Source organism: Protopterus annectens, chromosome 14.part0, assembly GCF_019279795.1.
Source record: "Protopterus annectens isolate FY-2018-M chromosome 14.part0, PAN1.0, whole genome shotgun sequence".
Classification (NCBI taxonomy): domain Eukaryota; kingdom Metazoa; phylum Chordata; order Ceratodontiformes; family Protopteridae; genus Protopterus; species Protopterus annectens.
This window is the reverse complement of record NC_056748.1, coordinates 452,570,343-452,642,431: the sequence shown is the minus strand read 5'-3', so window position 1 is coordinate 452,642,431 and position 72,089 is coordinate 452,570,343.

Sequence of the window (72,089 nt, the reverse complement as noted above, 5' to 3'; positions counted from 1 at the left end):
CAGAGTGGCCCCCACAAAAAAAAAAAACAAGTTTAAAGGAGAAGAGTGATGTCTGAGATCTACACTTCTGGATTTTCAGTCTTTTTTTTTGGTATGTGGGCACTTGACACTGCAAGCACTGACATTTCAATAGGGAGCCAATATAGTTATTTAGTTCAGTTATGATATGATCCTTGGCTTTTTAATTACGTCAGTTATGATATGATCCTTGGCTTTGCAGGCATGGCTAGTCAGGGTGATAGGTCTTTTTTTTCTAGAGTAAGTGGTGGGTCCACTTTGTGAAATGGCATCTTAGCAGCTGTGGACCATATTTCAGGGACAAAAACAGTGGTTAAACTCAGTTGGATGGCTGAAGGAAGGAGTCCACTGGTGTGTATTTTCTACTGTTTATCAAGCAACCAGATATATTATCAGGCCCCGTGGATGATGTATGTTTTTGCTTTTGAGAGCAACTTTAGCAAGTGTTCTTTTGTCATGATGAAGATTCTCAAAATTTTATTTTATTTATTTAACATTTGTTAACCATGAAAGTCTGACTTGGAATGAAGCCAATTTTAGCAGATGACCTGGGAGAAATGCTCCAGACACAGGTCTTTGTAACATGGGAGGAAACCAAAGCACCTGGAGAAAACCCACATAAATGCAGGGACGACATGCAAACTCCACACAGAAGACACCCCAGCTGAGAATTGTACTGGAGAACATCTTGCTATGAGGTGACAACACTACCGCTGCAACACTGCGCCATCCTAATTTAAGATTCTATGGGATATTTGGCTTTGTATAGTTGTTTACGGGATGAAATTTGCACTGAATCTGTTTGCTGTTATGCTGGTTTTCTCTACTGGATCCAAGTAGGTAGTGTCATTTTGGATAAATTCCAAGCAATGTTGGATGATGTTTCTTAGATTACAAGTATAACTAAAGAAAGATTTGTAAATATTTTTAGCTTCTGTTGCTAGTCCTAATGGCGTTTTCTAGTTCCTTTAATAGTTTGTTTACTTTGATTTTTCTTTCTGCTTTGTTGTATAGTTTAAGAACCCCTTTTTCTTTTAATATGTATTTTTTATACATATGGACCATCAGGATGATTTACTTTTAAATTTCCTATTTTGTTTTACTCTATCAGGGACAGCCTGGTCAATACATTTATCCAGGTATGTATAGAGTTTGTTTGTATAACAATGTGTCTCAGTATCTTGAGTTTGTGTCTTTCGGCTTTTCCCGGTTAGGGGTTACCACAGCGGAACTCCGGTCTGCTAATGATTGGTAATGGATTTTACGTACCGGGTTACCAGCCCTGATGCACAACCTTCCTCAGTATCTTGAGTAATACAGTTAAATCTGAACTCTGAGATTTCATCATACAATTGTAGAAAGTTTATACATCTGAAGTCTCTGAATTTTGTGATGCTTACATCTGTTTGGAGATTTTGAAGGAAAAGGTTACCAGTTAGTAACTGGACTTAACTGGAGAAAACAGTACCAGGGTGATAGGTGATATTGATGTCATGGTGGTAAGGACCATGTCAAGAATATTTTGCCCTATAGTGAATTCCTTGACAATTTGGCACAGAGATTTTTTTATGAAATCAAGGAATTTTGACATATAACCTATAGTTGCTGTATATATATGCCAGTTTATCACTTGATAGTTAAAGTCTCCTAGAATAATGGAATTCCTGTTAATTTGAAGTGTATCTAGTTTACTTAGGAACCTAACAGTTTTCTGGGAGTAGGGTAGGGGTCATATAACATGATGTGATCTGATAGTACTTCCTAGTTAGTCTGATTTGAATTTCAGTCATATCTGTTTTTGGGTTCTGTTGATTGGCCTAGATGTAATGTGATATAGATTCTTCACTGCGGTTAACATCAGGCTTAAAGGTGTGGTGGGCACAGAACCCTGGTATGGAGGTAATGCTTTCTGTACTTTTAAACCAAACTTATCTGAAATAGCACAGATGTATATGCACTCCAAATGCAGCAGGAACTCGACATCAGGCAATTTGGTACTTAGATTCCTGAAGTTGAGCACAGCCATCTTGAAGTGGTCTACTGATTAATTTGTTTCTTTTTTAGGTTGAAAGATTTATTATTAGGCTAAAAAAGTCACTGTGTGGGCAGCAAAGGCTTTAGGCAGTATGCAGAAGTCCTGGAATGAGCGGTGTAGGCCATCCTTTGCAAAGCAATAGTGACTGCCTAGCATCTCCTCCCATGCTGACATACAATGGATCCCCCATAGAATTACACCAGTTATGCCAAAAGTTGTTGAAGTAAATCATCTTTTCTCTGTACTTTATCATCATTTGAGGAGAAGGAAGGATACTGCTAAAAAAACAGGTTCTTACCTGCTTTCAGAAAAGCACGGAGAGCTCTGTCATCATCTTCATCCTCATCATCATCATCATCATCAATTCTCTTTTTCCCATTTTCAACATGGGGACAGGGTGTCATGTAAACTGTTTCCATCTCTCTCTATTCAGTACTACTTTTCTACCTTCTTTGGCACTCATGTCTGACTGTCGCAGGTCTTCTATCATACAATCCTTTCACCTCTTTGCTGGACACCCTCGTTTCCTTTTGCCTTCTTCCTGTTTGTCCCAAATTGACTTCTGCTTTTCTACACATGTGCCTAGAGCAGTGTAATATATTTATTTTATTTATTTTCCATTTGTTTACCGGGTTAGTCCTATTGGACAGAAGATGACCATTTTCAGCAGAGACCAGGGGAGAAAAGCTCCAGATACATAGTAAAAAATTATAAAAAATGATAACAAATTATATAAACATAGCTATTTTGTACATAGAGCATAGAACATATAAAATGAGTAAAATCAGAGTTTTACAAATGATGCAGCATACAGTGGTTAGAATATTGAGAAACAAATTAAACAAGATATTATACAACAGATATAGAATTGCTTGAACATAAATTCAAAAGAAGTTTCCATAGACAAACAGTGTCATAAACTAGAAATCATAAGTATAAAGGTAACCATTGGTGTCCATTGATCTATACCAGCTACACAAGGCCCCACACCTTTCAACATGTATTTCAAAGACTACTACACTGCTGCAATAAATAAATAAACACATAAATAAATAATGCTATCAGAGTTCAGGATGCTGCTCTCTATTTTTTTTCTCTATAAATCTATTCTCTTTGACTTTTTTTGCAACTGGAGCTACATGGGTTTCTGGTCTTATGTCCTCATTTCTTCATCTGTCCCATAATGTGCATCCTACCAACAGTCTCAGGCACTTCACCTCCATCACCTCTAGCTTCCTCAGCTACTCTGCCTTTACTGCTCAGATTTCTGTACTATACAGTAGTTCTGATTACACCACTGTTTTGTACACTTTACTTTTCAACTTCTTTGGCATTCTTTTGTCATATACTACTCCTGACAGCCAATTGGCTGCAGTCCCTCTGATTCTAGCTTTAACCTCCTCATTCAAACTTCCCTTCTTCTCGGCCACCCTTGCCAGATACTTGAAGCTGTTAACCTATTCCACTGTTTTCCCTTCTATCTCAATTCTCAGATTCATCTCATTTCTCACAACTGCTGCTATTACAACTCACTTTTTTGTACTCTTCCATCCCATGTGCCTTCAGGTTTGCATTTTCCCCATCCTTTCCTGAAGTTCTTGCTTAAAGTCTGCCTGCAATGCCACATCATCTGCATACAGCAAGTTTGTTGATGCGTCCCCTCCAACTTGTTTGTTAATGTAGTCCATCACCAGTATGAACAGCAGTGGTCTCAAAGCTGAACTCTGATCCAAATCCAGTCCCACTAGGAACCCCTCTGTGAGACTGAACACTGTTCATACTTTAGTCATTGGGTCCTTGAACACAGCTCTATCATGTCTCTCTGCAGATCCACCAGGGTTGTAACTCATCAGGTCATTCACACCCGCATGGGGCGCTATCATGTCATAATCATACTTGTTTGGTTTAAGAGTCTTTAGAGCCCTTGATAACTCACATCTTTCCAGTGGCAATGCCCCTCCCCTCTCACTCATCATTAAGCTGTCCAAAGTTATGAACTTGAAAAAATGTCCCTGCTTTTCAGTACAATGTTTCAAAAGTGCGTTTCTATCTATTCTATTTTGATATCTCTCAAGTGTTTGCAAAATCTGTTCTTTATTTTTTTATCAGTTTTTTCTATGTAGAAAAAGGAACACACAAAGGGCACAATATACAACTCTGTCTATATTACATGAAAATTTCCCCTGAAGTTTCTGAAAGGCAACTCACTGTCCCCCTGTCTTTGTCCAGCCTTGTAAGAGTTGAGTCATTTTTTCTGAAAATGGAGTCATCGCTCACTAGTACACTTATGTTAGAAAGGTGTCTAGATGCACTGCTTTCTGGGTGGTTAATTACCTGGTGACCCTTTATTGGGCTAGTGCTTATAGGTGGTATAGTGTTTGATTCAGACTGAGCCCTAGATTTACTAGATCTTATGGGCTTAGGCATGGAATTTTTTACATCATGAGCATATGATAGTTTTCTATGTATTTATGTGGAATGCAGTGGTCATGTGAGATGCTCACAGACTGTGTTTGTTTGTTAGAGGGTGGCATCCTACACCTCCATACATACATAAGTACTTGCATCTCTCACACAAAGATAGCCACGAGCTAAGCAATAATCCATTGGTTGAGAGATTCAGGCAGTTGTTACTTTGAGTATATCAAGTGTTAAGAGGCTGGCAACTGAGGATGGACAAGTGGGCAGAATTTCTAATCCAGTCGAAGAATACAGTAAATTAATTTAACATTATTTGATTTTAAGAAAATCATTTTATGTAGTTAGTAGTGCAATGGGATTAATATTATTGGAACATGACTTTATGATTTATTAATAGGTGACATATCTGCAGTGTAAAATGGATAAATAATGTTACGGGAATGTGACTTAAGACTTTATTTAAAATGTGCTGTATGTGTAGTATAAGAGTCAGAGGTGTAGCTACTTAATAACACACATGATTCTATATCTTAATCTGGGATCCCTCCAAAAGAGATGGACAAAAAAAAAAAACTCTTCTTCCTAACATGAAGGAAAAAACAAAGCACATTTCATCTTTTAAACTGCAGCAGTTGCTACAGTTTCCACCGCACTGTGTTATGGCACTCAGCATTGACAGCAAATTCAATACTGGTATTTTAATGCAGGTCTGCACAGAATAGTGATTGGGCAAGGCCAATCACACCCCCTAAAACTTTGCATTGGAGGTGGCTGCCCCTTCACCCCACCCTGGTTATGCTACTAGTATGAGTAAGAGTTTTGGTCCCCTTTCCTTTTGTTGAAATGCATCCACTCAACTTTCATACATTGTCTATGTATTCACCCTTTCAAGGTGAAAAGATGGTTAGTGCTGTGATTTGGTGATGTACTGTAAATTAGTAGCTTTTCTTGTCCAATTCACAGAGTCAGACGTGGTCACACAATTATCTCTGCCATTGAGAGAAGGACAGATATTTTAAGAAATGACTCATTAAGAAAACAGTACTACTTAAAATCAGTGGCTGCTATTAACTGCCTGCAGACATTCCTGAGAGTCAGCTTGAGAGTGAAGTATACCTCACCCTCTCTGTGGGGAATTTTTGATCCTTTATATTTCATAGGTAGGTACTAGGCTATTGGCCCTAGACCTATATAAACCTAGCCAAAAAGGTACCCTGGCTTTCGCTACTCAAGAATATTATTTTCCTGTGCCCCTGTTGAGCAGAGCTACAGAAGTAATCCCCAGGGTGAATTTCCTATCTCCCAACCAATTATCAAGATTTTTCTTGAAGAGTGCTAATGAGGAGCTTTGTTTGATATAGATGGGTAGTTTGTTCCAGAGTATGGGAAGTCTCTGGGACAGGAATCTATCCCTCCAGCATGTTCTGTTTATTGTGGTGACAAGGTTTAGGTCCCCTAGAGCATGTAGCTCGGAGGGATTGGGATTTTTTTAAGTGGAGCATGTCCAACAGCTCTGGGTTTGACATAGCTTTGTATGTTAGGCAGAGATTGCCTCTGAGTAGGTGATATGCAACGGAGTAAAACTGGAGTTTTTTGAGACGGTCTGCATAGGGCATCTATTTGATGCCGGTAATCCTCTTTGTGAGGTATTTCTGTGGCCTTTCCAGTTGTTGTAGATGTCTTGTGAGGTACATACCAAAAGGGATGCTGTATTCTATAATGGGTCTAATGAGTGATGAGTAGAGGGGAACAATTACCTCTTTTTTCCTGGATGAGAAACCTTTTGTGATGAGGTGTGCCACATAGAAGGATTTCCTGACTACTGTGGCGATGTGATTATCAAAGGAGAGACTACTGTCCACCTGTATTCCAAGGTCTCTTATCACACTTTCAGTGTTAAGTAGACTAATGCCTATGTGGTAGTTCATGGGTACAGAGGTTTTACCAAAAGGGATGACAATGCACTTTTTGGCATTGAGCTTGAGGTCATGGCTTTGATTCCAGGCTTCTGTCTCAGTGAGGTCCTTTTGTAGGATGTCCACATTGTTAGGAGTTTTGATTATGGCTCCTAGTTTGCAGTCATCTGTGAACTTCATAAGCCAAAGACCTTCTGTGTTAGTCTGTACTTCAGAGAAGTAGATACCAAACAGGAGAGGACCCAGGAGTGAACCCTGAGGTACTCCACTTGTCACTGGTCTGAAGCTGGATTTGGAGTCTGCTACTTTCACAGTGTGGATTCTGTCAGTGAGCCAGTTGGCAACCTACGTAGGAGTAATTTGACTAGGATGCCTGGACAAGTCCTCTATTCTTTTTTGCCATGTTTCACAAGATTTTTTACATCTACTCGAATTACCAGAGTCTCAGGCAGTTGGGACCTTTGTTTACACATTTATAATGCCATCTAAAAGCCTGGCACATCAGCTGTGCATCCTGCATGCTACAATATAATGTTAACACTGGAACATGAATACAAGCACCTAGTGTATGGATCAAGCTCACAACATTCTGAGCTTGTCAATACAAAGGGGAATATGCTACCTGTTGAGCCATAGGATAGGGATGGACTCTGCTTCATATGGATGAGGAGCCTGTTCCAGACCTTGGGGATCCTCTGAGACACATATATGTCTCTCCTGTATGTCTTACTTATCTCACAAGCAAAAAATAAATCATTGAAAATAGTGTTTCTGGTGCTGTTCATATTGCAGTTGTGCAAGAGGTCCATCTGAGCTGGATCCAACAATTCCTTGTAGGCCAGGCATACATCAGCTCTCAGTAATTTTTAGGAGACAGAGTATAGAGATAGGGCTTTAAGTTCATCTGTATAGGATAATGTGTTTATACCATAGATTGTCCTGGTAAAGACCCTTTTTGGGCATTCTAAGTGTTGCATATATCTAGTCAGGTATATGTTGAAGGGGGCATTATATTTAATGATGGGGCTGATAAGGGCCGAATAAAGTGATACTATGACTTCCTTGGAGATGAATGCCATGCCCTTACTTATAAGTTGGGTGACATAGGATGATTTCATACTACCTTGGATACATGTTGGTCAAAGGACAGAGTACTGTTTCCATATGTTCCCAAATCCCTGACAACTGAGTCAGCTCTTGGGGGGGGGGTCGTATTGATGGAGTAATTAGTTTGGTGGCAGTTTTCCCTGAAAGGCACTATAATGCATTTCTTGGCATTTTGTTTTAGTCCGTGACTTTGGCAGCAGTCATTTGTCTATGTTAAACCTTCTTGTAAGATGTTTGTCTCATTGGGGAATATATGATTGCTTCCAATTGGCATTCATCTGAGAACTTGGTCAGCCAATGGACTTTGACATTATCATTTACTTCTGGGAAGTAAATACAAAATAGGAGTCATCCCAGCATGGAATCTTGATGTACCCTACTGGTGACAGGTCCCTTAGCGGAGGTGGTATCACCAATCCTAACTTCCTGGTTCCTGTCTGTGAGCCAGCTGACAATCCAGTGAGTTATGCAGGGGGTTTATGCCCAGTTCAGTGAGTTTGTCAGCTATACCTGAGTAGGGTATTGTATCAAATACATTAGTCAGGCTCAGGTAGGTTGTATGCACTGTTTTACCCTCATCCATTGACCTGGTGACCTTTTCAAAATGTGCACCAGGTTTAGTATACATGGCTTTCCCTTGACAAAGCCGAACTGGGTTGAATCTGGTGTCTAAAGGTTGCCTATATGTTTATTGATCATTTCCATGATAATTTGTTCCACGACTTTGCATATTAGACTATTCAGACTAATAGATCTGAAGTTTTTGGTGTCATCTGTTGGTCCACCCATGTGAAGAGGGATAACCATTGTAGTGCTACATTCTTGTGATACAAAGCCTGTTTGGAGGCTACAGTTGAAAGGTGACTCAAGTTGTAAAGAAAAGTAAGAGAAACCCTGGCTAAAGCAGCGACTGCCATGACCCCTTAGAGTGCTCCTAAGTTCCATGTCAGCACCAGCTCATTGGCATAAACTGAGGGGTAGAATAAAAGGAGCAGGCAGACCTAGCAATAGACTGGGACACTGGGTGGCCAGCAATAGTGAGGTAAACAGGAACAAAAAATAAAAATACATTATACATTTCTTGGCTTTTTGGGTCCATTTTTCTTGATGAAATAAATGAAGAATTATCTGCAGACTGACTACACGTACATGATTCATTTTGCTAATTAGTATTCCTATTTCCAGGTTAATTGTTTCTGGTAACTGAAAAACATAACCCCAAGAAAGCCTATTCGGCATTTCAGAATTTCCTGAATTATAACTTGATGTTCTATTGATTCGGGTATATCAGCCTGCCATTTTGGGAGCAAAATATAAAAGTCATTTATTACACAATGCTGCCCTTGCCATTTCATACATGCAGACTGACTATCTAAATGCATCTTTCAATTCTGGTTCCTTTTATTGAGTCATATCTTTTAAAGTCTTGATGCAACAGTTGTTATTCCCTGATTTTTGACCATCACCTTAAAATAGCCAGTAGAGACTTGTTGCCTATGCAGCATTTGCTGGCTTTGACTCTAAACTCAGCCTGAGGATATGTTATAAGCTTTAAGTAGAATCTAAAGTAACTAGTATAACATGCAATGTTATTAAGAAATGCACAGAGCACTCAGCAGTGAAAATAAGAATTGACTTTAATAAAAATAAAATACAATTCTGCCCAGTTGTATACTGCTGTATTGGCACTCTGCCAGACACTTTGAACCACCACTGCTTTATTGGATGCTTTTACTTTGTAAATTGCTGTTATATGGTTTAATTGATCTGTATTGTTTTAGTTTCTAATACCATGATGAGAATGGACCCTATTCCTAAGTCAAGGTACAATTAAAGTTCATGAAATTAGTATTGTTTCAGTTTTGATGTCAGCCAAAAGTGTTCTTCACAGCCCAGAATTAACTCCTTCTTAATTCATACAGAGCTAGCTTTGAATTTTGAGACACTGTCACTCAATGGGATGTAGTTTGCCTTAAAATATTCCTATCTGTTGCTGGTTTAGCTGAATTTTCTGTGTTGATTTTTGCTTCAAAGGAGTCAGATCTATGATTTAACCTCACTAGTGAGGACGTCACATGAGGGGATACAGCACTCTCTCATTTTGATGAAAACCAGATCCAGTAGGTTTGATCATCTAGTTTGAGAGTGCACTACCTGTTCCAGAGTGTTTGTGTTAATAAAGTCTCTGAAGCAATGTGCCTATAAGTTTGAAGCAGTGTAAGTTTCACACTCTATAGAGGGGGTAGTTAATATCACCCATGAATAGGGTATTTAGTTGGATGGTGAGCACCTCTAGTAGGTCTAGGTAAGATTCGTGAGATTCTAGGGTCATAGATGGTGACCTGTAACTAGCCATGATATGGTGAAGGACCTTATCTATGGTGACGTGCACATGGATGAGTTCCATGATATCATCCTGTTTAACCAACCTGGAGGTATGTTTGTTGCTAATGTAGATAGAACACCTCCACCTTTGGCCCCAGTCTATGCTGCTGTTGTTCTAAATGTGTAGAAGGCCCTGTGGCTTTGCACTGCTGAAGTACTTTCTATGGTTTTAACCCAAGTCTCGGTCATGGCACACGTCTGCATTCTCCAGAGTAAGGAGGGCTGGAAGGGTGTGGCGTGTTTCTAGTTTAGCCTACTAGCATCGATCAGTAACATCTTAAGGTTGCTTGGAGAATTTGTCACTATGTTGGATAGTGTTGTATTACTGGCATTGACTAAAAAGGCTCTAAGGTGGTGGATTAAGTTTTACCAATATCCATAAGCCTAGGGGTGACAAGTGCAGCCCATTCTTGTTAAAGCTGACATATATTGGATCCCCCTGGAGTGACACTAGAAACTAAGCAAGTTACTAAAATCAATAATTTTATGTTCATACTGTGGCATCATCCTGGGTGAAGGTAGAATGCTGTTCAGTGCAAGACTCATACCTATCTGTGATACATATTCCAAGAGATCCAATATGTCTTTTTTCATGTAGTCCAGAGAGGTATGGCTCAGGTCATTTACACATACAATGAACAATGAAAGAATTATATTAGTACCTGGTATGCAGTAACTTGTCTTGAGAACAGACATGATATTGTGGATCCTAACTCCAGATAGGCAACTAACATTTATCTCCTCCTTGTCTAACCTGTTGAGTGGGACATCTGTGTGTTGCACACTGGAGTCCCCAAAGACAAGAATGGTAGGTAAACCATGTGCTTACCTTATGGTCTTTGTTCTTGGGGGAACATTGGGTGTAGGCTTAAGCAAGCTACTTCAAGGATCGTAAACTAGCAGTGAAATGGTCCAACAAACTCTCAACCTTTCTCCACAACCCAACTGAAGTCCCCCAACTCAATCCTAGGACCCCTACTCTTCAACATTTTCACAAACAACCTTCACACTGTGTCTCACCCTGGGACCCTCATTCAATATGCTGATGATTTCACCATAATCTGCACTGCTCAATCACTACCAGAAATACTCTCAAAAACTCAACAGTCCTTTACAGCAGTAGAATCCCGGCTAAGAAATGCCCAACTCATTCTTAATCCAAAGAAGACAAAACTATACTCTTTCATCCCCAAAACACCTCCCTTGTCACTGATCATTTTAACATCCTTACATCTGACAACACTGCTGTAGAAATAGTGCAGGAAACCAAACTTACCAGCTCTTATCATTGACAATAAACTTTCATTTGACCCCCATATACAGCAAAATATAAAGAAAACTCATCAAAAACTGGGATTCTTATATAAAAACAAACATTCCTTAACTGCACCAACCAAAACTACCCTTGCAAAAACATTTTTGCTTCCCTCCCTTCTTTATGGTGCCCCTATCCTAACTAACTTACGAAATTCTACCCTAAGCAAGTTGGCACAGTGCTACAACAAAGTTTGCCACAAACTCTAAATATCAAACACACCACTGTAAACCACTCCTAGAATTAAACTGGCTTGAACTACCCAACCAACTTGCCTTTATTCAGCTATCCACTTTGCACAACCTTATTTTCAAGCCTACTGCCTGCCCTGCACTAGCCAGTCTAGTCATACCTTACACATCAAATCGATCCCTACGATCAGAAGACAAAAATCTCTTAGCTATCTCAAAACCCACAAGAAAACTTGGTCACTCTCTGTATTTATACTCTGTCTCTAAACATTGGAATTCACTACCTCTAGTTACCAGGTTTATGCCTGGCCTAAGCCATTTCAAAGACTCTTTAAAAAATCATCTCAAAAATACATGGCTCTGCTCCTACATAAAGCCTGCCTAATGCTCATGTCTTCCTCTTCTGTCACATTTCAATCCCTCACAGACTGCAAGATCCAAAAGCTCTTCTAACTCCTTCTCTGCTTCTATACCATATCCTTAAGCTACTGCTCAGGCTTTATTGCTTATATTCTTCTTAACTCTCTCTCACTATATTTCTGCATCACTAACTTTCTGGTTGCTATTTTCCTAACTGAAACTAACATTCTATTTTGCATGTACTGTAACAGTCAATGTCACACATTGCATTACCTATGTACTTTTTTTTGGACACTGTCTACATCATGTATGATGAGAGTGACTATTATTGTCTGCTAACTGTATAAAATTGTCTAGATATGTAGTAATATATTACATCTTGTAGCAGTTTGTTCTTTCAGCTTATTTTTTGTATAGTATTTCTAATGTAATCTTTATTGTAGTGGATTATACTGTATTTGTATTGTACTGTATGTGGAGCATTTCTCCACAGGCCTCTGCTGAAAACAGGTTCTGTAGACCCAGTCAGACCACCCGAGTAAACAAATGTCAAATAAATAAATAAAGATGCCTGGTGTTGCTTTTGGTGTCTTTTTTTAGTGATTGCTGAGTAGTGTTGCCGTTAGGCAGCTTTGGAGATCTTTGAGATTTGGGAAGGTTTCTTTTAAGTGCCTCAGCCTAAGACTGTCTGAGAGTGTGTGTAATGAGCATTAAGTGTGAGGGATTTAGTGCGGGTATTCCTGACAACCTTATTTGTATACAAGATTTTTTCCCCTCAAGGAAATTATACATTTACATCTCTCTCTCATACTGTGTTATTTTCTTTAATGATTAAGTGGTTATCTGAGAACATGAAACAATTATTACATTGTCTTAGGATGCCCACATCTACCAAGATGACCACAGAGACATTTGGAAATTGTATATCCATGCTGTCTGGTCCTATAATAGGGTGGGCTAATTTGCTATGCAAACTAGTTTCTGGGGTTAAGTACAAGATGTTACGTAGTGCAAGGATATGGTTGTGCTAGTCGATGCATGAGCTAGCTGCTGTCAGTTTAATTCCATGCAATGCCACACTGTCTAACAAATTTTAGACCTAATCTTAACTTTATAGGGACATTTTACTGTCTAGGCATTTGGTGCTATACAGGGCACAGCTAGCTGCTGCTGTATGGTGGAAAACTCTTTGCAAAGTTGCCTGTTTTGTAGCAGGAAAGAAAAGCTTTAAAACTGACTTATGCCCTCTGTCCAATAAACAACCACACTTAAAGCTCTGTAAAGTGCTTCCCAACTTAGAGAGACCACGTAAACTCTGTCTGTCACAAGATGGATGAAGCTGGAATTTTTTACTGTAAAAGCACAGCAAAAGTAGCTCACAAGTGCAGATTACACAACAAACAACAACCAGACAACTAAGTCCCTGGCTAATTGACCCATCTGCAAGATGATCTGGAAGCAAACAGAACTAGAAAAACCAACAAACAGAGAAATAACTATTTTTGCCACAAAATTGAATAGATGCTTTAAAAATACACAAAACAGTAGTGATCACTGTATAAATTAGCAAGTATAAGTGCAGTAGATCAAGAAGGAATTTCTATCTTAGGCTGGATGACTGAATGCAGTTACAGCATCTGAAAAGTACTGTTGAGCTCTGTAAAAGTGAGCACAGAGACCTGCAAACTTGTCTGATTTATATCATAGAAAAAAGCTTCAAAACTCACTCCTATGCCATCTAGCCAATAAACAACCGCACTCTTAGGTCCCTGAAGTGCTTCCCAACTCAAAGAAATCAGGTAAATTCCTTCTGCTACAAGATGTATGATCATTGAATTTCTTAATGTTAAAGCACAGCAAAAGTAGCTCACAACTACAGCTTAAACAATAAACAGCTACCAAACAACTAAGGACCCAACTAATTTGCCTTTCTGTAATTTGGAGACAAACAGAACTAGAAAAACACCAAACACAGAAATGACTATTTTTGCCACAGAATTAAATAAATACTTTGTTAGCAAGTCCAACAGCAAAAAGTAACACTGCAAGAAGAAAAAATCGCTGCTTCAAAGCCACAAAGGAAGTGAGGCTCATCCCTTAAGGAAGTGATGTTTCTATGGTATTTAAAGGATGTGAGGCAGTGTATCTCTTTGTCTGATGATGTTTCTGTAGCATTGGAAATGAAAGCGTGTATATTTCTTTATTAAAATACCGTTTTGTGGCTTTGGAGCAGCGTTTTTTTCTTCTTAAATAAATACTTTAAAAATGCTCAATGATAGAAATCTTCGTATAAAGCAAGTATAAGGGCAGTAGATCAGAAACACATTCTTAAAGAGAAGCTACTTGGTTCTTCAAGTGGCATCCTTCGTGTTACTGGTGTCTTCTGTGTTTCTTTGGCTCTACATTCTTATCTTAGCATGGATGTCTCTGGATGCAGTTGAAATACTTTAAAAGTGTTGCTGAGCACTGTAGAAGTGACCACAGAACCTCGCAAACCTGCCTGATTTATAGCAGAGGAAAAAGTTTAAAAACTGACTCCTATGCCATGTACTAATAAAGGACCATATGTTAACCTCCCTGGAGTGATTAAAAATCCAAAAGTACAAAACACGCTTGTAGGAGCTCAGTTGCCCACCTCCAGAACAGCAGCACACACAATGTAAAAAACAAGGACACTTTTTTAGCATCTACCTATAACAATTTAATTAAAGTTTTAGCACATAAGCTTTTGTCCATACAAAGCTGACAGTGGACTTCATCAAAACCACAATGTTTCGTGCTAAAACAATTACATTTAAATCCATGCATTTAATTATCACATGACTAACAGTAACCAATCAATTTCTTTTTATACCAGTGCAGCATCCTTACTCTTATCTAAGTTCTCCCTGGAGTGCTTCCCAAATCAAGGAAACCAGGTAAACACCTTCTGCCACAAGATGGATGATACAGGAATTTCTTAATGTAAAATGTTGTTCTAGGAGATCTCTGTACTTGCCACTATATTTATGAATTTTCCCTGTTTTCCTTCTCAGCTGATCCTTTTCATTGAATTCTTTCTTTTGTTTTTTAGTACATTCATTTGATTTCTGTCTACTCTGCTTCACACTGAAATTCTTCTGCTAAACTTACCAAAGATATCATCTTAGATTCTTTTTCCTTATGTTTTAAAACTTTCACTATATTTGAATCTGGTGATTTCTTGATTTAATTTCTTCAAGTCTTTTGGGTTTCTTATACCATGATGGGAATGTCCCCATTCCCACATTAGGGTATGATTAAAATTCGTGAAATTAGTATTGTTTCAGTTTTTGATGTTCGCCAAAAGCGCTCTTTGCAGCACTTGCATTATGCCCAGAATTGACTCCTCCTGTAACTCATATAGAGTTACATGTATTGGCAGCATATCTAAGTATGACTGTATTTCTTTTTTATTTTTTATTAGACCTGCTGCTCCTACTAATGTTAGAACCTTCTGGGTATCTTTCTTCCACATGGCTCTTGCTTCAGCCTGCAAATCCTGGTATTTTATGGCTTTGTGTCTCTATGTATGACACTGTGATCACTGGGTGCAGCCATTTCAGTGATCAATGGTACTTCTGTCTTTTGTTCCTGGACTACAATATCTGTTTTTTGAACTGTTGGTAATAGGTGATCCCATCTGATATAAACTTCACCGTTCTCAACAATACTTTGTGGTTTGTATTTCCAGTGCTTCTTAACTACTTCAATATTGTAGTGTTTGCACAATCTTCAATGCAGGCCTGTGGCATTTTGGAATGCACATATGAGTAATTCTTACTCAAGGCCACATTTTTGTGTAAAGATGTTAATACTTTTAGCCAACAGTTAGGTACTGTGTCTGGGCTTGGAGTATTCCATTTAGGAGCTTTTCCTAATTTTGTTTCAACTTCTCTGGATATTACTTCTTCTCATTTCATAGCCTCTGCATTAGAACTTCTGTTTCTTTTCTCTCCATTCAGCATCTTTGTTATGCTCACATGGTCTTCACAGATATTTCTCCAAAATGTGCCTATTTTTTTTTTTTTTTTTTCTTGGTGGTGATTCTATTCCTTTTGCCTTGTTTCACAGTTCTCTATACAAGTTTTTTTTGGGTCATCAATGAATTGCTTACTTTGCACTTTTCCTTTATATTTATCTCCACATCTTCTAAGATTTTCTGCTCGTGCTGATAGTTTAGTTTATTATTTGCAGTAGTGTATGATAGATCCTGGTCTATTTTGATACTATCCATTGTTTTTACCACGTCTATCGTTCTAAGTATTTTGATTATCTGTTCACTATTCTATATTTTTCTAATAGTGATACTTCTTGTCTTAATTATTTTCTAGTTCTCTATTTTTGATGCTTCCATAGTGCCGTTTTATTTCTTTCGTTCCTTTCCCCTATTGCTTTATGTTTTTGAGGTAAGGCTTTATCTGTTATTAATTTAGCTGGACAGTAAATATATCCTATTTATTTTTGTTATATCACAAGAATTTTTCTTAATAGTCCTAATTAGTACGTTCCTCTGTTTTACCAAACTTCTAACATTTTGGGTCTTATTTACTTCCTGTAATCTATTTATTCAATTGATATTAATATGTCTATCCATCTCTATTAAACTAAGCAGCTCTTCCTTTTAGATCATTTTCTTACAGACTGAAAGCACCTTCTTTGCTATCCATTTCCTGTGAGTTTTCTACAGAAAGTTCTAGAATATCTTCCTGTGACATATCCTTTTCAGATACACCCTGCTCCACCTGCTGCATCTTCCTATGTGAAATAATTGGCCCATCACTCTGTAGAACTTCTTGTGTCAGAGTTGCTAATATCTCCTCATCTTTCCTTTACTGTGCAATTTCAATTTACATTTTGTACCAGACTTCTACTGAAAGCTCCAAAGCATCACCATGTGGCAAGTTTTCAGATGCCTCACACTGTGACATCACCTATGTTGGATTTTATACAGTAAATAAATTCATAGGTTCATAGGTTTGTAGGTAAGTATTGGGCTAGCTGCCCTTGTGGACCATTTTAAGCCTACCTAGTTTCCATTTTGTACTCAAAATAACCTATCTCATTTGGTTATAGAATGGCCTTACCCATCACATGGTTGCTACTTATATCTTACCCCTAATGATAATAACTGTGATCAAAGCAAAGATAATTTGTGGGGACCCATACATGGAATAAAGCATTTAGGAGCTGCCTGTGTCCATTATTAGTAAAAGATGCAAGCCAGGGTAAATGTTCTATTTGCCATCAAAATATCCAAGTTGCACTTGAATATGGACAGGGTAAGCTTTGTTTTATGTGGACAGGGAGTCTGATTCAGAGCAGACATCTCCCTTGTGAGATATACCTGCCACTCCAAACTGCTCTGCTGATATTGAAGAAGATGCTTAGATCCCTAGGCTAAGTATTTCTGATGCCATTTGACTTTCTGATGTGCAGTAAATCCATCTGTATTGTGACAGAGGATGCCTTGTATGTCAGACACAGTTTAACTCTTTGCAGTCTGTAGGATACCAAGTATAGTGACAGGGCTCTAAGCTGGTTCAAGTATGACATGTTATTTAGGTTTTGTATCATCTTAGTAAAGTATCTTTGTAGATGATCTACTTGTTGCATGTGTCTGAACAGACACATGCCATAGGGGCCATTATACCCAATGATTGACCTAATAAGGGCTGAGTAAAGGGGGACAATGACATCCTTAGATCTAGACAAAATTCCTTTGTTTATAAGCTGTACAAATGGAAGAACTCTCTTATGACAATGTACACATCCTGATCAAAGTTAGGTCACTGTCCACATAGGTTCCCAAATCACGAACAACTGGGTCAACTCTTAAATGTGTAAAAATAAGTTAATATGGTAGTTCACTCGGATGGATGACTTCCTAAAGGATACAATAATGCATTTTTTGGCATTAAGTTTCAGCCATGTGGGGATTCAATGACTGCTCCTAGCTTGCAGTCCTTTACAGATGTAGTCAGACAGAGCCCTTTGGTATTGGCATTTACTTCAAAAAAGTAGATGTCAAACAGGAAAGGTTGTAGCACAGAATCCTGGGGACTACACTGGTGACTGGTCTTTTTGTGGATTTAACTTCCACTATTTTGATTTCCTGCATACTATCTGTGAGTCATTTGCCAATCCCAAGGGCAGCATAGGTGTTTATTTCCAATTACAGCTAAATGTATTGGCCAGGAGGGTCACCATATCTTCAGCCTCAGTGTAAGTACCATCATTCACAATCAGCTCAGGGCATTGATGCATTGTGCTTTTGAGATTATAACCTTAACTAAAAAGGCCTTGTGATTGTCTTTGGCTTGCGTAACTATTTTAGCCACAAATGTGGCTTTGGTGGATTTTATTAGTCACCTGAGCTATTTGTTTATTTCATTGACAAGGGCTCTAACATTCTAGGAGTTACTCTTCTTACTTTCTTGTGAAAGGCCTTTTCCTTTTATTGTAAAGCTTGTTGGTATTATGGTTCAATAACGTGGGTTTGTTTCTGGAGTTTGCCTTGCTCTTGGTCCTACAGGGTACAACTGCATTTATGCAGGTATAGAGTGGTGGTGCATGTTTCTGTTTATTCAGTAGAGTTATATGGGTTTGGTAGGGATTTGAAGCTTGCCAATGTATCACTTTGGAGTAGGTAGTTTGCCTTAAAAAAATTTTTAAAGGTACATTGAGAAGGGATGTCTGGTTTCAATTTTATTTTGAAGCAGACTGCCTTATGGTCAGATCTAGCAAGTGGTGAAGATATGCAAGACAGGGTGAGGTAACCATATGAAATGTCTGGACCAGTGAGAGCAAGTCCCGAAACATGGAGAGTAAATGGCCAAAAACTGGACTTACATATATAAGTCTCAGATGGCCATTTCACTGAATATTTCCTTTTCTCTGAGGTATGGTGATCTTGCAGTTGTTACGTATAAGTTTGGGGGAGGCCTACATCAGGGTGTGCAATGGGTTTGCCCCTACAAAGAAAAAGTTGAAAGGAGAAGATCGATCTTTCTGCATTATGAGCATCGACATTTCCATAGGGAGACAATGGTGCAAGATGCCGCCATACTAATACGGACAAGAGTACTCTGACTAATTGTTCAAGGGAGTTTGTATTGACAAAGTACGAGAGTCTCTGTGCTTGTGCACTAGGATAGTTTAGATCACCAAGAAAAAAATGGTATTGGGTTTAATATTGAATGGTTCTAGTTCCTGTAGATAGGTGTTGTGACTTTCTTGATGTCTTCACTTTGCAGATAATCTATGATTTCATTTGTTTAACTTCTACTTTACCAATCTTCTTTACTAGATTCTTCCTTCTGTTCCATTTTTTTTCTTTTTTTGTATTGTGAAATTTTTCATATCCAGGTGCCTTTGCCTGTATTTCTCTTCAAATATGTTTGGAGCTGATTTCTTTATTGATTAGTTTGGCTTTCTCCTTTGATAAATTTTGCTCCATATAGCATATCTTTTTCTTTCCCATGTCCATGTTTCTTTTTTTATACCTTTCAACAATCTCTTGGTTTTCTTCTTAATATTTTCACACTTTCTCTGTTCCGTCTAGTTCTAGGTGGCCCAAAGTTTCTTCTATGTAATGATTTTCATGAATTTGTTTTATTAATGAACAGAAAGTTTTATTTGAAGCTTTTGTCAATTTTATTCATTCCTGTAATTTCTCTCAATCTTTTTGAATATCTTCTGTCTGAAAATTCTGGGCTTTTTGCATAAGAGTAACAATACATTATTTTCCTCTTTATCCTAATTAGTCCACTTCATTGCATGGCCAGCCTTAGGCATAGGCCAACTGAGCAGCTGCCTAGGGCACCACTCTAGCAGGGGTGCTTTTCCAGTATTTATTTGTTTATTTATTTATTTATTTTTTGTAGTAAAGAAATAGCTTCTTTAAAATATGTTGAATGAATACAGGAAAACTTGAAGAGTAAGACAAACTGTGAGAAAAAGAAAAAAAGTAATCTGGATGATGTAGGTATACCAGGATGGGGGCACCGGTTGGTGAGTCAGGAGCACTGTGGAGCCTTTTTGCCTAGGGCTCCAGTTGACCAAAGGCCGGCCATGCTTTTTTGTCTTTATGGCTTTATTCTGGCCTGTCAGATGTTGCATTTTTTGTGGACTACTACTTCCTTGTACCACAAGGACATCCTTTCCCTGAGCCTTGTCTAACCCAATTGTACAAATGCTGACATGTCCTAAGGATTCTACATTGCAGTAGTATATTCCTCTCACTACCAACCAAGGAAAGCATTAGAGAGAGAAATGACAGCATGACTGTTTAATCTTTCCTAGTCCGTGTGGCCCATTCAGTTAGCCTGTGAGTGTTCCTTCTTCAGATATGTTCAGAGATGCTAGTTGTATGGATGTCTTTTTGCCACATCTCACGCTGCCTCTAAATATTGCTGAGTAATGTTACTTGCAATTTTCCTGCACCGTGGCCCTCTATACTGACTAATCTGCAGTACTTCTGTAGCATTACATTGTGAGTGGAGTATCATCTTGCAGAGTCATACCTTGGCCTTAGTTAAGTATCTCAAACACACAATTTCTGGCCATGTTAAGCAATCATATAGCAAAGCTCAGCTGACAAAGACAGAGTACTGACCCATCTGATCTAGGTTATATAATCTCATTTTCATTATGCTGACCATTTACTGGAAAATAAGTCTCGCTATCCATAGATGTGCCTTTATATATTCTTTTTATTTTATGATCTCTTACAGTCACCATTCCTGGGTAAACATTGTCTATCTCCTGAAGGGTATTTTTCACATATTAAGACAAGTACTGCATTGGTTATATGTTCCCCTGGATGGTAGTGCAGTGACCAGGCTATGGCCTTTGCTACATCTCTGAAAACAGTAACTCATACAGGGTCATCGTATCAAGCCTTCACTGGTTGAAAGGGTTACCTTTTTGCAGACTAGCCTGACAAATGTACAGTTTTGGTGGCACATGACCTGCACTGTGCTGTGCTATAGCACATGGCACATGACCCACACTGTGCTGTGCTGTGATGTTTTATCTGGGTCATATTCATATTAATTAGTATGGAAACAGCTCTTGATATACAAGCGCTTTCACCCTACCCAAGTGCAAGGCTTTTTCAAGTAACTTACTTGAAAAAGCCTTGCAATTGGGCAGGGTGAAAACGCTTGTATATCAAGTTTTATTATAATAAATTTATTCTCAGCCATCTTCTGTGTGTCTGGACCATTTGTCTTTTGCTTGTAGTTCCTGGTTAAATGGTTCCTCTTTTACTTTGATCCCAACATATGTATTAATGATGTTAAGGTCCTTCATATATAGTTCTGTATAGTTCTGCTATCACTTCTTAATATCTTCTACTTTGGCTAGGTCACTCCCATCTTTGCCTTTTATCCTGCCCATTCTAACAGGAAGTTTCATTTAATGTCAGCAGTCTTTTTGATGAGATCTCTTGTCTTTCCTTTCTATAGTTTAATGCAATTCCTTGCACTTCTTATTTAAATATGAATGTTCATCACTTTTTGCTGTAATGTGAAACTTTGCATTCAATTTAACACATTTATGTAGTCACCATTGCCTTCTGCCCTCTTATTTTTCCTGAAGCATCTTGGGTGAATGTAGCAATTGCCTCATGTACACTGACCCTCTCCTACTACCACCCAACACTACAACCTGTGAGAGATGCACTTATATAGCCAAATTGGAAGCCAAGCTCTCTCCAACCAAGATTGTACTAGATAGTCAAGAGGAGAAGGTAAACACCTGCACCACACCACACTCAACACATAGTCCATCAAAACCTACACCACCTAAACCCACACATAGTAAGACAAAACATACACCTACATTCACGAAGGCTCTCAATAAAAATCTGCCCAAACAACAGAGACTCCAAAGCTGAAACGCAAGCAACCACCACCCCCCAACACTACCCAAATGACACATAGCCCACAAAATCAGTGTGCCACTCAACCTCAGCCCATAAGGCAAAACAACGTACCCAACACACTAGTCATAGGTGACTCTATAGTCAGGCACACTGATGTCCCACTCACCAGGCTAAACAAGGGGAAAGTTACTGCCAGCTGTTATCAGGTGCCAGGATCCACCACATAATGCAAGCACTCAGGTCACTCAACAAGTACATATATGACTCTGCCATTGTCCATGTTGGTGTGAATGACCTAAGATATACCTCTCTGGACTACATGAAAAGAGACATGGAGGAGCTCTTGGATCATGTAGCCTAGGCAAGTATGACCCTAACCCTGAGTAGCATCCTGCCATCATCCAGAATGATACCACAATACAAGGACAAAATGATTAACTTCAACAATTGGCTAAGCTTCTGGTGTCATTCTAAGGGGGTCCAGTGTCTGTCTGCCTGAGATGACATGACTGACAGACCGTAATGGTTTGCCAGAGATGGGCTGCATCTGTCGCCCCTGGGATTTCAGATACTGGCTAAGGCTCCTGCCACCCCCATAGTGTCTTTTTTAGGCAAGGTTCAAATGACAAACTCACCACCATAGCAGGTATAAGCAAGCAAAATCTGAGGGTAATGCTACTCAATGCTAGAAGTCTAAACCTCAAAATGCACTCACTCGAGGCACTCCTTAAATGGAGAACATCGACATCTGTGTAGTGAGGGAGACCTGGTTCAAGGCTCCAGAGTGCACCTCTGCATTACCAGGCTATAACTCATACTACACCTTTCAGCCACCTAACCTGGACCGAAACACTAAAGTAGGATGCATGTCCATATTCATTAAGGATATCCACATCTCCAGGCTAGTTGCTCAACATAATGCATCCGAAATTATCCTAGTGCAACTAACACTGGGCAAGACTGCAATCCAGGTTGGAGCTTATTACAGATCCCCTGCCATGCCCTAGGATCCCACTCCACATTTCTTGATATACTGGGTAATATTATGGTACAACCCAATACCCTAATAATGGGCGATTTCAACTACCCCAACATCAACTGGGAAAACTACTCATGTACTAATTAATTTGCTCAACGCTTTCTGGAATTCATACATTCCAACACCCTGGATCAGCTTGTCCATACCCCCACCAGGGCCAGCAATATCCTGGACCTGGTCATTACCAATATGGGCAACCGATGTTCCATGCCAGAGGTCAATTCTTCACTCATCAAATCCGACCACAAACTAATCACGCTAGACATCAATATCCCGGCCCACCTCCCCATTAAGGAAACCACCATAAAAAACTTCTCCAAAGCCAACTTCATGCTTCTTAAGACAGAAGTGGCAAGCTTCACAACACCCATACAGATGGAAAATAGAGGTACGACTGCTGAATCCTATACAAATACACTGTATAAGCACACACACAAGTGCATGGATCGTGCCATCCCCAACAGAACCAAGATGCTATCCTCCAAACAAGGAAGCCAATCTGGTGATCCCCTGCCATAAACAAATTCTGCAACAGAAGGAAGAAGCTGTTGCAAAGAAGAGTAAAATCCCCTGATTGCAGGAACTCCCTTTTCAGCCTCAGTAAGAAGCTGAGATCCCTCATAAAATCCTCCAAACCTAGCTACAAAATTAAAATTGCCACTGATTCTAAAGACAACCACAAAGCATTCTACAGCTATGTCAAGAATCTCAATAGCAACACTCAGATCTATTCTGAGCTACAGCACAATGGCACTAGATATACAAAACCAACTGATATTGCCAACATCCTGGCAGATAGGTTCAGTGCAAACCTCACCCCCTACCACCCAAAGGGCCCATCACTATACTGGAAGAATGCAAAGCCCCTGTAATCACAGCTACACAAGTAAAGACAGTACTCTCCAAAGCCAAGAACACAACATCCATGGGACCTGACAATATCCCAGGCTGCGTTCTGCATGAACTACAGACTGAACGGACACCCTACCTAAGTACCATGTTCAATCATAGCCTCACTTCAGACTTTGTGCCTACTGAATGGCTCACAACGATGGTTATCCCACTCCACAAAGGGGGCACCACCATGGACCCCGGGAACTACTGTCCCATTAGCCTGGCTAGCCTGGTCTGCGAGGCCATGGAAAATATCATCATCTTGGAGCTTATAAACAAGGACATAGATAACCTCCAAACTCTGTATCCCACTCAGTTTGGGTTTGTAAAAGGTAGATCATGTCTCCTAAACCTGATTGACTTCTTTGAAGCAGTCACCAGAGCTGAGGATGAGGGTAAGGTGGTGCACACAGCCTAGCTTTATCTCGCCAAGGCTTTTGATGCCATCCCTCCACTCTGGAATTATAGATAAACTCACTAGACTGTGCATAAATCCCTATGTCACAAGATGGGTGGCCAACTGGCTCACTGACTGAATCCACACACTGAAAGCAGCAGACTCCAAATCCAACTTCAGACCAGTGACAAGTGGAGTACCACAGGGCTCATTCCTGGGTCCTCTCCTGTTTGGCATCTACTTCTCAGAAGTCCAGGCTAATACAGCAGGTCTTTGGCTAATGAAGTTAGCAGATAACTGCAAGCTAGGTTCCATAATAGAATCTCCTAATAATGTGGACATTCTACAAAGGAGCCTCACTGAGACTGATGCTTAGCATCAAAGTCTTGGTCTCAAGCTCAATGCCAAGAAGTGCATTTCATCCCGTTTGGAAAAAACACTGTACCCATGAACTACCACATAGGCGGTAGCCTACTAAACACTGAAAGTTTGATAAGAGTCCTTGGGACACAGGTGGACAGTAGTCTCTCCTCTGATAATCACATCGCCACAGTAGTCATGAAATCCTTCTACGTGGCACACCTCATCACAAAGGGGTTCACCTCCAGAAAAAAAGGTCATTGTTCCTCTCTACTCATCCCTCATCAGACCTATTATAGACTACAATGTCCCATTTGGCATGTACCTCACAAGATATCTACAACAACTAGAAAGGCCACAGAAATACCTCACTAAGAGGATTACTGGACTCAAACAGATGCCATATGCAGACCGTCTCAAAAAACTCCAGCTCTACTCTGTTGCTTAGCACATACTTAGAGGTGACCTCTGCCTAACATACAAAGTCATGTCAAACCCAGATCTGTTGGACATGCTAAACTTAAAGAAACTGCAATCCCTCTGAGCACATGCTCCAGGGACCTAAATCTTGCCACCACAATAAACAGAACATGCTGGAGGGATAGATTCCTATCCCAGAGACTTCCCATGCTCTGGAACAGACTACCCATTCATGTCAACCAAAGCTCCTCATTAGCCCTCTTTAAGAAAAATCTCGACAATTGGATGGGAAATAGGAAATTCACCCCGGGGATCACTTCTGTGGCTCTGCTAGGCAGGGGCGCAGGAAAATAACTTTCTTGATTGGCAAAATTCAGGGAACTTTTTTGGCTAGGCTTATATAGGCCCCAGGGCAGATAGCCTAGTACCTACCGATGAACCTATGAACCTAGGTATCCTGGTTGACCATTGTTTTCGAAGACTATTAAGGTTTGCTAACTGCTTTTTTGTTCTTTAGTTTCATTTGAAGAAATCTTACATATTGAGACTATTTGCTCTGCACTAACAGCTTAAGTTTGTTGAAGTATGCTCCCCAAGAATTACTCAAAGAATCTGTTACATATTTTGAATGGAGGAAGACCTTTCCAATGGTTACATTTGCTATACATATGGACAATGGGAATTCTTCCTTTATATATTGGAAAAAAAATCTCAGTGGCTTTGCAAATTGATTCAAGAGACTTCTGAGATGCTGTTATGTCATTCTATTATGCATGACATAATAGGAGAATGCAAGAAGACTTGTAGGCCAAGGCTTTTAGAAACTGTCTTATTCTGATATAATTGCTAGGAGAGGACTGTCATGGTTGCTCAAATCTCTGCTTGTATTTCCTGAGCAGGGAAGTGATACATAGATGCTGAATCCATGACAGCCTATCAAAATGTTATTGATGCTGAGAGAGTTATAAACTGTCTCACTGTTATTGGTACAAATTTATGATCCACAATGCTGGCACCAATTAGTATGCCAAAGACAGGCTTATAATCTTACCTAATTCCAGCAGTTGACAGTCAGTGGTGCATTATCCAAGCCATTAACTCAGCTACTCTGTAAGGAGTGGTTGACCTTATGAACTTATTGCAGATGTGCACTGCTGCATTGTGTTATAACTAGCATTTGACACACGTAAATAAGATTTACACTGAGCACTTATATGGCCATTATAACTAGTAGCTTAAAGTTTTTGCCCACATTAACTCCCAGCACAATGTTTTCCATTGTTTTCTTCCCAACCGTTAAGGGAAACGTGGGCAAGATAATTTCACACACACACACACACACACACACACACACACACACACACACACACACACACACACACACACACACACACACACACAATGTTTTTTTTCTAGGAGGCTGTTCCATTTTAGCAGTCCATGAGCATAATTACTGTCATGAGTTCATAGGTGAGTACTAGGCTAGCTGTCCTTGTGGGCCAATTTTCCTTTTTGTGCTCCAAATAAAGTAGCCTATTGGCCATACCCATCCCAACATTGACAATTATAACTTACTGCTAATGAGTATAAATGGGAGCATACCATAGAGGGGACCCATGCATGGGATAAAGCATTTAAAAGCTGCATTTGTCTATTAGTAGTAGTCAGGGCAGGCCTGGGGTAAATTGTCTGTTTCCCATCCATAGCTCTAAGTTGGGTTTGAAAATGGAGAGGAATGAACGTTGTCTTGTGTAGATGGGTATTCTGTCCAGAGCACCAGTACCTGTTGGAAATACAACTGTCCTTCCAAACAGTTCTGCTGCTGTTGCAAAAGGGGTTTTGATCCTTAGACTGACTATTTCTGATAACATCTGACTTGCTGATGTACAGTAAATCCATTAGTAATGAGTTGGAAGATGCCTTATATACCAGACAGAGGTCACCTCTTAGCAGTCTGTAAGGTACCGAGTATAGTCAGAGGGCTTTCAGAATGTGCATATAGGACATGTTCAGGCCTTCTTTGGCGTTCCAGTTGTTGCATGTGTCTGGACAGATACATTCCACAGGAGTCATTATATTCAATGATTGATTTAATAAGGGATGAGTAAATAGGTTAATGACATTCCTAGATCGAGACACAATCCCTTTGTTTATAAGTGTATAATATAGAAGGACTGTCTTACAACAATAGACACATGTTGGTCAAAAGTTAGGTTACTGTCCGCATAAGTTCCCAGATTCTGAAAAACGTAGTCAACTCTTAGGGGTGTATTGTCAATATGGCATTTCCCTGGGGTAGATGGCTTCCCAAAGGATACAATAATACATTTTGTGGCATTTAGTTTCAGACCATGATTTTGACACCGGTTATTTATTTGAGACAAACCTTCTTGCAGGACAGCTAAGTCATTTGGTGATTCAATTACTGCTCCTAGCTTGCAGTCATCTGCAAACATAGTCTGCCAAAGCCCTTTGATATTGGCTTTCACTTCAGAAAAGTAGATGCCAAACAGGAGAGGTCCCAGCACAGAACAATGAGGAAATCCACTGGTGGCTGGTCTCTTTGTGGAGGTAACTTCTCCTACATTGATTATCTGCATCCTGTCTGTGAGCCAGTTGGCAATCCAATGGGTGACACAGGGCTTTATTCCCAGTTCATTTAGCTTTTCTACTGTAACTGAGTTGAGAATTGTATCAAAAGCTTTTGCCAGGTCAAGGTATGTGGTGGGTACCATTTTGCCTTCACCCATTACTTTGGTGACCTTTTCAAAAAAATCCACCAGGTTAAGAAAGCATGACCTGCCTTGACAAATCCAAACTGAGGCAGGTAAAGTGTTTGAAGGTTCCCTATGTTTTGATTGATTACTTCCATGATAAGTCTTTCTTTGGCTTTGCTTATGAGGCTGTTCAGACATATTGGGGCATAATTGCCTAGCTCTGTGGAAGGTCCTCCTTTATGCAGGAGAATGACTGTATCTGTTCTCCATTTGCTTGTTAGAAAACCTGTATGGAGGCTGAGACTGAGCAGTGTTGTTAGGGGTGTGACTAAATCATGCTTCATGCTATTTTAGATGCAACCAGGGATATTGTCAGGGCCCATCAATGCAGTATTTTTGGCTTTTGCTAGCACTGTATGGACTTGGTCTTGTGTGATAGCTGCAGGTGTATCTTGAGGAATGGAGGGAGGGGAGAGAGGAGTAAAGTTAGAGGTAAATTTCTTGACCAGTAGGTTAGCTATATTTTCATCCTCAGTGTAGGCAACAGTGCATTGCTACATTTTACTTCTGAGATTACGAACATAACTAAAATGCCTTGTGATGTTTTTAGCTGGATCCCTATCAGTTGATTGAGTTTTCAGAAACTCAGAATTCATATGGTCGAGACTGTATGATAACATTTTTGAAAACTCAAAGGTTTTGAATGCAGATTGCGGTACAACGTGGATCAAGATATTTACCCTTTAATTCACTGTAGTGCGATCTTGGAGTTGGGATATATAATTTGGAGGGGGGTGTGGGGGATGCAGCCCCCACCTGCTCAGTTGCGTGGAGGGCTTGTAGATTTTTGTGTTTTTTTATTTTTAATGTTAGAGTTTTAAGAAACTCAGTCATATGATCTCGTCCATATGAATTTCAAGGTTTGAAAACTCAATCATCTGACAAAGATTCCTTTGGCTTGGCTATTTTAGTCTCAAACTTGGCTTTGGTGGATTTTATTAAGCTCCTGAGTTGTTTGTTTATTTTATTGACAAATACTCTAACATTCTGGGAATTACTCTTCTTATTTTTGGTCAAAATTATTTTCTTTTTATTATAAAGCTTGTTGATATTATAGTTCCACCGTTTTGGTTTGTTTCTGGGGATTACCTACATTTCTGTGTGCTTAATTGAGTTTTCTGGGATTGGTAGGGATTTGAAGCAGGCCGATGTATCACATAGGAGTAGGTAGTTTGTCTTGAAGAAATTTATAATGGTACCTTGGGTGGAAGGGATTTCTGGTTTCAGTTTTATTTCACAGGGGACTGCTTCTTTATGGTCAGACCTAACAAGTGATGAAGATATGCAAGGGGTAGTGCAAAAAGATGCTCCCATATTAGTAAGGACAAGTTCTTCCCCCAGTGGGTATCTCATTCCACCTCGCCAAAATAGTGAAGCAACACAATTACCTTCATATCTTAATACCAACAGAATCTTCTAGTCTGATGCCAAACAACAGCATCATTGTGTTGATAAAACTTATGCAGAAAGCTATTTTCTAGAAAAAGAATATGTTGTCTTTCCTCAGCCAAATCTAGCTAGTTACATTATGGGTTGTCCTCAAAATTCTCTTTGTAGTAACAAATCTCCCACATGGTGCCTTTTCCCCACAATTTTAGAAACTACAGAGTTTAATCTTGGATAGTTTATAGCCCCCCCCCCCCCCCGTTAGCGGAAAAAAAGCCATATGTACTGACAGTGGTTGGAGCGATGGAGGGTTTGGGGTGCTGTACATTCATGCTTGTGGAAGGACAGCTATTGGCCAGGGTTTTTTAAAGGCCAGAATGTTACCACCCCGCATGACAAGAAAGAGAGGGAAAATTATGATTATGGTAATAGCCTATCCCTGTAGCCACACCCTCCTATAAAGTCTGGGATCCTGGGGGCCTTGATCTTTGGTTTGAAGGCAAGCTAACAAAAATAGCAAAGCCAAATTAAGTTATCTCCTTTCATGAATACTTGTAGAACACCCCACTCATTCAGAAAGAAGAGAAATAATTAGAGTGGAAGGAGTGTAATGAAGCAAGGGTTGTTGAGTCTTTCGGCTTTTCTCGGTTAGGGGTCGCCACCACAATGGAACTCCAGTCCGCTAATGATTGGTAGTTGATTTTTACGTGCCAAGTTACCAGCCATGATGCACAACCTTCAATGAAGGTACACCCATTCATGCATGTCTCCACGCAGAAGACGCTCTAGCTGAGAATCGAGCCGGACAGTGTCTTACTGTGAGGCGACAACACTACCGCAGCACCACCACCGCGGGTGTAATGAAGCAAGGGTGATTTTTCAATAAAATGTCTGTGACCTAAATACCCAATAGATATGTTGGTTTAAGGAGAATGAGCTATGGTTTCCTAACCTACAGGTGCTTGTTTGCTGACCTTGGTCAGGAAAAGGAGACTCATTTGGAGTAAAGCGGTGCTGGATTTACTGAACCTGCTCTCACCTGCTGATAAGGGCTGACAAAGGTTAAGGCTGAAATCATTGTATGTTATAATATTTGAAGACCCTCATTTACAAATAAACGCTTTACTTTGTAAATTGAATAATCACTTAACTATCTCACTAATATCCAAAAAGTGGAAAGAATGCCACATCCAACCTAACAGGATTCCAGGCCGCCTTTAGTGAACTTTGTGATGACTAAGATGTACATGTAATGGCACTGATCCCCCTCCTCAAATGTATAAATACAGGTGGTGCGTGGACAGTCAATGTTGACACTCTTGTCATGGGGGATATTAACTATCCTACCATCAAGTGGGAAACCTATATGAGCCTCAACTTACTTGCACAAAAGTTCCTTGACTTTGTTAACTCAAATGCCCTGGAAGAAATTGTACACAATCCTACAAGGAACTGAAATATACTTGACCTGGTTCTCACCAACATGAGAGCCTGTTGCACTACCATAAGTGTAGGACTCTCATTAGTAAAATCTGATTACCAGTCAGTCACTTTTAAAGTAGCAATAACTCCAAAACCCATCAGAGGTGAAGTCAGATTAAAAAACTTCACCGAAACCAACCATACCCTCCTAGGGGTTGGCATAAATGATTTCCAAGCCACAGTCCACACATATGGTCTTGGCAACTATATTAATTAACACTGCTACCCTGTACCAACATGTAAACAAATGCATAGACTCAGCTGTAGGACCAAAGTAAGAGTCTCAACAAAAAATAAGCCACCCAGGTGGATATCTCACATGAATAAATTATACAACAAATGTAAGAAGCTGTTGTCTAAGAATACCAAAGGGAGGTCCCAGCAATGGAAAAGTACCTTCCTAAGCCTAAATAAACAAATAAGACAACTTTATAAAACCGTCTAAGGACAACTTCAAGAAAAAAATTACCAAACACAGCTAAGGATAACCATAAGGCTTTCTTCAGCTACATCTGTTGCCTAAAAGGTTGGACCCAGACATGCTGAACTAGTGACAAATGGTATCACACACACTGATCCTGCAGAATTTGCTACCCTACTAGCGGACAAGTTTGGTGAAAATTTCTCCCCTTTATCCCCTCCAAAGATATCACAAACCACACATTCAACAGCTTTCCTACCCTATATATCTAAAGAACAGGTCATCAAAGCTCTGTCTATGGCAAAAAGCATAGCCTCTGTGGGTCCTGATGGCATCCCAGGATACACTCTAGGCAAATTAAAACAGGAATTAGCAGCTCCATTGGGCACCCTATTTAACCATAGCCTGAATACAGGAGTTGTCCCAGCTGAATGGAAAACCATGACTGTTATTCCCCTCCACAAGGGTGGTTTAGCAACAGATCCAGGGAACTATAGACACTTAAGGCTGACTAGCCTTATCTGCAAGGCCATGGAACGTATCATAATGGACATCATAAATAAAGATATAGGTGACCTCCAAACCCTTCATCCAACCATGTTCAGCTTTCTAAAGGATCAATCATGCCTGTTAAACCTAGTGGACTTCTTTGAAAATGTGACCAGGGCCATAGATGTGGGCAAATCTGTGCACACAGCATATCTGGACTTGGTGAAGGCCTATAATACAATCCCCCATTCAAGCATTATTGACAAACTCACCCACCTAAATGTCAACCCATTTGTTGTTAGGTGGGTCGCAAATTGGTTCACTAACCATACACATGCTATCAAAGTGGTGACTCCACCTCAGCCAGCAGTCCTATCATCAGTGGAGTTCCACAAGGGTCAGTAATGGACCCCCTTTTGTTTGGAATTTACTTCAAGTAAGTTCAGGCCAAAACAAAGGGGCTGTGGCTGACCAAGTTTGCTGACAACTGCAAACTTGGCATGATTGTTGACTCCCCAAATGATGTCAGTGTACTCCAAGAGGGGCTTACACAGACCAACAATTGGTGCCAAAGCCATGGACTCAAACTAAATGCAAAAAAATGCATCATCATCCCCTTTGGTAAAAGCAATGTCCCTACTAACTATCAAATAAACAACTATACCTTAAGTATGAACACTGTAGTGAGAGATTTGGGCACACAAGTAGACTATGATCTAAACTGTAATAAAAAAGGCATTCTGTGTCACACATCTGATTAGCAAAGGCATAGCCTCAAGAGCAAAAGACGTTATAAAACAGACTGAAAGCAAGCAACAAACAAAAAATAAAAACTGGGAGCATGAGTAAGTAAGCATGAACAACTTTAACCATTTACCACCATCTTGTTCTCCATTATTTTGACAGCTATTAAACCAAAAAACCAAATAAATGACATCCGAATGTCACCAAAAATGACATCTGGCATTCTTATCTGTACCGTAGGTGAAGACACTAGTTTTATTTCTTAGAGAGATAGTAAATACATGTGATATAATCTAACACAATGAAATATGTTTTAATCTGATTAGATAATTACTGGGCACATGGTTTCTTCCCAAATCCAGATATGTCTTTAGGAAAGTTGGTGGTAAGTTAAAGTTCCCTGTAGGTGTGAGTATATGCATCCTCTGAGATGAACCTTCATCACATCAAACATCAATTCTCTGTTTTATGTCACTTACGTAAAGGGGTCGACTCTTTCTCCATGATGGCCATGAGCAAGATAAAGAGGGTACTAGAGAATTTATGCATAACTGATTGACATAAAAAGTAATACGTAATCAAGCAGTCCTGAGGCATCACTCCAATGCAAAGTAGCCTGATGTTATATTTAAAACTAAGCAGGATGTGGTTCAAAAAATATTTTTACACAGCAGTGCAGTTTATAGTAGTGGTAGTTGTACCATAAAAAGAACATTTCATAATGATGACTTATAAAAACAAAGAGAGAGGTAATGCATAATGCATGGAGATCGAGTCATAGATGCTAATGTAGGTAATTAGCAATGCTGTTTATTTAGTTAAGTAGAGATAGCTTAAACAATTATGAAGAAAAAAGCTTATGAAAGGAAAAAATGGAAATGCTGCTATTATTTGAAGTAAAGGCTGACTTTTATGTTTTCTACAGACAGTGGTACAAAACAGGAGCCAGCTTATTTATCTTTGTATGTCTGTACATATTTATTTGTTTATTTATTTAAATTTTACCAGTAACTGTGTAAGTGTGGTGATTACAAATGATAATCTTTAGATGTGATCCAGCCCAGAAACTGGAAATGCAGTGGAATTACTACAAAACAGTATAAGGGCTTATGCATATGGTTACATGGACAGGGTATCTTTGTTTCTGACTATACATAAATGTACACCCTAAACACGTACATCGTTGTAGTCAGCTGTCAGAGTATAGCTGCTGCTTATGCATAGTATTGCAGTCATAGAAGCAGCTGTTTCTAATTGCTAATTTAATTGTTTAGGTTTATTCCCATCAAGTTTTATGATCCACAATAATTGTATCAGCATCCAAGAAATTCCACACACTGTGCACTTACGATACTTAAGTCATTAGACACAAAGTTTGGTATACAGGCTTATTAAATGAAAGCACTGCTAACCTAATGATAATGACTGTATTCTCTGCCTCTTAGGCAGTGCAGATGCTGTTGCTGAAAACTGTGCACTCCTTTGGTGAGGCTTGAAGGTTTAATGTACAGGCATCTTTTAATGCTGTCTGATTAATGTACAAGTATCGTTAAGTCCTTCTGAATTTAATTATCATAATGCACTGCATAAGCAGAGTGAATGGTGCACACATTCAAACCTGAATGACTGGGACATTTCCCAGGATGTATAGCACAGTTTCTGGGAGAAAACAATACTGATTGTTTGTGTCACTTCCTCAAGGAGTGAACTACAGGAGAAGGAATTCACCACACAATTCACTGATGACATTTCTATCTCTACTATAAGACAGGATAAGTGATGGTTACCATGTAATGATCACTTTTTATCCCAAAGATCATACCTTTTGATGTGCTTCAACTGGCTAATATAGCATTGCTGTACAGACAATAAATAATATAGTTAAGATCACATTTAAGGCTGAATCCATATTGGGTAACATAATTGTTAACTTTGTAAAAGGTGATATCTTAGTCAGAGGTAGTGTCATCTCTGCATTTTGAAAATGAAGATACTCCTGTACACAGGCTATATACCATGATTCATTTTTGGCCAACAGGTAACTTTATCTGGTATTTTCTGTTTTGTAGTACTTCAGTACAGACTGATGTGCTGTCAACCTATAGTGATGTTATAGGATTACATTGTTAATATTTGCGCAGGTACCAGGTGATAGGTAACTTTTGTTAGAATGAATATATACAGATGGAATGTGACTGATTTTCTACATGGGAATACAATAAATGGCAACACATAGTAGTTATAGGTGAGGAACCTGTAATGCTTACATTTAGGGAGTTATGTTAATCATTGTAGCACTTCTTTTATTGAAAATAGTTGTCCTCTGTGGTTATCTCACTAATGCTTAGTCAAATGTAATGAATGATATATTCATTTGTGAGACAGAAACTGAAAGGATCTGCTACACATTCACAAAATAAATAGCTCTGGAATTACCTATCTAAGGATCTAAATCATGACTGTGACATAAACAAAACATGTTGGAAGGACAAGTATGTGTCTCACAGATTACTAGTTCTATGGAACAGACAACTTAATTGGTGTAAAGCAAAGCTCTTACCTAAGCCTATTCAAATATAATTTGGACCAAAGTATGGAAAATCACAAATTCACCCTTAGCTTGTCACCTGTGTCCTTTATTGACAGGAGCAACTTCTAGATGTCATAAGGCACAGGCATATACCAAAGGCATTCTAGTCCTTGGGCACTGATAATTGGGAAAACTGGGGCATGATTGGCTAGGCTTAAAAAGGCTCTAGGGCCATTAACCTAGTTACCTCCTATGATCTTATGACCGTGTAAAGGTGGAGAGGAAGTCTTATTGTTCAAGGTCAGGGTAAGCATGCTATATTTATGTCTCAGATTATGGAACTTAATGTATATAGCTATAGGTTCCTCTCTATGACCCAGGGGAACCATACTACTTACTTGAATGCATTGGAGTCACTCAGTTCAGCCCAACAACATATTTATGGATGATTTCAACTGTCCCACCATAAACTGGGATACATGCATAACCACTAACATGCAGGCTCAGAGATTCCTGAATTTTGTCAATGGGAACACCCTGGAACAGCTAGCTAGTCTGCACACTTACTAGGCACAGATATCCAGGATTTGGTACTCACAAATATGAGGGAATGTTGCCCCTCACCCCACCCCGTGTAATGACCTCACTGCTCAGATCACATCACAAAGTGGTAACTTTTGAAATTAATATAAAGGCTAAATTCCCAGCAAACCCCAGAACTTATAAACATTTTTCCAAGGTTAACTATCTCCTATTAAGCAATTGCATAGGTAAATTCAAAGCCCCCCAAACTCAGAGAACATGGTGGCCTATGCAGAAATGTTTACGGAAACCCTCTACACGTGTGTAAATAACTGCATAGAAGCAGCAGTAGCAAACTAAAATAAACTTAGGGCAAACTCAACAAACAAGCTCACTTGATGGATCCCCAGTATGAATATCTTTTACAACAAAAGAAAGAAAATCCTATCCAATAATAGAAGGGTTATGTCCTAAAGACAAAAAATATCCCTCATCAATCTCAACAAGCAATTTAGGGGATTTATCAAGTCCACCAAAACCAAAGCCAACTTTGAGGTAAAATAGCCTTCCAGGATAAGGATAACCATAAAGCATTTTTTTCAGTTATGTAAGCAACATTAAAGGGAACTTCCTATACAAAATCAGGAGGTATAGCAAATTCGCTTGGTGATAAATATCAACCCTGTATCATCCTGAGTCCCCCTCCCCAGCAAATACCCTCTACCGTTTCATACCCAGCTATCAGTAAAAAACAGGTCCTCACTGCACTCACCATAGTTAAAAACACTGCATCAGTGAGTCCAGATAATATGCCAGGATGCCTCCTAAACAGTTTAAACATGACATGTCAGACCCAGAAGATTCTTTATTCAATCACAGTCTCCAGACAGGAATCATTCCTAAGGAATAGAGGAATGCAGTGACCACCATCTTCACAAAGGTAGACCATCAACAGACTCAGAGAACTACAGACTCTTAAGTCTGAGTAGTATTATATGCAAGGCCATAGAAAGAATTATTGTGGATTAGATAAACAAAGACATAGGGAATCTGCAAATGTTGGACTTATGTTAGTTCAGTTTCATCAAGGACAGGTCATGCCTACTAAAGTTGGTGGAATTCTTTAAGAAAGTCACCAGATACATGGACGAGGACAAAATGGTACATATTGGCTACCTTGACCTGGAAAAGGCATTTGACACAATATCTCACTCAGATGTTGTAGACAAACTCACAGATTTAGGCATAAATTCCTATGTCACCCAACAGATAGAAAAAATGGCACACAGACAGGACACATAAAGTTAGGATGGGGGAATCTACCCCACCAAGAGGCTATTTACTAGTGGTATGCCACAAGGCTCAGTACTGGGACCTCTCCTGTTCAGAATATACATCTCTGAATTCAAGGTACATGCAGAGGGCCTTTGGCTGAAAACATTTGCTGACATCTGCAAGCTGGGTACAATCATTGTATCCCCCACAGATGTAGATATCCTCCAGGATGGTCTGACACAGACAAATAACTGGTGCCATAACAATGGCCTAAAACGCAATGCACACAAATGCATAATTATACATTTTGGGAAGATGACCACCCCTGCAAATTACAACATTGATAACACTCTCCTAAGAGCAGACCAAGTAGTAAGGGATTTCAGAACTCAGTTTGACAGCAACCTGAACTTTGATCACCGTGTTTCCATGGTAGGGAGATAATCCTTCTACATGGTGAAACTTATAAGTGAGGGTATAGCATCCAGATATAAGGCGATCATAGTCCCTCTATAGACATTCATTAGACCAATAATTGAGTACAAAGCACCCATTGGCATGTACCTAATCAGGCATTTGCAACAACTGGAGAATCCACAAAGGTTTCTCACTAAAAGAATGCAGGGTGTAAATAATACATCCTCTGTGGACTGCCTCAAAGCCCTGTCCCTGTACTTGGTCTCCTACAGACTACTGAGGGGCGAAGTATGTCTAACCTCCAAGGTATTCATTGATCCAGCCCTGATGAATCTGCTACACATTTGCAAAATAAACAGTACTAGAATAACCCAATCTAATGATCTAAACCTTGTCTATGACATACACAAAACATGTCGGAGGAACAGGTATGTGTCTCAGAGATTACCATACCCAGCCCCCTGCTGCACTATGAGCAACTAAGTTGCACGCTGATCTGCATCTCTTTGTTGTTTAACCTTAGATTACACAAAGTATAGTTCCCACTCATAGTCTCTGTGCTACCAGCACAGTCGAGTCTCATTAACCCATTCCTTCCCATGATAAAACCCACTGTAAGAGCTCAATATCATGGATGGGCAGTTTACTACCATCTCTGTAGGCAACCTGATGGTCATGGACATCTTGAGGCAATGTAGCAATTGTCTCATGTAAAGTGACAACCACTTGATCCTAAAAGAAGCAAATGGTATATGAGAGAGATGTAGTTATACTATGAAATTGGTTGCAAGACTCTCACGTACAGACAAATTCAATGCCAAACAGATTGTCAACATCCACACATCACTTCCCACACTAAATAAGGATTTGACGCATAAAGCCATATATGTGGAGGTACACACTGGTAACTTACCAAAAAACTCAGAGGTCTCCCAAACAGCACCTTCAGAAACCACATATACACAAAAAAAGCAAACAACCACAACACATATTAATATACACACTAATATCTCAAAAAACAAGCCCATAATGGAAAACACCACAAAACATAACATACCGGTCATAGAAGTCTCCATAGTAAGACACATAGATGTCCTCCTCACCAGGCAGGATAAGGAGAAGGTCACAATTAATTGCCTCTCGGGTCCCAGGATTCATCAGATCACACAAGCACTCAAGTCACTTAGTCACAAGTACCAGTATGATTCTGTCATAGTCCATGTGGGTGTGAATGTCCTTAAATGTACCTCCCTGGACTATATGAAGACAGACATGATGAGCATACCTCTCAACCTGAAAACATCAAAAATCTAGATAAAAGGCCCATGAAAAGTAGCTACAACTGGCCAAAAATCTGTATGCTTATTAACATAAATTTTGCATACACAATTATGTAACCCCACCCACTCCACTGGAATTGTGGGATGCCAACATTCAAAAGCAAATTGAAAAAAACAGACAAAATATTAAACACAAAATGTAACCAGAACAATAGTGTTCTATTTATATTAACATTTGAACTTGTATCAAACTTTGAAGTTGTGTAAAACTAAAATACAATTTTTCTTTATAAAAATAAAATTAACTACTTCCAGACAAAATACTCAGGGTGCACCAGCCTAAGATAAAATTATTAGACTTACCAAGCTTAACCTAGATGGTTAGCTGCCATTATCCTAGTTTAAAATGTATGATGGTTACATGTAAATATTTTCACAACTATTTCCCCCAGTAGATCCTTCCTGCCTTCAACAATATACTCTTTGGATGTATTATACCACCAGCCATATTTTGGTACAACTGCTATGGGGATTGTTTCCCTTTTCTGTCTTCAGATATAGCTACTGTATATTTTTTGTCATTTTATTACCTTTTTATTTTGCTTTTAAATACCTTAAATAAGTAATCATTTAAGACATAGTGCACATACATTAACAGAAAGGAAAACAAATCATATTAATTTTCATTTTCATGCATTACAGATTACATATATGTTTTCTTTCTTTTTAGTTTATTATTCACTTCATCGTTATATAATCAGTACAATTCCTGCCTTTCCTTAATCCTTACGCCTTCTCCTGAACATTGTTCTGCATGTATTGTTTCCCCAAATTCCAGTTATTTACACAATTTGCTCTTTCCCTCTTCTAAAGATTCTACCTCTATAGTTATTTTATCTGATTTACAATAGCTACACCAGCTGTAATTTTATTATTATGTGGTGAAACCATCAGTTTTGCAAAATATATCTCAATGAGAAATATATCTGTTTTGAAAATTGAACCAGGCAGTCAAAATATTTGTGATAAGGAATGTCAGATTCTACTGAGAAACACATTTAAAAAAGACAGAGACAAACACACACTATCAGAGAGAGGTAGAGATAGCATGTGTAAAATCTGTTGACTTTAACGAACTCTACTCAAAAATCCTACTACACAAGGTCATTTTTTGCTTCTGAAAAGTGGGGTACATGCAAGATGTCTGTCATCTTTCTTTAAATTATCGGTCTCATCTTACTAGTATGTTGTTCATATAGTGTGCAGAATCATTTCTGATTCCCAATCCCATCGAATCAATCAAACTTAAATCTTTAAATAGAAAATAGGTACCAACCCACAATGAAACAATGAAGCCACAGATCAAAATGCGGGTGAGGCACTTTAATGAACACAATAGGCACTGCAAACTCGCATGAATAAAACAACAAGCACATAAACGTGTCCACAGTTTGTGTTTTCATTTCCAACACTTCTTCAGATGTGGGCTAGATTAAAAACATGCTAATTTAAGTACATCAAACAGTGACATAATTAACAAACAAACCAATCATTTTTGTAATGAGTTACATGAATATTCATACTATTAAAACCCATACAAGGGTTGACTTACAGATAAATATGTAAAAACACATGCATAAATACTTTCAACAAATAAATGAATCAATAAATAGATGAATGCTTAATATGTTGAGTAGATGTATAATTCTTCATAAAACTTGTACTATAAATAATTAAAAACTAACTTGTAATTATAAAAACCTTAAAAGCACGGTTTATATAAAAAAAATTCATAGACTTCCCTCTACTGGTTATTGAGAAAATTCCAACAAATAAAATAAAGCAATTACTTGTGTATTTCGTAATAAAATGTATAATGAATAAATACATAAAAAGACTGTATCTAGCAAAGAATAAATTCCTTTGCACATATATCACAAAAACTGTCATATTTTAAATAAATTAATAAATAATGATTCTTAAAATTTATAAAATTGTGAATTTATAATTTGGCAGACCTTAATTTGAGTAGGGGAGCAATTGAGATATGTTCATTTAATCCTGGCCATGTGTTAACTTGTAACGTCAACTGCCACCAGAGCTCCCTATACAATATATACTATATAATGTAGTTGTTGGAAGTGCCTTACATAAAGAATTGATTGAAATATTTAACAGATGTGGGCTAGATATGTTAAAATGCATGATTGAAGAAAATAGAATTAAAATTGACCTAATGAGGGAAACTGATATGTTGGATGAGTGCATTAAGGAAGATTTAATTTTTATTATTTCATCTGAGAGAGAAAAATATGACAACATAAGGAATGATATTGATGGGCAATGTGATAACTTAATTATGAGGAAAATTAAAAAGTTAGAGAGAGACATTACTGGCTACAAAAATGACAATAGTTACCCTAAGCCTAAGGCAAGCTTTAGGTTCTGGGAAAATAAGGTTAATGAAGCACGTGTAGTAATTAATAATAATGATAATGTCAGTATTGGGGAACAGGTTTATGATTTGGATGATTTCAATGAATACCCTCCTTTACGTAGATCCGAAAGAATTCAGAATAGAGAAGAATAACAATATCAGCAGTATCAGAATTTTTTTTGGTGGGGGAGATGGAGGGGGGGGTATTAACGATGAATTTTACCACCCTCCTTGACTTGGCAAATCAAGATATTATACATGATGAGAATAATTGTTTTAGGTTTATTGGGGACAATTTTAGTATCTATAATTTCAGTGATGTCACTTTAGAAAAAGAACATTTTAGATTACTGCCAAAGGGTACAGAGTTTATTCCTTCTAAAAAGGGTGACTTAACCAGGACTTTATTGGACATTAAATTGTTCACAAGAAAAATTAATTTTCAAGTCTTTTTTAAACAAGACAGAACATCAAATCCAGGTGTTTTGACAAGAAAGAGTGTTTTCAACCCTTCTTTGCACCTACAGATCAGGAATTTTGAAAGTGTAGTAGAGAATCAAATTAGACAAAATTTTAATAAAATTAAGTATAAACAAAATTTAAACAAGGATTAAATTAGAATATTAGCTGAACTTAGAAAGGACAAACATTTAAAAGTGATGAAGCCTGATAAAGGAGAGGGCATTGTCTTAATGGATAATTTGATCTATGAGGCCAAGATGAATGAGATGTTGAAGGATACAGACAAGTATTCATGTGTATCCAATAATGAGATAAATATTCCTAAAGAAGGATAGAAATGGTTTTAGAAGATGTATTAATTGATGGTTTGATAGATCAAAAAACTCTTCATTATTTAAAGGTAGAGAAACCCAGAATCCCTGTTATCTTCGGTATCCCAAAGATACATAAGAATGGCACTGAACCTCCACTGACACCGATTGTATCTGCTGACGGGTTTAAGACTTTACCCTTGGCCAAATTAGTTGATACTAAACTTAAAGCACTATGGATAAAGAGAGGTAATATTGTAAGGGATTCTTGGGATTTTTTAAGAAGTTTTAAACAAGAAGAGATCAAGGACAAAGTAACTTTTGTCACTATCGACATAATCGATTTGTTTTCGAGTATACCCCTTAATCAAGGTTTAGATTTATTGGAGGAGATTATTTATGAAGGCAATAGCTTAACAAATGATGAATGCACTTTAATTTTACAGTTAATGGATTTGGTTTTAAAGTATAATTTTATTTTTTTAAGGGTGAATATTTCCATCAAACAAAGGGAGTGGCGATCGGCACAATATGCACACCCACCTATCAAATTTAGTACTAGCCAGATGGGAAGAGAAATTTGTTTTAAATTCAATATATAGACACTCCTGGATATTATATAAGAGTTTCTTGGATGACATTTGTATCCTCTGGTTATCATCACAGGATAAGTTATCCAATTTTATCAATTTTATCAACAATCGTACTTACTACTTTTTTGAAATTCACTTATAAGGCTAGTCAAGAAAAACTGGAATATTTAGATGGTGAAATATATATAAAAAAAATATTTTTTATAATTCTAAAGTGTTCTAAAAAAGCACGTATTGCAATTCATTCCTACATTTTAATAGTGGTCACCCTGCACATTACAAGAGGAATATTGTAAAGGGACAATGTATTAGGTCTTGTAGGATGACTTCTGATGATGATTATTTTAGAAAGGAAATGGAATTATTAAGAACTATGTTCAAGACAAGAGACTACCCTGATTATTTACTCAATAAAGTTGAACAAGAGGTTATGGAAGGTAGGAGAGGAAGATTCATGCCTATTTTAGGCAAGAATATTGAAGAAACTGTTGCTGGAAATGTAGAAAATGAAGAGAATTGTGAGAGAGCTTTGGTCATTGGATACAATACTAGCACTAATTTGGTTAGAAATATTCTAAACAGTGAATGGAACAGGTTTTAGGCCTTCACTGATCTTGATACGCTACCTAAAGAGAGACTTAAAGTTGTATACAAAAATGCCAGCTCTATAAAAAATATTTTAAAAGCGAATCATGGAATGGAAATTTGGGGTAGTAATAAAAAAATGGGAACATATAAATGTAGTCATTGTGCACAATGTGAGTGGGTTATTAATAAAGATGAAGTCACGTTACTATGTAGGAATACAACTTTATTAAGTAAAAAATTTTCATATTGTGATCCTAATGGGCTCATATATCTAGCTTTGTGTGATGTGTCAAGCATTTTATATTGGGAAGATGGAAAGGAAGCTTAAGAGAAGGATATATGAGCATATGTATGATATTCAAAATAGGAAGGAGAACAATGCCCTGTATAAACACAAACAAGAATGTACAGAAGCCTGTTTTTTTTTTTTTGTACTAGAAAAAATAAAAAACAGATGGATGTGGTGGTATGTGGGAAAAAAATCGAGTATAGGGAGTTCTGGTGGCAGCTGACTTTACAAGCTAACACATGGCCAGGGTTAAATGAACATATCTCAACTGCTCCCTTACTCAAATTAAGGTCTGCCAAATTATAAATTCACAATTTTATAAATTTTAAGAATCATTATTTATTAATTTATTTAAATATGACAGTTTTTGTAATATATGTGTAAGGGAATTTATTATTTGCTAGATACAGTCTTTTTATGTAGTTATTTATTGTACGTTTTATTATGAAATACACAATTAATTGTTTTTTTATTTTATTTGTTGTAATTTTCTCAATGACCAGTAGAGAAAAGTCTATGAATTTTTTTTATGTTAACCTTGCTTTTAAGGTTTTTATAATTACAAGTTGGTTTTTAATTATTTATAGTACAAGTTTTATGAAGAATTATACATCTTCTCAACATATTAAGTATTCATCTATTTATTGATTCATTTAGTTGTTGAAAGTATTTATTTATGTGTTTTTACATATTTATCTGTAAGTCAACTCTTGTATGGGGTTTAATAGTATGAATATTCATGTACCTCATTACAAAAATGATTGGTTTGTTTGTTAATTATGTCACTGTTTGATGTACTTAAATTAGCGTGTTTTTAATCTAGCCCACATCTGAAGAAGTTTTGGAAATTAAAACGCAAACTGTGGATACGTTTATGTGCTTATTGTTTTATTTTTGTGAGTTTGCAGTGCCTATTGTGTACATTAAAGTGCCTCGCCCGCATTTTGATCTGTGGCTTCATTGTTTCATTGTGGGTTGGTACCTATTTTCTATTTACTAGCTTGGTTTGGTGCCTTTCGCTCTTTTTTGGATTAAAATTTAAATCTTTACTGAAGCTCTGCTCCAGTGTCACAACATGAAACAGAGTTATTAAATCAAAAACATAAATAATACATGAAACAGAATCATGTACTATTTTATTTTTCTGTCATGACACTGTTTCATGTATTATTGTAACTTTGGAGGGTTTTTTCTCTCTTGGTCTCTGCTAAAAAGGGGTTCAAAATCCAGTCAGACTTCCCTTAAATAAATGCAGATAAATAAGTAAGCAGCTACCTGGGAGTACTACAAATGTCGCAGTGACAGATTCCATTTTATAAACCAAATAAAAACAATGAATGTTGGCAAACATAAAAAGCTAACTTGCTCACAGCTTTCTTCACTGACTGTCCACACATTATTTCTTTATATTTTAGAAAACATTTATTACTAAATATTGTAAAGACTGATGGTAAAAATAATGTTCAGAAACAGATTAATAACATTTCACTTGTGTAAAAGGGCGGAGTCAGGTATTACAAATGAACATGAATTCCACAGACATTTTTCAACACATGAACATCACAATTTGTTCTTGTATGTTTCTCAAAATAAAGCCTACAACTCCACTGATGCAATGCAGCCACCGTACATGACCCAAAGCTGCGACTGAATTAATATAGTGACAGATGTTCTGGTGGAATGCACCTAGCCATTTTTGGTTTCATTTTTATTGTTAGCTATAATTCAAGTTATACAATACAAAGCAAGTTAATGCAATGGGGCTTTTGGGGGACTAGCTAATCACATCAATGCAATCATGGCAGGGAAACTGAAAATGAGTATTGTGGCTGGACTGCATTTGTGGAGGTCTGTCCCCATTAGATCCCTTTCATTTTTCCCAATTTGGCTACAGTTTAGCTAGTAAACATTTTTTGTTAGTATCATGTAGCTTTCATGTTTTTTTTTTTTTTTTTTTGCAGAAAGTGATAGCTTTTGCAAAGAAGTTATACTTTAAATGTCATGTTATTAACATAGATTACTGATTTACTGTTTAACTGGTGCATTGTCAGGAAGAAAAAGGGAAGTGCTGCTGAACATGACCACCTCTATGGGGTTGTACCGATTCACTTAGTGTTTCTGTGAGCACATCTAGTAGTTTTCCATGTGTGAGACATTTACAAGGGGAACAAGAGTGAGTACTGGGTAGTAATCAAACTTGTAGTCTTAGACAATTGCCAGAGCTTTCCACACACCCTTTGTAAAGTGCCAGACTTATCAGTTCAGTTTAACAGCCCTGTTATTTATATCTAGCAGAAAGTTGTCACTTAAAAAAACTGGCAAGGCTTATGGTATTCATTTCATATCTCCTACTAAGTGATGACATAAGAAATTTCAAAGCTCCTCTGAACCCAAAAAACACAGAATCCTTTGCAAAATTGTATACCAATGCCCTGTATAGCCACTTAAGCAGATACATAGAATCAGTATTACCAGACTGAATTATACATAGATCTTGTCAGAAAAACAAACCACCCTGGTGGACACCTGGTGCACCAGGCTACACAATCAAAAAAAGAAACTAATGCCCAAAAATAAATGGGAACATGCTCAGCATAAGAAGAAATCCCTCACTAGTCTGAACAAACAAATCAGAGATCTGGTCAAGTTCTCAAAAGTAAATTATGAAGAAAAAATAGCCTCCCATGCCAAGGAAAATCACAAAGCATTTCTTAACTGGGTCTGAAATCTTAAGTGGATTATCCAGCTTTGTGCAGAGCTATTGTAGACAGCACCAACCATACTCAACCAAAAGAAATAGCCAACCTGCTAGCTGACAGATTAAGATCAGACTTCAACACCCTGTCCCTGCCAGTCATCCCCCAAAGTACACCCACCGTCATTCATCAGCCTGTCATCTCAAAAGAGCAGTTTATCTCTGCAATCTCTAAGGCTAAAAACAAGGCATCAGTGGGCCCTGGCAACATCCCAGGTTGCCTTTTAAGTAACTTAAAATATGACCTAGCAGACCCACTTGGATCCCTATTTAACTACAGCACAAAGGGAGACCATCAACTGACTAAGGGAATTATAGACCCACAAGCCTGACTAGCCTCACCTGTAAGGCCATGGAAATTATCATCATGGACCTTAACAAGGACATAGGTAATCTTCAGATGCTGTAACCAACCCAGTTTGGATTTCTTAAGGGTAGATCATGTCTGTTAAATCTAGATGTCTCCTTTGAGAAGGTCACCAAGCCATGGATAAGACTGTGCGTACCACCTAACTTGTCCTGGCCAAGGTATTTGACACAATTCCTCACTCAGATATTTTAGAGAAACTCTCTTAACTGGGAATAAACACCTGCCTCACCAGGTGGATAGCCAAATGGCTCATGGAGAGGACACATGCTGTCAAAGTGGGTGAATTCTCCTTTAGCAAGAGGCCACTCACTAGCAGCATACCACAGAGCTCTGTGCTAGGCCCTTTCCTGTTGAATATATATTTCTCTGAAGTCAAGGAAACACAGACAGCCTTTGGCTACCCAAGTTCATTACTGCAACATGAAGGCAATCAATGAATCCTCGGACAATGCTGATATACTGCAGAAAGGATTAATGCAGACAAATAATTGGTGCCATAGCCATGGCTTGAAACTGAATACAAAAAAAGCATAGTTATTCCTTTTGGGAAAGCAAATGCCCCAGATAATTACAATATAGACAGCATAGCCCTATGAGTAAACCCAAGGAAATATACCTAAGAAAAATAACATTGATGATTTGAAGATTTTACTGTGTATAAATTTCAGCAGACATAGTTGTACATACTTTTTTAATAAAAGACTAGAAGAAAAAATCAGTGCTTCTAAAAGAGAGATGCTTGAGACCTTGTTAAAAAGCTTGTCATCGGCACATTGTATATAAATGTTTATAAACATACAATGATTCTGATTTTCAGCATGGTAGCTGCTACATTGATATACAGTAATTGTTTCATCCCGATTCTTATACTGCAAAACATATAAACAGAAGCAAGAAAGACTTTCACTGCAAATGCAAAAAATATTGACTGTATATCACAGTGATTTTTATGGGTACACACACATATTATTTATTTATTTATTTATTTGTCTTTGTTTAACAGGAAAGTCCCACTGGGTAATATCCATTTTCAGCAGAGGCCTGGGAGAAAAGCTCTATTTGCTTAAACTGCATTACATTAAGTTCCAGTTAAACACAGTGTAGTTACATTTCTATTTACATTTATACCCAAACAGTAGTTATATTTCTATACTCTTAAGATTTTACAGAGGTAGAAGTTACGAATGAGAAAGTCCACATGCAACTTAGTGGATTGTACAGGCAGCAGTTATGTATAAAACTTGTTTTGTCATTTCAGTGAGCGATTCAACCCCTGGATTCTCAAAAGCTTGCAGGGAGTACATGATTAGTGTAAGAGGAAATTTTGCCAATATGGCAGCCGAGTGATCCACGTATGTGCACGTCTGATGTGCGCGAGCATTGTAGCACTAGTGCTGCATGTCCCCAGCCCCCGTATGCAAACCTCCCCATTTGCAGGTGAAAACCATGCAAATGAGGTAAATCTGCCATCCAAGAAGCAGGAATCAGGGCGTGCAGAACTAGTGTAATATGCAGAAATGTACTTGGTTAGTAACCGAGTACTGCAAACTCCAAAACGGAGCTATGACAGCTCCAAATAAAGGCTGCATATTATTGAAGAAGCAGCATGCCAATAGCCAAGTAGAAGGCCATTGGCATTGCAAACAATGCCAAATTTACAAAATACAACTTTTATGATATGTCTGCCGATCACGGCCATTGAAGCATAGGGCAGTAGCGCGCAAACGGGACCAGTGGGTTAATAAGAAAATAAACCTAGAAAAAACAGTCTAACTGAAATCAGTATTCTGACAGGCAAAAGACAATCTGCCCAGTGATTAGTGGTTGCTAAGGAGAGAGGCACAGTGTGACACATGTAACTATGCATTAGCAGGCAATTCTATGCAAATGAGGGGAAGAAGAGTGAATCCCGGTTTACCCCAGCATGTGAGGCAGGTCCCAACAGTATATGAGTATGAATAGCTGAGTGCAAGACTAGGAGGTAGGTGACATCATGTGTGGGAGTGTCAGGCATACTGTCAGTGGATTGGAGCCCTGTGGCTCAGGGTTGCATCCAGCTTAGCACAGTAAAGCCAGGAGGTGCATCTAAACCCGCCCAGCCCATATGACAAAGTGTAAGCGTGTGTGTGCGCCATGCAATGGGATCTACAGGAAGATAAAGGAAGTGAACCCAGGAAATAGCAGCAGTGTGCACATTGCAGGACACCAATTGTGTGGCGCGCCCCCGAAATGAATCAGAAGGGCAATGGGAAGGGAAAGCAGCAGTAGGAAGTTAATCAAGGGGTACTAGGTTCGCTGCCAGGTGAAATGTATCAGAACCAGCCAATTACACAGGCAGCAGCCCAGCCCAGAACGCCACTATAAACTATGCAAAAACCTACCCCTCTGGTTTTTCCTACACCCTACACCACCAGTGTAAGCAAGTGGGGAACTTTTAACACTCACAACAGCAAAATGTTAGGGGTTGCAATAGCTATCAAACAACTTGTGGAAGAGGCTGAGGGTGGTGAGGATGGGAATGCAGCTGACCAACTCACAGTGAGGAGACAGAGAAGAGTGTACAGACCCAGGGTAACCTACCAAGGGCTACATGAGCTGGAGATAGTGGAGCACTATAGGGTGGACAGGGACCTCCTACAGCAGATTGTTGAGCTGTGCCAGCCACGCGTGACACACAGAACTAACAGAGGGGAACACATCCCAGTGGAAATGAAGGTATGTGTAGGCCTAAGAATACTAGCAACAAGTACCTTTCAAAGGACAACTGGGGATATGATGGGGATCTCACAGGCATCAGCATCCAGGGTACTTCACCATTTCCTGGATGCCATGGCAGCACATGTCAGGGAGCATGTATATTTCCCCCTCACCCGTGAGGCGTTGGCCAGCGGTATGTGTCTCTTCCAGCAAATAGCAGAATATGCTGAGGTAGTGGGTGCAATAGACTGCACACACATATGTATCAAAGCACCACCTGGTTATCAGAATAGGGTCTACATCAACCGCAAGGGCTTCCCTTCCATCAACTGCCAGGTCATGTGTGATGCCCAGGGCATAATACTGAACATGTGTGCTGGCTGCCCTGGAAGTTATCATGATTCCCACATCTGGCATCTAATGCAGCTGTACCAGAAATTTGCCAATGGGGACATCCCACACGGTCACCAAGTGGGAGATGCTGGATACGCACTGGAGCCGTGGCTGATGACACCCATCAGAAACGCACACACACCCAAACAAGAACTCCATAATGAGGCACATGCACAAACAAGAATCAAAATAGAGCATGTGTTTGGGATGCTCAAGCCTTTGTTCCAGTGCCTGGACACATCTGATGGAGCCTTGCGGTACTCACCAACTACATGTACCCAAATCGTCCTTGTATGTGCCATGCTACACAATATGAGCCTGCGGAAACAGCTGCAGCAGGACCAGCAAGGGGCAGGGGCACATAGCCCCCCACCAATGCCAAGGCCTGCACAGGCACAGAGTGACTCGGAGGAGGAACATCCTGAGCCTGCCCCAACAGGCAAAAGGAGGCATGCCCAGTGTGCCCTGGCCCTGGCAAAGAGGCAACGCATAGCACATACACTGACATGGGAGGGACCCAGGGAATAGCACCTCTCTCTGACTCTCACATACAGTAAAAGGGATGCCAAACATTACACTACCTGTGCTTAACCATGCATAGGCAGTGTACTACGTGCATCCGACACAGGCAGCCCTGCAGCACCACCCACAATACTGGGACACCCTCAAGATAAGGGACTCACACATGCCAGTCAGGAGGGGGTCACATACCCAACAACAGTCACAGCGAGCAGGACAGGTGTAGACAAACACAAACAAATGCTGTACTATGACCTCTGAATGAGGGGTATGGGTGACTCCCACCCTGGCCTACATGGACAGATTACAGCAGGCCAGGTAGTGGGATGTCATTTGTGATGACTAGGAAGTCAGAAACTAATGTGTATGCAATCAAAAGATAAGAACAGAAGTACACCAGTATGGCGTAGCCAGCGAGATAGGTAAGACTACTGACTGAAATGGACTACAGGACATACAAGTACAGTCCCAGCAAATGTGTACAACTGTCAGGTGTGCCCCCCACCCCACATAGAAATATAGTAACAGTCAGGTGAGCCACCCTCAATCCTGTGTAGCAACATAGAAATAGTCGTGTGTACTCCCCGCTATGCAGACATATTGCAACAGTCAATGCCAAATGATCGGTGGATACCCTGCAGACACAGCATGCTACCTGTCGGTGTACAACAAAAAGGTCAGCTGTGCAGTACAAACCACCGGACATGCTCCACACATGCATAACAGATGGCCTTACTGGGCATGCTCACACACTGAAAGAAATGAAGGCAATGTCAGTCATCAACATACTGAAAGGTCATACTGGGCATGCTCACACAATTAAACACATGAAGGCCATGTATGCAAACACCAGTGGACCAGACATATCAGGCGGTTGCAATAGTTACTGTAGACACATGTCAGTATGCACCACTCATGTCTTGCACACACAGTGGATAGGAATACAGACATATAAGGACAACACACCATAATACACCAAAGGTAGATGGATATAGAAGTATGGAAGAGGGTGACCATGACAAGGAGCCATCCACACCTGTCCCACTGAGCACACAGCCAAAGGGCCCCAAACACATCAGGTGCAGATGTCACACACTACAGTTACTAGTGACCAGTACCTGTCAGCACCACAGATGATGTGGTCCACGTGCCAGCTGCGCAACATGGCTGTACAAGGGCATAGTCAGCTAGTTGCCCTGTAGACGCACCTGTGACATATGACCCCATGTGTGACCACCTGTGGTGTGTTACCCCTACATGAATGGTGTATGGGCCATGCACAAACTGGTCACCCCATAGCGATACCCTGACAAGCCTGCTGAGGTTATCCAGTGTGAAATACACCTTTGGGAGAGTTGTAGGCCAGTAATCTCTGTGGTGCAACCCATAACTGCATACTGCTGTAGTGTGATAGACTAGTTAGGTAGGAGTTCTAACCCCAGATGTAGAAAATGTGCATGTGTGTGAGTGTGTGTGTGTGAGTGTGTGTGTGTGTGCATATGTGTTCGTGTGTGTCTGTCACTGACTGTGTAGAGATCAATGCTTTTTAGGCAACTCACACCCCTTACAAGTCGAATACCCATCATTGGCAAGGTTGCTGATGTCACACAACTTGAAATACACCTCTGGGATAATTGTAGCCCAGTAATCTCCATAGCACGTCCCATAACATCGTATGGCCATAGTGTAATTAAGGAGTTAGTTGGGAGTTCTAACCCCTGACCTGCCAACTGTGTGTGTATGCGTGCATGTCTATCTATGTAGAGAGCAATGCTTTTTGGGTAATCACACCCCCTTACATTTTACATACCCAACTTTGGCAAGGCTGCTGATGTCACCCACCTAGAAATACTCCCCTGGGAAAGCTGTAGCCCAGTAATCTCCATAGCGCATGCTGTAACTGTGTACTGCTGTAGTGTGATAATGTAGTTCGGTAGGAGGTCAAACCCCAGACGTGGCAACTGTGCGTGTGTGAGTCTGTGTGTGGATATGTGCGTGTCTGTCTGTCACTGACTGTGTAGAGAGCAATGCTTTTTCGGCTACTCACACCCCTTACAGGTCGAATACCCACCTTTGGCAAGACTACTGATGTCACGCAACTTGAAATATACCTCTGGGACGATCGTAGCCCAGTAATCTCCATAGCACGTCCCGTAACATTGTATGGCCATAGTGGGATTAAGGAGTTAGTTGGGAGTTCTAGCTCCTGACCTGCAAACTGTGCATGTATGTGTGCATATCTGACTGTGTAGAGAGCAATGCTTTTAGGGTACTCACACCCTTTACATTTCACATACCCAACTTTGGCAAGGCTGCTGATGTCACCCACCTAGAAATACTCCCCTGGGAAAGCTGTAGCCCAGTAATCTCCATAGCACATGCTGTAACTGCGTACTGCTGTAGCGTGATAATGTAGTTAGGTAAGAGGTCAAACCCCAGATGTGGCAACTGTGCATGTGTGAGTCTGTGCGTGCATATGTGTGCATGTCTGTCTGTCACTGACTGTGTAGAGAGCAATGCTTTTTAGGCTACTCACACCCCTTACAAGTCGAATACCCACCTTTGGCAAGGCTGCTGTCACGCAACTTGAAATACACCTCTGGGACAATCATAGCACAGTTATTTCCATAGCACATCCTGTAACATCGTATGGCCATAGTGTGATTAAGGAGTTAGTTGGGAGTCCTAGTTCCTGACTTGCCAACTGTGCGTGCATGCGTGCATGTCTGACTGTGTAGAGAGCAATGCTTTTAGGGTACTCACACCCCTTACATTTCACATACCCAACTTTGGCAAGGCTGCCGATGTCACTCACCTAGAAATACACCTCTGGGAAGGTTGTAGACCAGTAATCACCATAGCATGTCCTGTAACTGCATACTGCTGTATTGTGAATTAGAAGTGTGATTGGGTTCCATCCCCACACATGGAAGTTCCGGATTTATTGTGTGTGTCACTGTCTGTGTAGGGAACAATACATTTTAGGCTAGTCTCTCGCAGTCATTTCAAAGCCCTACTTTGGCAATCCTGCTGAAGTCAGTCAGTGTGAAATACACTTTCGGGCAAGTACTATTCCAATAATGTCCATGGCGCATACTATAACTGCGTAGTGCTGTAGTGTAATACACTAATTAGGTATGGGTTCTACTCCCAAACATGACAGGTGTGCGTGTGTGTGTGTGGGTGTGTGTGTGTGTTTGTAACCTGTATCCTGTGTAGAGGTGGTTGTGACTGTGTGACACCTGTGGCCAATGTGGAGTGGGTTTTGCATATGTCTTATATGGTGGCCATACTATATATCACAATGTCCACTGTACAAGGATAACACATGATATGGCTGAGAGGCCGGGGTGCAGAGCCATACCCAGACATGTGACATCAAGGCCAGGCAATCACAGTTAGCAAACCCAGTATTACTCAGAGCACACTTTCACCCCATGTGTCATACACACACACTTGCCTAGGTAACAGCCAATATGTGGGTAGTACACTGCATAATGGCCACTAATAGTAACTATGGAGTGACAGTGGTGGGCCACAGAGGGCATGACATCCAGTCCATCTGTCCAATATGCACATACGTGCAGACAGTGCACCTCCCCCATGTTCACCATTGGACAACTGCACCACCTGTGGTGCCATCACATGTGACCCACAACAGACATACCATGCCTGACAACATGCCCATATGGACAGATGCCACTGACACCAAGGAATGGTGATAGCATGCACACCATGTAGGTGCAGGGTAAAGCTGCTGGCCATTACCAGCTCCCGCCAGGACTGGCACATCTGATGATAATCTGTGTTCACAGCATGGGCCGGACACTCCAGGTACAGTTCCACATGTCACTGTACATGTGTGTGGAATGTGTGCACATCCCAGACACCATCCATGTCATGGATGATGGAACACAGACATGGCAAGCAATGCACAGCATTGCTCACACACCATAGTCACCTAGGTGATCTGATGGGGGATACAATACAAACCTGTGTGGGAAATTGCAGACACTACATCCCTGAGCCACAATGCAGACCATTGTCATGTGACCTGATGTCAAGGTACACCCATCTCCTAGCCTTGAACAGCCATCTGGTGCATTTGAACACCACACACCTGTGCAGACATGCACACATGCATGTCAGTAGTGGCACCCTGTGTGTTTGTGTATGTGTTTCATGCTGCAGATGTTCACATCCACACTCCCTACGATGCCCATGGGCATACTGCAGCAAGCTGTCTGATGTCAGACACCATCACATACCCTTCGCCCATACAGCCCCCATATGACCTGTGTGGTGCATGGGATACCGGCACAGTAATGTGATGTGGCAATCCCACAACTGATGAGTTGTACACCTGGCCCTGCCACGTGTGTCAGTGTGTGTGTGCCCTTGCGAGAGTGTGGCTGTGTTGACGCTGGCACCTGTTCATGCTGACAGGCATGTGTATGTCACCTACCATACGGCTACTTTATCCCTGTTGCAGATGTCACTCACCATCACATGTATGTTCTGAGTGCTCCACAACAGTTAACCCATGTGGTGCATCTAGGAATTACAGTGAACTGTGCTAGCACTACATAGTTGTCAGGGGTTTGATACTCTGTGCTGCTAGGTGTGTGACACAACCATGCTTCAGTTTTACCCCCCCACCCCTCCCTGACATGTATTAGCCTCTGTCTGCGTCCCCCACCCCGTCTCAGATGGACGTGGAGACCTACACCTGCTTTGCTTAGGCAGCAGCATGTGTAATGTAAATAATGCTCATGATCAGCTGATGGCCCATGCACGAATCACAGCCCTCTCTTAGCTGATTGCATGTGAAACAGCTATGGTAACATCCCCATAGCCAATTGTATGGAAACACACTCCAATACCTAGGGACATCATAGTGGTGTTTGCCTTTTTTTTCCCAACTGTGAGCAGGAACTAGATCTGTTGTGTGCCAAACAGCATCTCAGATGAACTGCGGTGTACCTCTAACACCATACACTGTAGAAACAGTGCAACAAACAGGAGGTGGATGTGCCTGACCTGACTACAGACTGTAAGTGCCGCCATACTGCATTTGGAGTAATGTTGCTTTCATAGTGTTTGTGTGGATATTGCTATTGTACATGTCTCAATACCTACCATGTCAGTTCCATGTTGATGGGGAATCTCCATCTGCAGGGTCATCTGCAGCTTGGCCAGTGTTGTGTCCGTGGTTGCATGTGTCACCCATGGGGCATCTCACTGTTGACTGCTGAAGGTAGTGTGAGGATTTCAGTCAGTAGATGGAGAAAGCTTTGGTATTCACAAATGTCATATCCCTCAAAGGACATACATTGCAACAACCCTGTAACAACAGTAAATGTATGTGGTTATCACAGCAACATGTCACTATTGGCCCTGTGTATGTGCTCCCAGCCTCACCTCTGTCAACCTTTGTACATATGTTGTGCATGAAATGGTGCAAATGTGCTGTACACCATACTTTGTGGCATCATATTTGAGAACAAGCCACTGATATATCCGACTACTACACATGTTATGTACCGACTACTATACATGTTATGTACAGTAGGGATTCATTAATTACATTACCTTCACATTCTGTGGATGTTCGTACAGTACTGAGGTCTGTGTACCTATGGTGAATGTCGACAGTGGGTGTAGTGTTGATATGTACCTTAGCCTGTGTATAGACTGTGGTAGATGACATTGTTCTAGTTCCCCCTACTATCAGATGTTACATGCTGCCCCACTGTATGGTACTGTAGTGGCGTACATGTTTGTAGGGCCATAAACACACGTGTCCCATACCACAGACAGCCACCAGACCAAACTGTGTAGCAGGCCAGTATATGTAGGGTCAGTCTGTGAGTGGCACATATGAGGATGGTGTCAAACCCATAGTCCATACACTGTAATACCATGCTAGCTAACCCTATGTGGCTGTGGCTGTGTTAACATTGTTTGTGGATATGCACTGTCACACAGGTGTATCTTACCCTGTGCTGTGACATGCCTGTGGAGCCTGCTTTACATGCAGGTACATGTGCATTCCCCCTTGGGAGGTGTAGGTCAGTGTTGAGCCAGTCTGCCTGCAGCCTGCACAGTGCATCGTGACATGCCTAGCAGCTGAGTGTACCTACCAAGTGGGATGTCATGTGCAGATACTAGCCAGATGTCTGGCTCCCAGGCCTCCCCTAACAGTCATGTATGTCAGACAGGGCAGTGGGATGCAGTGCAGATGTATGTCAATACCTATTGTGTAGTATGTGGCCATGGCACCCCTGTACTAGTGGTTATACCATTACAGGCCAGGCAGGGGTGTGTGAATGCATGACCTATAGTGGACATTATATACCAGATGTTATGTATTATACCCATCTACATGGCATTCCATATCGATATTGTCAGGCATGGTACACATGTGTAACACTAAGGGCTTATGTGTATACCTCTGGACTGTACCGACTGTGTCAGACCCCCGCATATATTGGCCAATATCTCTGCTGCAGTCCACAGTGGCATTACTTGCTAGCAGCAGTACTGTACACTGATGTCCTTTGGATGTCATTCTGTAACCAATAACACACATGTTATGAGCAGATGTGACCTGCCACACACACGTCTGTGAAGACAATCCCAATGACAGTAGCAATAGTCTACTAGTATACCTGCTATAGATACCTGACATCCCCTGCAACTACGACATTGGGAACATACGGGCTAGGGTTGGCCTACACTTCATGTCCAGGAACTATGGTGTGAATATCTGTACATATACATATCCAGATAGCCTGATATATGATTACACATGTGTACTACACCCAATTAACACTGTCATGGTAACCACCCACTATAGATTCCCACATCATGTGTGCATGGTCCCATTACATCTCCTGTGTGATGGGCATCCATCCTGTGTGTGGGCAGCAGTGCTACTGACAGCATGTAGCTATACCCCATACAGGAGAACTGGCACACTCAGGGCAGCCACATATTTGTAGGAGGATCGGGAAGTACAGATAGACTGCGAGTGGAGTTGTGTTATGCTTTGTACAGTACTGGTGTTACAGGGTGTGGGTGTACATACTAGTTTGCCATGGAATGCAGTCTGTCTGCATAGCACACAACTGTGAGCCTACCCTCATGCTGGCCAGAGCTGTGCCTATCATGTCTTGTCTGTCCACCACACAGGTCTTGTGTAAGATAATACATTGGCAGCATGTGTGTTGCATGTTACCAGTACATGGCTACATCAGTTGCCATCCATACCAGCAGTTCCCTGACTAAGGGGAAGTTACAGACTATCCTGTAACACATGCACCTTGCATAGTGTATGGCAACAGTTGTCCACATATGTGCCTGTATTCCAGCCTCTGTCCATTACCTACATACCAAGCTGTGCTCATATGTCATGATGTCAGTGGTTGATCCATAGTGGGCTGGGAGTATAACACACTGCCATGTCTGCCATTAGTCCACTACCATTGTAACCTCCACACATATGGTGGAGATAGGGCCATATATGTGTGGGCACCACCTACACAATACAAGTGTGCCCTCACACACTGCAGACCCCAGTGTATGTAACAGTGGTATAAGGCCCTGTATTATTGAGTCTAGGGGGGAGCACTGCTACAAAATGTGGGGTATCAGGGCTGAGCTGCCTTAGGGTATCTGGATGTACAGTACCATATACTTCACCTATATACACATTACTGACATGGATCTGGGTACTGTAAGACTTCTGCCCCCTGCCATATAAACTGTTCTGTGTTTTGGTGTGCTCGTGATTGTGTCAGTTATGCCATGTTATGTAACAGTTATAACCCATGTGGTCATAAGACATCTATACAACCTACTGTGTTTGTACAGTGTGTAGATAGAGGCTGCTGAGCTACACACCTGGGGCACATACTGCTGATTGTTAGGTATCCTGTGGCCCGGTGTGTCTTTCCTATTGTACAATGTGAATGGCTTGGCCTGTACAGCAACAGCTGTGAACCTCTCCAGCCTACTGTATGAGTGTAACTGGTCCACCATAGCATCACTCCATTGATATAGTTGCCAGTGTCTGAACAGCTATATGGCATGACATGTAGAACTGTAATAGTACACAATGAAAGGTTTCCATGTCTGCATACTTGTGGGTGTTGTTTCACCTATGACCTCGCTGTGGGTGTACGTTACAGGCAACAATTCTCATTTGTAAGGGTGGCACATACAATGTCCAGTCGTTCAGAGTTCAACTGTAGGCATAGTTCATAGGTTCATAGGTTCATAGGTTCATACTAGGCTATCTGCCTGAGGGCATTTACAAGCCTAGCCCATCGTTTTGTGGCTTACGCCACCCCTTTAGTATGGGGAACTATACCCATTATTTTGCTGTGCCTCTGTCGAGCAGTGACACTGAGGTAATCCCTGGGGTATATCTGCGATCTCCCATCCATTGGTCAAGATTTCTCTTGAACAAGGCCAGCGAGGTGCTCTGCCTCACATGTACCGGGATTTTGTTCCACAGCATAGGGAGTCTTTGGGTGATGAATCTATCCCTCCAGCACGTCCTATTAATAGCCGTGTCGAGGTTTAAGTCTCCGCCCTTGTGGCTCTGATGGATCTAGATTTTTTGAGGTGAAGCATATTCATCAAATCTGGGTTTGACATGGCCTTGTATGTTAGGCAAAGGTCACCTCTGAGCAGCGTGCGACTGAATAGAGCTGGAGTTCTTTCAGTCGGGCAGCATAGGACAGATTTTTGAGACCCTTTATCCTTTTGGTGAGGAACTTTTGTGGCCTCTCCAGCTGCTGCAAGTGTCGGGTCAGATACATTCGAATGGGGCATTGTACTCAATCATTGGTCTGATGAGTGATGAGTAAAGGGAGACTATGACCTCCCTTGATCTAGATGAGAATCCCTTCATGATAAGGTGGGCAATGTAGAAGGTCTTCCTAACTACTTTAGCTACATGGGTGTCGAATGACAGACTACTATCAACCTGGGTCCCCAGGTCCCTGATAACTTCTTCTGTGCTCAGTGGATTGCCACCTATTTGGTAGCTAGGGGTAACCTTGTTTTTCCTGAAGGGTATGACTATGCATTTTTTGGCATTTAACTTTAGGCCGTGGCTCTGGCACCAGTTATCCATTTCTGTGAGACCCTTCTGAAGGATATCTGTGTCAGATGTGTTTTCTACTATGGCCCAGTTTGCAGTCATCTGCAAACTTTGTCAGCCATAACCCTCCTGTGTTTGCTTGTACTTCGCAAAAGTAGATGCCAAACAAGAGTGGGCCCAGGACTGAGCCCTGTGGGACACCACTTGTGACAGGCTTTGAGTCTGACATGGCGCCAGCAACTCTGACCCTGTGGGTTCTGTCACTCAGCCAGTTTGGAACCCATCTTGTGATGTATGGGTTAACATTTAAGCTGATGAGTTTTTCAATGATACCCGAGTGGGGTATTGTATCGAAGGCCTTAGCCAGATCGAAGTAGGCTGTATGGACTGCCTTTCCCTCATCAATGGCTTTGGTGACTGTTTCGAAAAAGTCAACCAAGTTTAAAAGGCATGATCTGCCTTTGACAAAGCCAAACTGGGTTGGATCCAAAGTCTGCAAATTCCTATGTCTTTATTTATGAGGTCCATTATGATCCTCTCCATGGCTTTGCAGATAAGGCTTGTCAAGCTAATGGGCGGTAATTTCCAGGGTCGGTGGAGGCACCGCCTTTGTGAAGTGGGACCACAGTTGCAGTGCGCCACTCCTGGCGTATCCAGAGGTAAGACTTTGATTAAACAGCTGTCCTAGCTGTGGGTTTAATTCCTCATTGAGTTCGTGGAGCACACAGCCGGGACACCATCAGGTCCCATGGATGCTGTGTTTTTGCTATTTCTCTCGAAATTTGCTTTGGATGATTTTATGAGAGCTCTTAGTTTTTTACTTATAGTGATCAAGGGTGTCTTACCTTTTAAGGATTTTGCTCTATCTTGTAGTAGCTTCCTCCTTTTGTTGTAGAGTTTGTTTATGGCTGGGGTCCACCAGACTGGACGCTTGCCTTTGGTACAAAGAGTCTTTGTTTTGCTTGGGATTGCCTTATCCATGCAGTCCTGCAGGTGCTGGTAGAAGGCATTTGTAAGTGATTCAGCGGCTTGAGTACTGTTTTCCGCCGGCTCGGGGCCTTAAAGGAGACCACACTAGTCTTTAGAAGTGTGAAGTCGGCTTTTGAGAAGTTCTTTACTGTGGTCTTTTTATTTCAGGTGGGGTGGGATGAGGACCTCCAGCGAGATTAGTTTGTGATCTGATCTCACCAGTGAGGGGTATACTTCCGGTGTTGAACATTGTGCTCCCATGTTCATGATGATGAGATCAAGTATGTTATCTCCTCTTGTGGGGATGGTGACTAGTTGTTCCATGGCATTTGAGTTTATGAATTCCAGGAACTTTTGGGCTAGGGTGTTTGGGCTTGAGTAGTGTTCCCAGTCTATATTAGGGTAACTGAAGTCACCTAGTATGATGGTGTTTGGTGATACATTTATCCCCTCTAGTGTTTTCAGGAAGGCCATGTGAGGTTCCTGAGTTTGTGAGGGTGGCCTGTAACATGCTACAATTTGCAGAGCAGTCTTGCCTATGGTTAATTGCACCTGGATGGTCTCCGATGCATCGCGTTGCCACCAGTCTTGAGGTGTGGGTGTCCTTGATGAATATGGATACCCCCTTTCTTGGTATTGTCCAGATTTTGGGGCCGACGCATGATATGAGGTAAAACCTGATAGCTGGGGTGCTCTCAGGAGCCTTGAACCAGGTTTCTGTCACAGCACAGACATCGATGTTCTCCATACTGAGAAGGGCCTCGAGTCGTGCATTTTGAGATTTAGACTTCTGGCATTGAGCAGCATTACCCTTAGTTTTTTCCTTTTTGTGTTCTAGGGTGGTAGGTTTAGAATTTGAGCCTTGCCTAAAAAGGCACTATGGGGTGGCAAGAGCCTTTGCCAATATCTGGAATCCCAGGGTGACAGGTGCAAGCCGCCCTTGGAAGCAGCGTGGCTTGTCCAGCATGTCATCCCAGGCAGACAGATACTGGATCCCCTTTGAATGACACCAGTGTTTAAGCCAATTGTTAAAGCTGATCATCTTATCTCTGTATTGTGGCATCATTCTTGGTGAAGGTAGGATACTGCTCAAGGTCAGGGTCATACCTGCCTGGGCTACATAATCAGAGAGCTCCTCAATGTCTCTTTTCATGTAGTCCAAGGAGTACGTCTCAGGTCGACTACACCAGCGTGGACAATGACTGAGTCATATTTGTACCTGCTGTTGAGAGACCTGAGTGCTTGCGTTATGTGGCGGATTCTAGCGCCCGACAGGCAGCTTACTGTGACCTTCTCCTTACTCAGTCTGGTGAGCGGGACGTCAGTGTGTCTGACTATGGAGTCACCAATGACTAGTGTGTCTGGCATTGTGTTTGGCCTTAAGGGCTGTGACTGTTTGACACTCTGACTGTGAGGTCTATGTGTTGCAGGTGTTGTGTTCTGAGGTGGTGGTTGTTTGGGTGTCTGCTTTGGTGGCCTCTGCTGTTTTGGTAGATTTTTGATCAGAGCCTCCGAGTATGTCTTTGTTTGTTTATGTGTATGATTTGAGGTTGTAATGGTACTATGTGAGACTGGGTCTATAGTGTGTGTGGTAACCTTCTCCTCCTGACTGGTCTTGCCAGTCCTATGTTGAGAGAGCTCAGCCTCCAGTTTGGCCGTATAGTTGCATCTCTCGCATGTATTTGTGTTTTATGGGAGGAGGAGAGGGTTGTCTGTGTACATGAGGCAATTGTAGCATTGCCTCAATATTCCCAGGTTCACCAGCTGAGCAGGAGAGGACACTAGCAACTGATCCCTCGACATGCTAGAAGGATAGACAAAAAACTTTAAAAAAAGATTCCGGGGGACGTGGGTGACCGAGAAATGGAGGGTTGCCTTTTTGGGGTACTATCTATGACAAGAGTGCCGTATCAAGGTAATAAGTACTGTAGGAGCAAGTGCTAGGTTTAACAGATAGAGAATAGTCTACTTGGAGTCAAGTAGAGATGATCTTTTTAGTTATAGGATACGCTGATTAGATCAGTAGTATAGTTCGAGGAAGGTAGTTTTAAGGGAAAATTTGAAGAGTGGACTTTAGGTAGCCCGAATAGTTTAAACCTGCTTAACCGGCACTGCCCTAGTGTGCAACAGTGGCTGTTCCATATTGTGTGCACCTACCAGTTATGTATTGTACTGTGCATATAACTGCGTGTGTATGTGTAGTCACATGTATATGTACACACACACACACACACACACATATATATAAATATATATATAAATATATATATATATATATATATATATATATATATATATATATATATATATATTTATAAATATGTATACTTGTATATGCATATCTGTGTCTGTGTATCGAAGCCTGGTAATGTTGATGGCTTCCACATAATACATTCCCCATGGGACCCAGACTGTACTGCATGATATGTTACCAATAACAGCCTGACATTATATAGGTGAGATGTAGTACAGGTAACATCATGTGCCCATGTTGTCACTGGCCCTGGTTATGGTATCTCCAACAATTGGTAGTGTATTGCAAGGTGGATGTGTTTGGCTGGGGTGGATGCCTATTTGTACAACTTTTATAGTGTGTGGTGCCTGTTAACCCCATTAATGTAATATGTAGCCTGTTACACTCTACTCCCTAACAACTACATGTGCCTTGCAGTGACAGCACAACAGTGTTGCACCAATGGGTCAGTAGGCATGAGAATCCCATTGAGGTCTGCCACGTGTGTGTATGTGTGCATGTGTACATATCTGTAGGGTACAACAGTCCGTGTCCACATGCCCCTATTATGATAAACATTGCTACACAGTAGTACGGATATTGTTGTTGTCACCCATAGGTGTGGCAACACAATGCAGCACCCTACTATGCCTGTGGCATGTGCATCACATGCCTATCCCTGTGGTACCACTGTTTTGATATGTAATGGGTTGTTTTTGCTTTGTGGCCAATGTGTAATAGTGGGTATGTCAGAGTATCGAGATGGGTTCTAGTGTGTACAATATCCAGTGGGGGATGTGGGTTCTGTGTACACCATGGTACACCTGGTATATGGCTCATGTACCACTTTCAGGTGGCCAATGTCACCATCATCCATAGAGGTAGCAGATAGGGTACAGCCCATGTGCTGTGTGCAGCCTACCTGTAACACATTGGACACATGGACTAGTTAATTAGCAACTATACAACCAGGTCTCTAAGATGTGTGTCTACCTGTTATGTGTCAGTCAATGTGTATATGATGGTATGACACACTATGTATTCACCATATACAAACATTACACCCCCCATTACCATAATGTACATGTCTGTGGATGGTCTGCATGTATCACGTGACCTGGTACACACCTCACGCTACAGATGGTGTCATGTGTGCAATGACAGCCACACAGTTCAGTAGCACTACATAGCCGGGTTGGCAAGTGTTGCCAAGTAAGGATCTGTGTGTATGTGGATGGGTTGACATAAGGGTGCAGATTATACCTGTACCAGCAGGTGACTGGTCACATTTGCGCAGCCAATAACTGTTATACATGCCTGTGGCATGTTTGCAACTGTACACCACATATGTCATATGACATGGTGTCACCACACTGACATACCCCTGTGGAATATGACTGCAGACCATCCTCCTGCTGATACATGTATGCCTAAAGCACAAATGGATGACAGTATGGGTATATCAATTGGTGTTACCAACAGCTGAGCTGCATCATAGCTGCATGGCTGCACTACCTAACATGTATGCAGTATGCATTACCCCTGACTACATTCTACACTGCAGTACATTGCAGCACTCTATCACAGTCATAGTGTGCATCAGAACCATGTTAGCCTGTCCCTGCATTGATGTTATGGATGGCATGGATGTGTCACAGGTATCATCATATGCACAGGGTGTGTGAATGTCATCTTAGCTGCATGGCTACACTACCTGACATGTATGCAGTACACATTACCCCTGACTACATTTTACACTGCAGTACATTGCAGCACTCTATCACAGTCACAGTGTGCATCAGAACCATGTTAGCTTGTCCCTGTATTGATGTTATGCATGGCAGGGATGTGGTGCAGGTATCATCATATGCACAGGGTGTGTTACAGGTGTGCCAGTGGCCGAGGGTGGTCAAAACATGTGTCCCCATGTGTGTGGGTGAGGGGTGTAGTTCCTTGATTGGGGCATGGTGATGTGGTGTGTGTTGGTATGGGGTCATCCTAGGTGTGATTGCATAGTGTGTGGGTATGCATGCATACATTTCCACCATGTGGCTGCCCTAAACAGGTAATGTTGGACAGCTGCAGACCATACCTGACAGGGTGTGCAGTTCAGTGCCTCCGGCCATGGACATGTTGACTGTGCTTGCCAGGGGTTCCATGGGCACGTGCAGGTACAGACCTTGAGGTGCAACTCTCCCCTGATGATGACATATGTCTGCTGGAACCATGTCCTGCCTGGGCTTGGCCAGGGCCATGTGCATGAGGCCTGCTGTGGTGTGGTGTGGACAACAGAGCCTGTGGTGTGTTGGGGCTGGTACTGCCACTACAGGAGCAGCTGTGTGTCCTGGCACGTCCACGTTGACCGCCAGCTGCTGGTGTCTCTGGCCTACATTTACACATCCATCGCACCACTCCTAGTTTGCATGCAGGAGGGACCCTGACCCACCTTGCCACCTGTGGGGGAAGAAAATACACACGTTAAGATTTTTACAACAGTGCATAACAGTGCACACACTTACACTGACAGCCACCTTACTACCTCACTTTCCCTGAGTATACAGACAGTCCCACAGTCAGTTACATGTGTTACCCATCCTGCATGGCACTTGCTAATATACACGCATCACTACAGCCCATTAACATATCATTCCTCTCCATGCCTACACATGTGGTAACCATACCTGACCTGTTACTTCATCGCCTCCCTGACCTGGGTGGAGTAGGTTGCACATGGCCTCACTGCTGTCACCCTGTATTATCCTGTGTATGGGCAGTAATGGTGTACAAAGCCCCTATATGGTTGGGGCTGCTACATTCACTACATATGTCACACACCAGAGCCTCATACTACAGTCTTGCTCAGTCCATGCCACATCTGCTGCACAAGCGACCCATCATGTGGGCAACAGTACTACCTGGATACACTCACTGATGTGCTGTGGTAATTCCCCATTGCATTTGGAGTGCTGCATATGTGGGTAGCCAGTTATCTGCTGACAATATGATGTGTATACCTGATATGTACTGCACCTCCCAATGCATATTCCATGCTACAGACCTTGTTATGCTATCAGCTGTCCTGTGTTCACATACCTGACAGGTTGTCCTGGTGTCCCATGTCTCACTCCATGTGCAGAACAACCCCAAGGGGAAGTACCACCATGTGGTCAATCCCATTATCACCTGTGCATACATGGACACACACACACACATACACACACACACACACACACACACACACACACACACACACACACACACCTGACATGCATTGTCCACACTCCACTAGATTGCATTTATGAACACAACTGAGACACACACACCCAAACACACACCACACTCCTACATGTGGAGTTGCACAGCATTTGTACACACAGTCCTCCCATTAGCCTTCTGTCAACATGCATTACATATGGAGCTCAATAGCATGCAGTGCAACTATAGTGGCATCATGTTAGCAGCAGTATACATGTGTGTGAGGCATGGGCTTTTTGGTAGGTGATGGCCCTTCCCCATGTTAACACTGCACCCATGTACAAAGTGTTACTGTGGACCTGTTCTGCACCCTGCCTTGTACTGTGCACCATACCTTGCAGGTGTGGAAACCATTGATGCATCTGTAGTACTGTGTCCTTTACGTCAGCTCCAATGCTCACAGCCCCTATATGTTGTAGCAAAACATACCTGGGATGATATGTGGACAGGTATCAGTTGTGGATGCCTGATGTCTGCATTACAGATCACAACATCAGCAGTGCATGTATGATGTATGACCAGTACATGACTGTTACACTGACAACCAGCGGATCTCACCATGGCTGTGAGGGGTTCCCTACACATGTCCCAGACCTCTTCATCTTTGCAAGGTCTACTCATGTGCACATCCCTTGGAGGGCACACACTGCTGTCACGAGTGCTGTGGGGTCAGAGTTACGTCTGCAACATTTACTTAACCTGATTGTGTGCAACTGCAGCCATGGTGGTGTTGAGTTACACATGTGCCTACTGTAGGCTATGTGTCCTGCCGCATGAGACATCTCTGTGGACACATAGCACATTGACAGGATGTTAGTTAACTTGCATGTGTCTGTTGTACCCTTCCGATACCCCATCATGGTCTCTACTGTGATGCAGTGTATTTCTCAGCAACAAAACGTGAACATGTACAGCATGCAGTATGGGTAGGTGTGTTAGATGTGTGCATGGGGGATATCCCATAGCTATTACATGCTCAGTTTATCATCATGCATGCACACAAACCATACTCACTGGCTACGGGCTGCTGCCATAGTGGCATCCTGGAGGGACCTACACAGGGGTGAGAGAAAGCTGATGTCAGTGACCACAACTGTGGCATTCATAACAGGTGAGTGCAGCATTATGTTACATCAACAGTAGAATTGCACAATATTACAGCTTATACACAGCAGTTTATTACTACTACACAGCAGCAGACTATGTATATGACATCTCATTTTTGCATGATGTACCTGTACAGATGCAAGAAGCATACACACGAGTGGGGTACCAATGTGCCCTGGAGCCTTACCTGCACGCTCCTCAGCTGGTGTGTTGTTGGCACCCACCTCCAAGATGTGCCCTGCCAGGTGTTGATGCTGCAGGCAGACAGTTGCCACAAGGCTGCTGAGAAGCTCCTCCACATGGGTGAGGGGGGGTGGGCAGGTTGCCCCCCCCTGTTGCGAGGTGGTCTTCCCTTACGGCAGCTGCACGCCGACATATATGGCAAAGCAGGTCGATGCAATGATGCCGGACCTGCTCATAGCTGCGGTTATGCAGTCTGACATCATTGACCCTGTGGACCAGCCCATTCCACAGGGCGGTCCTCTCCTGCTTGTCCTGGACTATCCGGCCAAAAAGCAGTACATAGTGCTGTACCAGGTGGTTGATAATGATCGCTGTTTCAGTGGTGCTCTATGTGGGAAGACAACTTTGCAACATGTTTCCTGGAAGACATAAGGATGGAAACAGGTCTAAGCCACCCATATAGCATGGTCACCATAGTTTTTAACACACATACATGTCTCCCCCCACCATATCAGCTACAACAAACCATTCACAGACTTCAATTGTTATGTCAGCTGCTTACCTACCATTGGGACATATGTTGTATTGTACCAAGCTTTGTGCTATGTGTATGTGCCACGCTTTGTGCTATGTGTTTGTAGCCATGCTCCCTGTAGGGACCCTTATCTTTGCTGGCCTGTTACAGACTTTTTCACCTGCATGCCATGGTCAGTGCTACTTTATTTTATATATATATATATATATATATATATATATATATATATATATATATATATATATATATATATATATATATATATATATATATATATATATATATTTATATATATATATATATATGTATAAATATACATCTATGTACATATATGTGTAGATATATGTTGTGCATTGTTGATATGCCTATGTCTATATGAGTGTCTGTATCTGTACACATAAACGTCACTTTCCGTATCACACAGATATGTGGAGTGCATACAGACATCTGGTCCGCATTCTGTAACCGTCTGTCATTCACAGCTGCACTGTTCTGCCTTGCTGCAACACAAACAGGTGCCACATGTGAACACAGTCTAACATTAGGGTGGTAACTATGGTGTGAGATTGCTGGTGCACCTATTACACACCTATGGCATTTGTGCATGCTACATTACGCATCCACATGACTGTCCTGCAAGTGGTGTGCTCTGACACCCATGTGTCTATCATGACGGCAGTATATCCACCAACAGCTATTGTCCACACTAACATAACATACACAGATATTATGGCTGACATCTTTGTCATTCATTGCTGATCTGCACAGTTGGCGGGTATGTTCCACTGCTTACAGGGACAGACAGTATTGTCCAGAGCAGTTGTTCAATGGGACATCATTACAGGGACAACTACAGATGGCACATATCAAACATTCTACATCATATATCCAATTAATCTATACCACATACTACATTAAATTACATACAATTATGTTTTACATACCTTTTATTGTTTGGATGGGTGTGAAGCCTACCCAGTTGTGGCCTGTAGTTATTTCTTTCCCACTGTGTGAGTTCCGTTTTATAAGTTTTTTTTGTCTTTCTTTCTTTCTTTATTTTTTTCTTTCTCTTTCTTTCTTTCTCTCTCTCCCTCTCCAGAAGAGCGAATGAGTTGGTTTGAATGGATTTCAGCATGGCTTTTGTAGGTGATGATCAGGTGATGGGCTCTGCACCAATCAGTGTGCAACAGTTGCTGACTGCGTGCAGCATGCTGTGTAGTGATTCTGTTAACCATCATCATGGCGACCCAGTACTACAAATTGCTTACTCATGTGGGTGTTGTCCCTTCACCTTTCCAGCATGAAGGACATCCTTCCTGTATATGGACAGCAGTGTTATGGACAGCAGGTTGCAGTATCTATTACAGCGGGGCTTGCAGACACAGGACAACTACACAATCTGAAGAAGTTCCAGACCTACAGACAGAGTGAGTAGTGTTGTTATGTGCTTTGTATATTGCTGGTCTTGCAGTGTTTGTGTGTACATACTAGTTTAGGATGGAATGCAGTCTGTCTGCATACCTCTCAACAGTGGGCCTATCCACATGATGGCCAGTGGATTGTCTGCTTGCTTTTGCCTGTGCACCACACAGGTCTTGTCCTAGATATATCCCCGGCAATCTGTCTGTTGCATGCTATCAGTACATGGCTACTTTCAATTGTGTTTCTGATGTGTTATTCCTGCATAAGGGTATGTTGCAATGAATCCTGTAACACCAGCAATTTGCAGGGTGTGTAACAGCAATATTATGAGTATGGTCCTGTGTTTCTGCTTCTGTCCTCCACATATATGGCTGGCTTTGTCCTGATGTGATAAAGTTAGGGGTTGTTCGGTATTGGCCTATCATAATATACTGCTAGCATTCCTGCTATCATTCCAGTCATATCGTGGACTCCCACAACATTTGTTGGTCAGGGTCCATACATGTGACAGATACATAGACATTATCACAGGCCCCATAGGCCATGACTACTGGGTGAAACTGGCAGCTGCTGAACTACATCTGATCTGTTAGTGTTTATTGTTACCTATCTTGATGGCAAATCCTTTGTCCACAGTTGTACGAATTGACGGGCCTGGCCTGGACAGTATAGTATGTTATATATCCGCACTGTCTGCATCTACTTTTCTGTGTGAGCCTTGCATTCCTCACTGATTAAATAAGTCCAGATCTATGTGCTGTTGGTAATGGCATACATTATTGTAAAATACACCATTAAAGGTTGTCTGTGTATGCATATCTGTGTGTCATCTCATTTCCTTTGAATAGTGAGTGGGCTATGTATAAGTCAGTACTCCTGTTCAAGTGTAAATGTCATTTAGTAGGTTATAGAGCAAAACGATGTTGTTATACCTATTTCACACCGAAAATAGAATGTGCTGCAATGGGACTCGAACCTAGAATGCTTGTGCGTTAGGCGGATGCTCTGCCCACTACACTATGGCAGTTCTGCATAATTTGCATATTTCTACCTTAATGTCTTACCCATGCTCCCTTTCCCAGGCCCCCAAGGTCCATGTACACAGCATCCATCCATTCTCCAGTTGCTAGCCCTGCATTACCACACCTCCACACATTTCCCTCTGCACATGTTGGTACTCCTCCATATTACTGTCTCGATGCAACCTTCTGCAGGCTCTTCATCCGTTTAGTACATGTACGTTCGAGCCTTCCCTTCATCCACCGCCAATACTGGTGGAAACATCATTGTGACCCACAAAGTCTGGAGCATCCCGGCAGGGACGGACCTGTTGTTGTGTCATGAGTAGACTTTGCTGGTCAACACTGTTTCTCCCACTGGTAGCATCCTGCCAGGGTTTTGAGAAGCAGCGGTTTGCTCACACACCAGACCAGCCTCATCTCCCGCTTCCGTGGATGAAACTCGCCCACACAGCATGCCCCGTTTTCCATTCCTCTATTCAGTATTATACAAGACTACTGTTCTCACAGTATGCATGGATAGGCACTGTTCACTGGTACTCATAGACAGCTCAAAATACTGTGACTGAGCACTGTGCACATGTTTGCTGGTATTAATGTACATACTTACATACATTTCCTATACTGTTGACTGACTGTGCCGGATGATATGTTTGTGATAACAGCAGCTAATTGTATATCTGCCATGCCTTCGTGGTTACTCACTTGCACTATAGTGTGCAGAAGGGAGGACCTGGGAGTGCTGATTATGATGTTAGTGGCCACGATGAGGGTTGTGGGCTACAGCATGCCTAAGGCACTGTGGGGGAAATGTAGGCAGTTATGAGCTTGTGTGCACTAGGCTCAGACTTGCTGACCTCCGGTTACGGAGTCTTATACTGGGCTGGCCTCCATATTGCTTAACTAGTGTGGGCATTGCTTACCGACACCCAAACAGGCGTACTTCCACTTGCTGCCACATACCCCCATGCTACTTCATGTACATGTCGGTATTATACATGCTTAAGTCAGTTGTACATATCAGGTATGACTGTTCACGAAGGTCAGTGTAAGGTTAAGTGGGATTCCAGTTTAGCATTTGTGGATAGGTTACACATAGGTACTCAGGTTAGATTTAGTTATGCCATGCCTGTGTTGTAGAATAGATGTGAATAGTGAAGGTGTAGGTGGGTAGGTGGAGGGGGGAGGCATTTTAACTGTATAGTAGGCCGGTCGACTGATAGGTGGGGGAGTAGTAGTGCAGGTTTGCAGGGTGTTGGGCTATGTATACAAGGCAGGACAGGAGGTGTCAGTGTCAGTAGTTGTTGTAGGGGTATGGAGTATTGGGGGGTGGTGGATTTCGCCAGGTGGTGAGCAGGTGGTGATCCAAGTGTGCATGAAGTTTCCCTTCATGTGTTATTTACATGTGTAGTCTGGGACAGTTGTGGTAATACACCTGGGTTGGGAGTTCCAGATTCTGCCAAAATAGTTGTGGGGAGGGTGTCACCTACTTGTGACTGTGAACATTACTAAAATGAAACAGGGGTCGATAGGTAAGTGGTGTTATTGGACCACACAGGGGGGCTGATAATAGGGGACATGCCCAGGGATGTGCAGGACAACTAACAGGAAGGGCCACATGTGACCATTATTTCTACAGTGACAGATGTTTATATACCCTGCATTTGGGGGTAGGTCTGGACACTCACACCCCTGGGTGGAGGTGAGGACAGCAATAATACCTAGTGATGCCAATTAGTTCGGCTTACATGCCTACAGTGGGGTGCTACGACCATATGTTCATTGGTGTCATTTAGTGGATTTGCAACAACACATCTGGTTATTCTGCCCATTGCCCTGTAAACTAGACATTGCTACTGTGGGACTCGTACCAGGCATGGCTGCTCGTTAGGTGTTGGGTCTGCCCAATGTGCACTATTGCTTACATCCTTGGGGCGGTCCACATAGAATCACTCCAGCCAACACCTGCATGCCTAGAACCATAATTACATAGTTCCCCACCCATGCCTCCTGTTTGGCACTCGTCCTTACTCCGGGTGCAGGTCGGGTCTGGCCACACCAGTACACACTGCCCATTCCCCACTTCTCAGGACCCATCACATATGTTGTCTCGCCCCATGGATCATCAGGCTTCCCCAACCTTGTAGTCTGAGAACATGCATGCCCTGCCGTTGGACATCTGTGTAATGCCTGGAAACCCAAATATGCATCGAAGTTTTGGGTTGTCCCACAAGGGACATTCTTGTCTTTGTTTCAAGATTAGTCTTGGCGGGTCTCTCCCACTTGTAGTATCCTGCCTGTAGTGTGGGAAGCAGTGGTTTGTTTACTTTTATTGTGTGCTTGTATGTTTCACCTGTCTAGCTGGGGGGAGGGGGGGTTGATGCTACGTGTTACACGCTTGTTGTATGGGCCCCTCACCCCCATTGGCACGGCCTGTGAGCATATGTAATTCTTGGCTGCTGTATCATATCCTAGATATATATATATATATATATATATATATATATATATATATATATATATATATATATATATATATATATATATATGTATATGCGTGTGTGTATATTTACACACACACATAAATATATATATATATGCATATATATATATATATATATATATATATATATATATATATATATATGTATACATACATATATGTATATATATATATATATATATATATATATATATATATATATATATATATATACATATATATATATATGTATATATAAAACGACATATG